Source organism: Gymnogyps californianus, chromosome 2 (assembly GCF_018139145.2).
Source record: "Gymnogyps californianus isolate 813 chromosome 2, ASM1813914v2, whole genome shotgun sequence".
Classification (NCBI taxonomy): Eukaryota; Metazoa; Chordata; class Aves; order Accipitriformes; family Cathartidae; genus Gymnogyps; species Gymnogyps californianus.
The window spans coordinates 77639261-77711349 of record NC_059472.1 but is presented as its reverse complement, the minus strand read 5'-3'; positions in this window follow the sequence as shown (position 1 = coordinate 77711349).

The following is a 72089-nucleotide window of genomic DNA, read 5'->3' as shown; positions in this document are numbered from 1 at the left end:
AGGTGGCAAGTTCCCCCAAATATCCAACAAACTCTAGCCTAAACATCCACGGCCTCATTCCAAGTGAAAAAGACCCTTCAATCTCATTTGAACACTTAGGCGTCTGTGCTGTAGTCGGACGTCATGCATGATTCATCACACTATGACACTCTATTCAGCTGTTCTCTCTTCACATTTTGGAGCTTCCAAAAGATATTGCAAGCATTCCCACTCCCTACTTCTGAAGATGGCATGTACCATGAGCTCCAGCAAACAGCAAATGCAGCCAATGCAGACATTAAGGAATTCCCTTATCCAAAACTGCTGAAAAGCTTCCTATCCCACTAAAGGCCCAGCTGATGACTGCGAAGAGCTGGCCATGTATCTGTGCACTAGCACTCTACAGGCCATTTGTAAATCCAACCAAGATACAGATAGAGAAGAGGCAGCCTGTTTTCTAGGGCAGAGGACCATATTGCCCATCTGGTCAGTCAGCCCAGTTAAGGACGGGCTTTTTGGGAAATAGCTGGCATCCTAGTTACACACTGGAAGAGATTAAAACATTTCTACACAAATATAAACATGAGCAAAGGTAAAATCTATGCCTGATTTAGATAACAGCATTCGATTTAATTCTTCTAGTCCTGTAGTAAAACAGTCATAGCCCCACTCTTGGCCCACCTCATGGACAGATACATATAGATCTCTGTCTCTCACACTTCATCCCCACACTTGGTCACCTCCTGTTCCTCTCAATGTATATTTCTGGAATACAGACATGTATTTATTGCCCTAAATTACTGATATGAGCCCTTTAACAAGATGCTGTTCTCTCTTATAACTCGGGGCAGAGGAGGTTCTTCATGTGGCAGGAGGTCTCCCAGTACTCAGCATCCCAAGCGTGCAAATCAATTCTCCAGCCAGTAAGGAATCTACCGTGTGAGAGTCATCACTCAGTTCTGACCACAACTTCTGGAATTTCTTGCCCTGTACTTACAAATGTTTTTTCCCCATCTCTGGAATATATGGATAAGGGATTATAGTAATGACATGTTTGTGGTCCTCCCTTCTTCAGATTATCTGATGAGGAAGTGCACACAGGGCAGCTGGAGTGGATGAAGGAACTCAGACTGGTGTTGAATACTGATGACCTTCCTGGAGCCACCTGCAGTGAAGAGCTTAGTGGCTGGATTTTTCCTGCTGCTGAGTGTGGTAGTGAATGAATGTCATTTGTAGTAAGCAGAGAACACAATTGTTTTTTTCAACACATTTTTTGACCAGAATGGTCAAAAAAATCAATGCAAGATGACTTTTTTAATTCCCTAAAAAATGTAGCCATTCCATCTAGCCTTCTGAAACAGAAGAAGCTGCCTGCTCCTCAGGGAAGCTACATACTATATCAAGAATTCTCATGTGGGTTTTGGGTAGCAACACTTTTCTCCTTGGTGCTCAGCTATACTATCAGGCTCCTTCCATATTCAGAAACATGTAAAAGACTTGCTAATACAGGCTTCTAAAATACAGTAGGAAAAACACTATCCATTTTCCCTTTTTTCTCCCCCAAGCTCTGCAGTGCTGTTTGTTAGCAGTATAATGAAGGCACTGTAGGCTTAGTACACAATTGCTAATATTTTGTAAGCGCTAAACCATTTTCTGAAGTTCTACCTACTACAGAGGCTCATAGTTTCTCAGAACAAAAAAATTTCTTTTCTGTTTTATTGGTACCTGCCTTACATGGCCAATGCAGTGCAGCTGAGATCAAGAGGGGACAGAATGAGAAGACCGAATGGGCAATGTGGAAGGAGTACAAGAAAGATGAAGCAGGTATACTTCACTACCTGTTGAGTTCATATTTTTACTTTGTATTGACATGCAGTTGAAAAAAATAAAGTATCTCCTTTTCTTCCCTTCTTTGTAAAGAAACAGCTGCCTGTCTCCTTTATCTGTATGAGTCTGAGATAAAAATGTATGTTTGTTTATATATTTAACTGAGTCTCAAGTATAGCAGTTGTGAGCTAAGGAAAGAAAAATAATATTGATAAACACCCTGTTAAAAATCTTGATTCAGAGAAGCTCTTTAGATGATACCAAAGAGTTGTCTCAAACTTTCTGAAACGGGGACTAATGTGTTCATCCATGTGGCACAGAACCAAAATCAGTGACAATAGATTAACTTTAATATGCTAGATGTAATGTCTACATTTTGGAAGGAACATTATCTCATATTGGCTTTAGCCATGCTGCTAGAACAAATAAGGCCAGTACTTATAGAAGTTAAATGCATTTCAATCCATTTAAATGAGGAAGTATTCAGTTGACACTACCAAACAAGCATGTTACTTCAGTAGACAGAACTCTGGGATCTTTCTGATGACTTTGGGTATGATTATCTGTCAGCCACAAATGCAATTCTTACTAATCCAACCAATGCTGAAGGCAGGTAAAATAACTTCAATAGAAGATTCAGTTGTTCAGTGTCTCCTCTGTATACAAAAAACCTGTGCCTACTGAAACCAGTTAGAAAGCATTTCCAGATCCATTTTCATAACATGCAAATCTTTTCTGATCTGCCCCCTATTCCCTAAGGCAAAGATTATTGGATATATTACAGTTCTGAGATGGTGGTGAGATGTGCTGCCTCACAACATGTTAAGGAATATATCCCCATTTCTCTGTGCACTCACTTTTTCCAGACATTTTTACAAATCCTGACACAGTTTTGAGATATTTTATCTTCTGCAGGTGATGTTAATTGTTTTAGAAACAGGTTACCCACTAGAGAAAGAGGTGTGAGATAGCTGAGCATCCAAACCCCTGCTTCATTCATTGTTTAAGAGGTAATTTTAAAATTTAAAGCTGTCTAAAGAGTCTGTCAGAGATAGCTGGGAGATAGAGAGGGCAGTCAGAAAAACCCTCAGGGGATTATTTCTGTTTGGTTGAGCAGCTCAGAGTACTTGTCAAACATTAGTGGAGTAAGATACTTTGACTTCATGAAGTGACAGTCAGAGGGGGGCTGAGATGAATTCACAGATATGTGCCAGCCTTGGAATTCAACCAAACTCTTCATCTCAGTAAAGGATTTTTTTTTTTTGGCAGCAGGTTCCACAGGTTGATTATGAACTCTGTTTTGAACTATTTCCTTTCATCAGTTTACACCTCTCTGAGGGGGAAAAAAAAAAAGTATGAATATCCCAAAATATTTCTCTTCTTTAAATTTTAAGTTGACATAAGTGGCTTCTGTTTCAAAAGGGCCACCAACTATATGCAGGTTAAGAAGACTGTAATTCTGACCAAAAAAAAATTTACATATTATTTTTTAAAGAAATATTAACAATAGTTGCTGTTAGCATCTATCTCTTCTGTATGCCCTTTATTTGTGAAGGACTCCTAGAATTATCTGTGAGTCTCTGGACAGAGAACTTTACAAAAGTGGATGACAGTTTAGATGCGACATAAACAATCTGTTATATGAATGATGATGTAGAGAAAAGTGCTCATTATATGCTGAATATGAAATTATTATATTAAAAGATATCACAGTTAAAACTAAAAAAAGAGTATCTTAAAATACCATGCAGAATTTAAGCTGTGGAATTAATTCACTGTCAGAAAAACATAGAAGCAATTTAGACAAAAGTTAACAGGATTTCAAAGATTACTCATTTATACAACTGATTTCAACTTAATGGCTGGCAGACGTCTGTCTACCTTTCATGTTCATTGGCATGCTTTTCCCCCTCTTTTTTCAGAAGTACCAAATGCAAGATGGATCTTCAAAAAGATCTGAATAAGCAACAGAATTAGACGGCTAGTACAGGAGCTGCAGGACAGGTAAGGTGCTCGCCAAAGGGGAGAATACAGTAGGTACTGCTGGAAGAATAAATATCATGCCAGCAGAAGGTGATTGGTGGAGTTTCTTAAGTACTGCCCCCGAAACTGATCTTTTCCAATATTTTCATTAATGATGTTGGCATAAAAAAAGGTGCATGTCAATAAAGCATACTGAATATGCTAGACTGGGATGTATTACCATAAAAGAGGACTGCAATAACTGCATGACCACAAGGACTGAAATAATGAAAATGAGAATAAAATCGGTATTGCTATATGCAAGGCGATGCACTTGAAAAACACCATAGATCTCAGCGTAAATTGGGAGTTTCTTTTTGGTAATAACTGATAAGCCACAGGACCTGTGATCTCAACTAATTAGCTACAGGTTCACTACAAGCTATCAGGATTAAGCACCAAGGAAGGCAAATGCAATTTTACTATGTATGATGAAAGTATTTCAAAGAAAGAGAGGGAAATATTAGTATCATTATAACAGATAGTGGTGGGACTCCATCAGGAATACAAGATAAACTCCTGACTATCAGTGCTGAAAAATATGAGTGCAAAACAGATCAGGTACAAAGAACTATAAAACTATGTCTATGTTGTGGATATGTGCTATATCCCACAGCATTTTCTCCCTACATCTTGCTAAAAGGGTAATCAGCTGGAGGCTATTGCTGCTCCATTTCACTTGTGTGTCTTGATTTTCTTCCCATGTAAATAGAGTAAAACAGAGTGGTGTACATCCAGATTTCACCCCAACACAGAACAAGAATCCTACTGGATAACACATCTGAACCCGGGAAGTGTCCCTGACTTCCAGAGGACAGGCACATTCTTAATAACCAAGTCAATAAAAAACTGTCTTTCTATTTATACTTTAAAGGAGACTAGAAGAGCTTGTTTTTTCCTAATGTTGCAAAATTGAGTCTTAGCTGGAACAATTGCTATCTATAAATAGAGAGGAGCATTAATACCAGGAAGAGAGAAGATCAAAATTATAAAACTATCATAAAAGCAAATGGATAAAAGCAGCCTATATGTAAGTTTAGCTGGGTGAAAAAGAAGGTCCATAGCAAATATCAGAGCAGTGAAATTCTGGACCATGCTTCCAAAAGGAGATCTGGCTGTTCCCAAGCTTTATTGCTTTTACAAATGGAATTTCAAGTGCCTGGGAGGAGGACTATCAGGTTTTGTGCTTGTGCAAGGAGAGGCCAGGACTCAACAAGCCCTAGCAAACCTATCTCTGCAAGATTTCACTAGAAGCATTGTTGTCAAAAGGCTGTTTCTCATTCACAATTAGTTTTGCAGACCATTATTTAACTACTTTTACTACATATGCTGACTGCATACAGCATTGTTTTAGCAGAGCAACAGGTCAGCCTACATTAAATGTCTTGCAGAAATTTAAGCATATTACACTAACACTTATACCTGTATTGAACAAATTTTTGTTCCAATAAAGAAATACTATGTTTGTTACACAGCATTTGCCATAATACTATATTAGGCAACAATGATTATTTGAGATCATACTAAATACAATGAGGTACACCTCATGTCACTGTTATGAAGTATAGAGATAAAGGTCAACCTCCAAACTTCTCTTTTCTAACTGCATAGAGAAGTCACCATTCGTTTTGAGTTGTGGAAGCTAGATATTGGGCAGTTGACTGCCTTGCTAGGAAAAAACATTTAATGCTTAGACTTTTTAAGAACTCCCTTTATCTGCTCTTGCTGCTTGCAAATTCAAGTCCACTGATAACTAAATTGTCACCAGGAAAGTCCTCTAGGATCTAACAGCACCCAAAACCCTTTGCTATTAAGCAGCTCAACCACTGCATCTCATTTATTCTCTGTCATAACCTATAATTTATTTTTCTTCCATCTTGTTTTCAGACCTACAGAAGGAATTTGAAGAGATAGCCTGTGCCTATACCAGAGCATGGGTAATAGACTGATCCCCTGACATGCTAACTTTGTGGTTCTCCTATTTATGGCCTCTGACTTGGTGTTAGGCAACTGACTTGGAGCTGTAGCACCCACTCCAAGAGCAAAATAACTAAAAGTAACACTCAGCTGTGTGGCATTGAAGTAATCACCTGTCTTCAGGACCACGTGATGATGCCAAGGCCTGCAGCTATTGACCCAAGCACAACCAGCAGTCACAAGGCACATCCTGCCTATGCAGTTTTTCAGCAGAAAAGCAACAGAATGGAAAGCAATTGATATAAACAGTGGTATAATTTTCCAACAGGAGTAGAAGTAGATGCTTCCATTATTTCAGAGCCACACAGCTCAGCAGCTATGGCATCACCACAGGCGCAGTGACTCTTCATTGCTCATATCTGCAGCAATGCTTACACCAGTGATAGATGTAGAGCCCTCCCCGAGTATTAAGCTTTTGCCTGATTAATATGGCTAAATGGGTACCAAAGCACCTCAAACCTCTTTTTTTCCCCCGACAGCTTGAGGCAGAGCCATGAACAACGTAGTCAACTTCTGGAAAATGCAGGGCTGATTGGCAAGGGACTGCTTGCAGCCAGAGGAAGTCAGAGGGCTGATTTTACAAATGTCCAGAACAATTTTCAGATAACTTCTGTTCGCCAAAGAATTACTCTTCTGTTCACCCCTCAGTTACCCTCTATTTTGTCTTGGTTTCTTTAAAAAGCGTTCTCCATGTCCTTGATATTTTGTATTGCGTGTAGGTGTTAAGGTGTTGGTAGTGGGGGGCTGCAGGAGAGGCAGGGAGGGGGAGGAGGAGCTCCAGGGTGGAGCAGGTATCCACACGGCAGCCTGTGGAGGACCCTGCACTAGAGCAGGGGAAAAGAGCAAGGAGGAAGGAGAGGCTAGGCCTCCTGCTATGTACTGACCGTAACCTCCCATTCCCCATGCCCCTGTGCTGCTGGGTGGGGTAAAGGGGTCTAAAGGAGTGAAGTTGAGCTTGGGAAAGGAGGGAGGAAAGGGGTTGTTTTAATGTTTGGGTTTTTTGTTTGTCACTGCCTGAATCTATAAAATAGATTGGCAATACATTAATTTTTGGCAAGTCAAGTCTGTTTTGCCTGTGACAGTAATCGGTAAGCAATGTCCTTGTCTTTATCTTCACCCACAAGTTTTCTCATTCCTGTTTTTTCTTATTTTCTCTCCCTGTCCCACTGGGGGGCAGGGTGTGGAGTGACTGAGTGAGCAGCTGGGTGGGAGTTTGGTTGTTAGCCAAGGCTAAGCCACCACATATTTACACCTGCAAGATGCATATAAAGATGAAAAAACATAGCTGCTCCCAAGGCTGTAGTACAAAATAAAATCCTAGGAGAGAATGAAATGATCTCAACTCAGTTTGCTCACAGCTGTAGCTGATTTCTGATCAACAATCCTTCTTTTCTGTATCAGTAAACCAATCGAGATGACAAGTATTGGGATTTCACACTTTAAAGTGTCATTTTCTCTAGCTATATTTTTTTCTATACCATATCTATGCCTCAGGCTCGTTGGTTTTTTTTAAACAAAGTTGGAGGTTCCTATTTCACATTTGTAACTCTTTCGCTGCAGCACAACTACCCACAAAAGATCTCTTTCCACAATCCAGCAAGTCTAACAAATTCTTTTTAGATTCAAGGAATACTAATTTGAACGCATCTCTTTGTTATAGTCCCCTAAACTTTTTTGAGGAGAGCACCTACAAATGCTTGCTTGTGCAGAACTATATATTCATAATAAATCTGCCAACTTTTTACATTTCTGAACATTTTAAGATAGTGCAAAGCAATCCACTCAGTGGTAGTTCATTATATTGGCATGACACTCAAAGCCTGATGTGTGCCCAGAGGGTGCTGTGTTCTGGAATGAAGCACAGTCAAGGGTCACGTTGGACTGTCATGTGAAGAAGGCCAAAGCTCACTTATAGTCAGCTATTCTGTGATACTTAGACTGCTACAGATTGTGAATTTGTGTATCATCAACCATACTGTTAGACCTCAGAGAAGTCTTCTTCAGAAATCTAAGTGAATTTGAGAGATTATGATAAAGAAAATGTTTTTAGCATGCACTCTGAGATGTGTTGTTGCGTATTCCATACTCAAATAGTTGCTCAGAGGATGCAGTCTTTGAATAGCTCTGACATTAGTGAGGTCCTCAGGTTTTTTTTCCTGTTTCTGAGGAACAGGTGAGGAAAAAAGCTAGGTTTAAAAATGTGTCTTTGTAATGGAACTGTGATCTAATCTGTTTCTTTGTTCTTTCCACTTACCTACACAGCAAAATGTATTATTTATCAAGTAATAGTGCAAACACAATAATTTCACTAACATGTATATTGGAGACAGGAGTTTGGAGAGAGAAAGAACAACAGTTTCATGCTCACTTTGTTCAGTACTGCCTAGGGTTAACTGATGTGGGCAACAAGTGTTTTTATTCACTTAAAAATCATAGGGTGATTCAAAGGTAAGGTGTTTACTCAGTCAGAAAAGGGGATAAATTCTGTCCTGCAGGTAGGGTTAAACATACTTCTCTGAGGACATGGGCAAGGTCACACAAAGATAGCATTCCCACTCATGCATTTGGTTACTCCCTTGCTTGTGGCAAAAGCGACATACTGAAATGTTTCCATGGATAAGGCGGAGTGCAATACAGCCAGGATTTCCCTGCTAGTAGGGCACTACACAGCGCTCCAGAGATACACAGTGGAACACAGTTATGTTAGAGATTGACGTTGTTTCTTACCTCTGTGTGAACTGGCCAGACTTCTGACATGATTCTGCCTGCACCTTTTCCTTAATCTGAACACCTAAAGTACTTGTGGATGCTGGGCTAGTACAACAGCAACTAGAGCAAAAGATCTTTTAAACAGAAAGGTCTGTAAACACGCCTCCCTCTACCTACTGTCTCCTTTCACAGTCCCTTCCAGTCCTGCTCTAACAGGCTTCATCGGATTTCCAGTTGCAGCAAATACTGTGTTAACCTTCTGGGTCCCTGAGAAACTATTTCTGTTCCAAACCCTATTTTTCCCAGCAGTTTCTTAGTGTACACTATGCTGCAGACTCCCAGCTGCCCCCTCCCCCAACAATCCAGAGAAGAAACCACACTTCTCCCTGCTGTCCTCCCACTGCCCTTTTAAGGTAAGATAATGTATAGCATCTCTAAACTCCAGATAAACAGCTACTACCCGATACGTGTTATACAACTACTATTCAACTGGCAACAAGATTGCCTATTAACTATTAGTGCCACTAAGCTAGGATCAAACCTTAGTTGTTCCTATGTTTATGTAAAAGAAAAAAGAAGGTTCTACACACATTTGTAATGAATTATACAAGATCACAATGTTAAGGGGATATTGCTGTCTTTGTGGGGATAATTTTTCCCTCAAACACACAGAGTTCTAGTACCCTCCTATCACTCATCTGAGAATATTTTTATCCTTTTTTTTTTTTTTTTATAGCATCTGCTTTAGAGAAGTAATATGTTTCCTTGCATTAAACAATCGCTGTACATAGGGGCTGGCTGGCTTCAAAGCTTAAACTCCTTTCTTTTGGTTATGTGTTCTTCATGGTTGCTGAAAATAATTTGACAAAAGGCATATTACGTACTTCAGTAATTATAAACTAATAAATGTTTCTGAATGCCACAGCTGCAAAAATTTGCATTAGTCTCTTGCAGTTTCCTAACTACAAGCCTGCATATCATTATAGCTATACTAGAAACACAATAATATTGCGAAAATTAATTTTAAACTGTATTTGAACACACTGAAAAAGAGAGGACGGCACAATCGGTACAATTCCTATGCAGTTGTCAAAGCCTTTTAACAGTTCTCCCCCTCCACATTGCTGTTTTGCATAATGTTGTTAATATTACATATACTCAGTGCCAGTCTTCCAGGTTAAAGTTGTACTGAAAGACTTATAGAAAAAAATCGGTGGAAAAAAAAAAAAAAAAAAAAAAAAAAAAAAAAAAAAAAAAAAAAAAAAAAAAAAAAAAAAAAAAAAAAAAAAAAAAAAAAAAAAAAAAAAAAAAAAAAAAAAAAAAAAAAAAAAAAAAAAAAAAAAAAAAAAAAAAAAAATCGGGTGGAAAAAGACCTCTGGAGGTCCTCTAGACTAAATTTACTCTAAACAGGACTAACAGGACATTAACAACCGGTCATGAACCTGGCTCTGTTCTGCCTCAGTTGTACCTTGTATGCTCAGCAGCGTATAAAAAATTAAAATTGTCCCAAACAGTCAACGACTGACTCCTCTACAAAATCAACACCTCCAGATGCTGTATATGACAAGGCTGATGGCTCTGTATCATCAGCTTTTGACCTCATTTTGCTCAATGAACACTTCAGAGAAGGTGCAGGGGGGATGGGAATAAATTATGACTGACATGGACTGTGCCTCCATGGTCCTGACAGCCAGAACAGTCCCTGTGAACCAGTATTGCCACTGGAAAATAGAAGAGCTCTAAGACTAGTTTAGCACATTTATTGTGTCAGACCAGAACGTGACTCCCCCAGCATGAACGTGTGAAAGGGTGGCTGAACAAAATCAAGCTGCATGCGTCTCATAACTGGCCATTTGTCCTGATTCTGCAGAACCCTTGTCTGAAATTATTATATTATGAAAGGAAGGTTTTCATAGATTATCAGAATAAGAAAAAGCAAATACCAGAGTTTGATATCAAGTATTTGTAACTCTACAAATTTGTTACATACAAACACATACACATGTTTTCAGTTACACACCACCCAACAAAGTTGATTTTAAGCATTTGCCTGAAAGATTCATTTCATTATTCAGAGCTGTCTTATTTGCTTAATTTCACTGTGAATTGGGATTTTTTTCAAGGAAAAAAGAACTCTATCATATTGACATTTCTAGCTTATTCATTTTTTTCTTCCTTGTAAAGGATTAGGATTTTAAAAGCATTCTAATAAGGCATGAATTGGAAATGAAAATTGTCATTAAAATTCTGTGAAATGGAGTACTGCAGAACTTTTTTAGTCAGTTCCTTGTGATTTGTTTCTCATAATCTAATGAAAACTGATGGTAATAGTTAAAATACATATTTGTAAAATATGTCATGGAAAATGTAATCTCAACAGGTCTGATCAATGGTTTTTCACAGTCTTTCTACTAACTTACAGAACATAAAAAGAACATTTTGATTTTTAAGTGGACAGTATTTTAAACAGCATTTAAAAAGAGGAAAGGAAAAATGGGACTAAGTTAATAACAGATAATAGAACTCAAATAATTTTGTACCTTTTCGGCATTTGCTTCAGCACTGAATCAGTATTGCAAAATATGAAAGAACTATCAAATTATTACAAAGCAAAATTATTTGAATTTTCTCCATATGGTGCAAAGTAAACAACAATCTTGACACAAGTCAGAGTGCCTGTTTGACATCAGGATTTCTGCCAAAACGTAGGTGGTTGGGATAGCATTCATGTCTTCTTCTTCTAAAATTATACAACTTGATTGTACTGTCAAAATAAAAAGGAAAACTTCATGTAGTTTTCTAACCTGATGTACTAACAGAATCTGCATGTTCACAATCTAAATGTTGACAAGGTCTGAGAAAGGAAACACATCTCTCACAGGAATGGAGAACGGAGTGATAAATGGACGAGACAGAGATACCATATGAAGATCAATTAAGTGTCTAAACATAAAGGATATGCATCAGTAGCAATTGTTAACTAAAAGGGGTGCAAACATCCATAAACAGAATAATTTGTTCTTAATTCCAAGAAAAGAGAACATAGTGACCTTCACAAACAAATATGTTTTTACACGGCATATAGATAATAGATGACAAAAAGCCACAGTCTTCAATGAATTAGCAATCCTTTTTGGAGTCAGATTAAACACAGTAAAAAATATTAACTTCAACAACATGTATTTTCACATAGCTTTTTCATTAATAGCCTGATTTTGATAGGTATAAAACATTGTCATCTTTATTGACTTAATTTTCCCTGTTACCTAAGATGCCTGCAACTGCCATCTCTGAGGCCCTTTTAACACCTCTCAAAAAACAATATGCACCCCAGGTAGAACATGATATTTAGCACGTGATGGATGTCATAAAAAGTGCCTGGAATTTGCAGCCTAATGACCTGCAAGCTTCCAGTCTTGGGAGCCATCTTGTACCCAATTATGTCTGGTAACATCTAGTATCAATTTACAATTCACTCTCTGTGTCAGGATCATTGAGTACTTTCAAAATGACCTACCTGAAAAAAATCACAGAAGTAGATAACACTGTGTGGTAACTCTGTTTGTAACGAAAATGAGGTTGTTTATCTGTAACTCAACAGCGTATGTCCAGCTGAGGCCTGATTTTTTTCAATATGTGGAAGTAGCCACATGCCGTGCAAACCTTTCCTGCTCAAATCATGGCACATCCAGGGCAGTGCACACCTGATAACTTTCCATCAGTATCTTAGATAGACTCTGAAGGAGTGTTTGTCATTGCAGGCGCCACTCTTTCTGGCAGGAAGGAAAATTTCAGCTCCTTGAAAGCTCCAGATGCAAAGGATTTTCTGACAGGAGAAAAACCTGTCTTGATCCTCCAGCAAATTAAAGCTCTGTTCAATTGTTGCATTTGAACCCCTATAAATACACAGGTGAGAAGCTATCTATCTACTGTGTATGATATCCTCTCTCCTGTGTGTTTGGCATTGACAAATATCATACCTATAAAATAAGTGTAGAAGCAGTAGTGAAAGACATGTTATTGAAAAAAAAAATATTTTTTGTAATATCAAATCTTAACAGAGAACTGGGCAAGCGTTTTATTTTTAGGCTGTGGTGGGAGGAACCGACTGGAGACTTTGCCCCTTGCCTGGAAAAAAATGAAGATGAGGAGGATGTGCAAGGGCAAATGACAGCATACGAGGACCATCAGCAAGAAAAAGAGCTGGCTACTTTGCTAAAAAATCTGGAAAATCCGGGGCTCTTCAAAAAGTGCCCATCTGTCACTGGGACCTGTGCTGCTATGAGGAAAATTCTCTTCCAAGCAGAGCTGGACACTTGTAAAAGTTAATGCACAGGTACTCCTCTTTTTGTTTAAAAGAGAAACAACTGTTTCTTCAGTTTCAATCTGCTAAGTTTTTCAGATATCATAATAGTAGCATGCTTAGTTAAGTAAATAATAAGAATCAGAAAAAGAAAAAAATGGGGGGTGGCATTAGTGTGCAATTATTTATTCCACTTCATGTAAAGAAATATTTCTGTATCTTTGTAAATGTCAGGTTGTCCAGAAAGACTTTGTAGTCACCATCCTTAGAAGGTTTCAAAAGTCACCTGAACAAGACTTTAAGCAACCTCATATAGCTTTGAATTTGGCTCTGCTCAAAGGTGGGGTGGGACTAGAGAACTCCAGAGTCCCTTCCAAACAAAATCTTTCTATGACTCTGTGGCTCTATTTATGAATAACAGGAGAGAAAGAAATGAGAAAAATTGTTCAGTTCTGACCAAAAAAGACATTGTCTGTGTGGAGAGGTTGAGCCTTGTCTGTCAAAAGTTCCCATTTTTCCCTAACTGGTCCTCTGATGCCAAATATTTAATCAACATGTTTCAGTCATTTGCTATCATCATAAAGAAAAAAAAAAAAGGAACCTAGAATATGCAGCTGTCTTGTTGGTGTCTTTAGCATTAGTACAGACAGAAAAAGGATGTTCATGACCTTATAGAGAAATAATTAGTTAAAGGAGAGAAAATATTATTGTGGCATAAAAAATTTAAGCCTTGAGTCCCCTTAGGTAGGAATATAATTATTAGTGGTTACTGCAGATTCTGCAGATGATTTTCTAATGTCCTGTCACTTCACAATTTATTTCATGTTCTTAAAGGAGGAGGTACTGTCATACACAGCTTACCTTCTTCGTTCATTTTGTGCCTAGGTTCATTGCCTCCTAATAATTCTGTGACAGAGACAATAATGCTGGGAATCTTAATAATAATGATAAATATCTCTTTTTGCTGTCAGAAGATACAGCGAAACACATCTTTGGCTGTACTGTACTGGGGAAAATGCTTGCAAAGGTATGCTTTTTCATTACGTTGCTTGAGTTTTGATGAGCTATTGCAGTGATTTGCTTTCTGACAGTTTCTAGGAGCATCCAATTCAAGGATCCCTTGTGCTGAACTCTATAAATGTGGGGTTTTTTTTAAGTTGTCGCGCCCTGAAAGGAAAGCTTAATTGGAACTATCACCAATGGCAATGAGCAATAGCTCACTGTCCTCCAAGCATATAGGTATAACTATGCCACTGTCACCCCTCCACTACTCACATACCTTTTGACATGCCAGCAGGTATGAATGAGCACGTATACAAGCCTCTTCCCATCCATGAGGATGTGCATGCATAAAATCTGCCCTTTCTTTCACAGCCCCATCTTTTCCTGCTGCATACCATTGCTGCCTTCCCTCCATCCTCTCCATTGATACAATAGCTAATAATTTCTGACCTCATTGAGGCTGCCTTCCCTTCCTGCCATTCAGGGGAGCTCAGCTCCTCAGAGGCACAATTGTCTGTCATGATTTTCTGGCAAAGAAAATAAGAGGAGTCTGTTTCATTTTTTAGAACAAATGCATTCAGATTTAATTTTCTATTGTGAATATAGTACTTCTGCACAAATATTCCCTTGATGGTTACAGCTGGTCAGGCACAAAATGCCAGCAGTACATCAAACCTCTCCAGCCCTGGCCTTATTTACATTTACAATATGCTTGGTTTTCACATCCATCGAATCCTTTGGCTTTGTTCAGCTGACAAGTAAATGTTCCTGTTATCGTACTTTTGATAATATGTGGATGCAGTTTCATGAGTATGCGTGCCAGGAGCAGAAAGTAAATTAGCCATGATGGAGTATCAGATTGAGGCAGAAGCATTCCCACAAAGGAGTTACCTAAAAGTCAAATTCCTCTGAACTCTTAAGTCAGATTTCATTAGCGGACAAAAATATTAAACACCACTCTGCTTCATCACTTGGTGCAGAACCCAGTTCCTTCTCTGGCACTCTCTGTGGGGTGAGGCAGCCTTTCCTGTTGTGTTTTGCAGTCCAGCTCCCCCCCAGTAGCTTCCTGGATTGAGCACACCATGCACAACCACCTCTGCATTTCTAGGAATGTCTCTTCTTTGCAGTCTGCTCTAAAGCTTGACCTGGGCCTGCCCTGTGCTGCGAGAAGACACCTTCCCCCTCTTGCCCTCTCCATTTTCTCCAGCCTCCCAACACCTCCCTGGTGTTGTAGGTCTCGTCCTCCCCAGCACGCTGGGAGCCTCCCCATGCTTTGCGTGCTGGTTAGCTCTAAGGGAAGCAGTGTCTCCTCCTCTCTGGAGGCCTCCACTCAATCTGGAGCACGGTAGCCACTAAAAAGCAAAGATATCCTCTTGCCTTGAAGCACAGCCACTCTTTTTATAGTAGGACATACCACGCAGTGCGCATAAATTAAATTATGAGCAAACCAGTAGAACTGTTCTAGCATCTTTCACAGTAATACAGACCATTGAACAGGCATTAGAAAACCTTAGTATGAAACAAGAAAGGATCTGAAACTATGAAATGAGAGTTCCTGGACACTAAACTAGTTTGGCCCTCAAGTGCCAAACTTGATCCCTAGGCTTTAAGTATTTCTTCGGTATTTTGTCAAACTGTTTTAAACATTAGCTTTCCAGATATATCCACATATATTCTTCTGATCCACTATATTATGACACACTATTTCATATTTTTGGCTCTCTGACTGTTTAAATTCAGAATTAAATGTTTTCTCTGTTACAAGTTATGACATCTTGAATCACAGCTGACAGAGTTGAAGCAGATGAATGAAAGGCCATGGGACTGCTTCCCTCAATTCTGTTTATTGATAAATAGAAAATTCACTCTCTTGTTAACCTCTTCACGTTCAAATGAACATTTCAAATTTCTCCTCATAGAAGTGAAATAATGGGAAAAATGCAACATAAGTCAGCAGTGCTCCAGTAGCACACTCCAATTGTGAAAAAATGATGCAGTGGGCAGCAAAGAGATGTGCTGAGTGTTGCTCCTGAACCTAGGTATCAAAATAGATGTGCTGAGAAAAGCAGCATCATAAAAAAGGTTATGTTGTCCCCGTTTCTTATTTCTTTTTGTAATTTATTACCTTTCCCTTACACCTTTCTCTGAGGAGGAAGAAACAGATTAGTTTTCAAAGCCCTTAGAGGCTGTAGGTGTGTTTAGGATTAATTCCTGTAGTTCAGCTTCTGGGCTGTGTGCCACCCACAAGGAGTGGCAGCCTCCGACCAGTAGCCAACGGGATGATTCCTGTAACAAGCATGGCACTTCTGCCTCCGAAGAGTCAGAATCTGCCTCCTCACAAGGCAAGAGGACAGAGGACAGAAATGTTCAAGGGGCTGAAGCTTTGTCCCTCCCTTGCCAACAAAATCACGCTGAAATTGTAAACCAACACATACAGAAGTCTGCATCCAGCTGCAGGAACCCCCCAAGCGTCAAGTACACAGCATTTATTCTCAACCAATATCACACTAGCAGAACACACTATTATGGCGGTGAAGGAAATACACGATGGGTGCTTTATATTCCAGAGTTATGCTGCTATTACTCCTGAGAGATTCTGGATGGCTGCCTTACAGCGTGCGGCTCTGATCACCATGGCAGAAGGTCTGCAGCTCTGGGAATGTCCATATTACACTGAGGAGGCCCAGAAGTCCAAGACTGGTGAAAACGAAAGACCCATGTCTTTATATCCTCAGTTTGAAGGCGATCTCATGCACAAGATGGGAATAACAGGTAATCAGCGCCCAAGACTAGGTCATGTCACTGTTAAGGCTCCTGTGCTCTGGCTCCCCCCATGTAACCCTTCTGTGGAGAAATGGAAGATGTGAGATTTGGACACTGTCAAAGTGCTCCTTTTCACACTAAACACACACAAACCTTCAAATTTTAAAGTGGTCATGTGTACAGTCATTGTGTTGAGCATACTGATTTGTTGGTGTTACTGGCACTGATTTTGTGATGTGAGACTGCATGAGACTACAATTACTGGATTTGTTTTCTTCTTTCCAATCATCACACTTTCTATTTTAAAAATAGAGTGTAGGTGAAGAAGGGAGCGTCATCTAGAGACATGACAGGCATTCCTACTGGAAAGCTCAGTCCGAATCCATGACATTAAGTTAAATAAATCCCAGGAACATGGGGAGTATCTAGAAATCAAAAGTGATTAAAAAAAAATAAATCTTATTGACCTATTGATTTAGGACGATTCAAATACTCTAACCAATATGCTTCCATAACTATTTTCTTTATGTCAAATAGGCAACACTATTTTCATTGTTAAAAGATCTCATTTCAGCAGAGTTCACATTAGGAAAGAAGACACGAAAATACAGAATACAAAGAAACACCTTGTAACCATTTTAATGGCAGTCTAAAAATAAAGATAGAAAAGCATAAATGAAGTAAAATGTTGAAAAAACTCTTTATGTATTTTCAACATCAAATGAAGGAGCTTTAGTCTGCTATGAAAGTCAATCTGGTTTCTTTCAGTGACTACACAGGGAAAGCTACATATATTAATTTCTGTTTGGTCTCTTTCTTCTGGAAATAAGCTTTTGTGCCTCTGCAGCCAGACCTCAACCTTTGTATTATTTTCTCTACTCTGGCAAGTCTTCCCAAGTTCTGTTACCTCTTCCTCATCTGCATATCACCCGTTGTTGATTTTATCTACTTTCTTGGTTTTGATGCCTAAAAAGTCATATACATTTGTCAACTACAAGCATATCTTGTGCTTCAGCCTTTTCCCTGTCATTGCCTCTTTCTCACCCTATTCTGAAGGTTTGCTATCAACTCAATCCGCACACATTTACAAACTTACCATAACGGTTCCTGTCTGTTCTGCTCCTCTATTCTCCATTTTGTCTTCTGCATTCCCTAGGCCTGCACAAGAGGAGCAAAGCACAAAAAGAGACAGACTCAAACAAACCTTTCATTATATAATGTAATTCGCTCACAGTCTTGTGATCTGACAGCACTGATCTGAGAAACTTGCTGGTTTTCTGGGGAGTTTCCTTTGCTGTTTTATCCTCGACAGTCCTGTGCCCACCATTTCATGTTTTAACAGAATTTGATGAAAAAGCTCTTTTCTAATCAAAACCATATGCAATGTGCTTTTTCTGAATTCTGTATTTTAAAATTCTGAGCCAATTGGCTCAAAAGAGATTATTTTTCTCTGGAAAATCATCCTGTTTTCAAACTGAAATGGAACTAACATACCAGCTGAATGAAAAGCATCTGTATTTTCTTGAGTATGTAATGAAACTGAAGAATCCTAAATTTTAGGGGAGTTTGGCTTTCCTTTACGAATGCTTTGATTTCTTGTTAAATGTTGTATTCTTGGGTAGACTGCTGGAGAAGAAGTGAATTGCAGGGATGAGAGAGAAAGGCTCATTTGGCAAAGTGGCAGGTAACACAGCTTAAGAGACTGACAGGATTTGCTGCATACTGAAAGAAAAGCTGGTTAAAAATACTGCAATGTGTCCCGCTTTTGTCCAAGTGCATTAATTCTTATTTGTAGGAATAGATACAGGACAAAAGAAATAAAATCGTATTAAATCTCTGAGTGTTTCAAACTTTGTGTTGGCATTCATTCCTAATTGAAAGAGTTCCAGTCAGTTTTGTACAGATTCTGCCTTGATGACAATAATTATTAGCTCACAAGAAAATGCCTACTTGTATAATACAGGCTATCATACCATCATCTTTTTTCCCAGACAGCTGCTCTTTTTCTTTCCTCTGAATACATCCAGGCAGATTTTTGATAGCTGCAGCCTGGAGCCAGCTTTTGTTTTTCCTGTGAGGAAAGTCAGGAAAGGAGGTGGAATCAATGACAAATGGATGCTGGAGAGTAACGCGAGTCCAGAGGTGGGGGAGGAAGGAAGAATTATCAGCGGTTTTAAAATAGAAAGAAAGGGAGTTGCAGAGCAACTGCAGACAGTAGACACGTGGGCTGAGGATGGGGGCTGAGAGCAAAGGGGCGGAGGGAGGTCTAAGCGGGAGCAGAAGCTGAGGGGTGGGAGGAGATAACGGGACGAATGTGGGAACTGTGGTGAGGAAGAGGGTGTAGTCCCGTGGTCAGAAGGGCATGCACCAGTCCATGCTGGGGGCTGACCAGCTGGAAAGCAGCTTTGCAGAAAAGGACCTGCTGGTCCTGGTGGACACCAAGTTGAACATGAGCCAGCGATGTTTTCCTCGAGGCAAAGGTGGCTAACAGTATCCTGGGCTGCATTAGGAGGAGGAGTGTTGCCAGCAGGTCGAGGAAGCTGATCCTTCCCCTCTCCTCAGTGCTGGTGAGGCCACACCTGGTGTGCTGGGTCCAGTTCTGGGCTCCCCAGTACAAGACAGATACTGAGCTACTGGAGAGAGTCAAGTGAAGGACCACGAAGATGATTAAGTGACAGGAGCATCGGTTATATGAGGAGAGGCTGAGAGAGCTGGGACTGTTCAGGCTGGAGAAGAGAAGGCTCAGGGGGATCACATCGATGTATATTAATATCTTAAAGGAGGGTGCAAAGAAGAGGGTGCCAGGCTCTTTTCGGTGGTGCCCAGGGACAGGACCAGAGGCAATGGGCACAAACTGAAACACAGGAGGTTCCTTCTGAACATCAGGAAACACTTTTTCACTGGGAGGGTGACTGAGCACTGCCACAGGTTGCCCAGGGAGGTTGTGGACTTTCCAGCCTTGGAGATATTCAAAAGCCATCTGGACATGGTCCTGGGCAACCGGCTCTGGGTGGCCCTGCTTGAGCAGGGGGGTTGGACCAAACCACCTCCAGAGGTCCCTTCCAATGTCAACCCTTCTGTGACTGTGAATCTTGGGGGGGAAGAGGTTCTAGGAGCAGAGCTTTAGTACAGTTATGGTATGGGAGTTCAAATTTGGAGAGCTTACAGATGGGAACACTTGAGGGTTTGTGCTGTAAACAGTAACCTGGAGCTCAGGCAGTGGAAACTTAAGAATGAGGGATTCTGGCAGAGAAAGATGAGAGTTAAAGGATGTTATTCTCATTTCTGTTTTGGGGACAGATTAACTCAGATAAATGTCCACTTCCATTGCACAACACTGAAAGGCACAGGAGCTAATTTGCCACCTCTCTTTTACAGTTGAGACTGTGGTAGCTTTGTTACTTAAACTCAGTTTGTTAGAGCAGTCATTTGGGCCTACCAGACTCCTGACAACATGCTTACCTGCTTTCATACACACACACACACACACACACACGAATCCCTGCTCCTGTAATCACATACTGTAGCGTTAAAAACATTGTGCACTGAAAGGAAGCTTGAAATAATGCTTATTGCATTGACTGCAACACAACAGCTTTAACAACAAAACAAAACATAGATTGCTATTGTCACCAGTAGTGGTACATTTTTGAAAGTTTGTCTGAAGTAAATCTGACAGGAAAAACCCAAATCCACAGCTTCTTTTCCATTTTATCAATTTTTACCCTTGTCTACCCTCAAGATCATATGAAGGATCTTCCAATGCTGTTTTGCTGTTCTTACTGGCATTTTTAAAGTTTTGCCTTGGTTTAATTTCCTTTTTTAACCTCCTGTTGCTTTAACTCACTTTAAGTATCATTTGTATGACAGATATATCTTATCTTCTTTGAGAGGCAGGGATTTATTACCACAGTAATTCCTTGTGATGAACAGTTGTGTAAATGGAACAAATGAATTCTTTCTAAGAACAATATGGGAGGGAGATCAGTGAAAAAAGTCAGTCACCATGTTTCTTTTACTGGAAAACTTGTACCCACTTCTTCTGTGTCTTATTTCTCTCCAGTTTTCAATTATTATTAATACTTGATTACTAAATTATTACAGCTTCTGAATTTTTCTAGACATCAGCCTCCAATGGGCTCAATACTGCAGGCAAGTAAAAGGAAAGGCCTAAAAAAGAGTCAAAATCTAAAGAAAGTGTTCCTCCCACCTGTTTACCTCTTTTCTCTCAAATTCTCACAGCCTTACAGAAAACTTTCTCATCTGGTCAGGACATGGCAAGCCACGTGGCATCCCGAAAGCCAGATATCTTAAGCTTCTGCAGTGCTGCTTTTCACTTTCCTGAAATGCCCTCTAGCAGGCTATGTCTAATGCAGGAAGCCAACCAAGACTTGAAGCATAAAATACAGAGACCAAGACAATATCTTAAGGACTCAGAGAAGAACAGGAATGGGTGGAAATGCATGGGATGCAACCATGGCAAAATAAAAGCATTGGCTCATTCCCATACATCAGGACTCAATTCCTGAGCTGAGATGGTGGCAGGAGAATCCTAGTATTTTTAATAGAAACCAGTACAGCTCTTTCCCTTAAAGTGGTGAAGAAAAATCCATGGAAGGTCTGTAGTCATTGAGGGGAACTAACTCTGGGAAGAATGGCCTGCCCTGCCTAAAGGAACCTCCTAGAGAGCTCAGTGATCTGCATGGAAAATAGTAGGGAAAACATACATCGCAAGAGGAAAGAGGCACCAAGAAATGCATCAAAAAATATGTTTTTTTGCTCAGGGGACATAACGGCTGCAGTTGCAGCATGGTTATGACAGGTTTTCTTAAGAAGCCAACCTAGTTCTAGAAGTACGGAGTTCTTTCAACTTATCACCCAATAATTCATGAAACAGGCTTCAGATCTCACTGTTCTTTGTAGTCCTTCCAGACACAACTCAGAAGACTACTTAAGAGTAGCGAATAGCATGATAGATTTACTGAACAACTTGGTGAATTCTTGACTCGCTGAGGTAAGGAAGCGAGGCCCAGTGGGGATGACATACAGGTCCCTCTGGCACTGCTTCTGCAACTCGGAGTGGTACTTTTCAAACAGCTGTGGCACACTGTTGCTGCTGACTGTTGTCTTAGGGGACACTGCTCCTAATATTGAGGGAAGATGATGAAATATTGAGGGAAGATGATGAAAGCCCCTTATATTTGGAGAAGGGAATGTGTTTGCAAGCAGTACCTTTTACTATTTAAAGGGATTGGTCTGCAAAATAAAATGAAGCTGAGAGATGAAGGAAGAGTGAAAACATCATTGTGAAGGGTAAAAATTCTCAACTGTGGCTCTTTCATACCAAATTTCAGATAGCAGCCCAACCAGGAGAGTCTGACTTATTCTTAGCCATTGAAGTAATACAGGCAGTAAATTAATGGAGTCTTACTTCAGGGAAAGCATATAAATTCTCTGGAGCAAAACCACAAAATGTGAGACAATGCTCCATTAGGGTGGCAATCTGCTCCCTCAGTTCTGCATGGCCTTTTTCAGTCAGGGTTTACCATCCTTGACTGCAGATTTGCAACAAAGGGTTCAGATGCAGGACTGCATTTCACCCTTCTTGGTTCAAGCTCATGGGGCAGATGGAGCTGGAATAATTCATGCAAATGTTTGGGAGAAGAATACATGCATAGTGAAATCTACACCTTGATTACAGAACACACAAAATTAATGAGTCCTGTAGAATCCTGAGTATTTCTTGGACAAAGTATACCTGAGGTGGATGCTGAATGTCTAGCTGCAGTGTGCTCACCCTGTTGTGTGTGAGAGAGAAACAGCAAGACGAGGTTTCAGTACCCTGAGTTCACACTGAGATGTATTTCACTAACACCAAGGATGGAGCAGATTCAGCTTTCAAAACTTTAAAGCATGACTAGGCTCAAGTCTGGGGCATGGATCTGGATACAAAGGCTTTGTAATTCATACCAGCAGCCAAGCTACAGACCTGAACTTCATAGCTCTGAAAGGGTTTGGATCTGGGATTTATAGTCAAATACTGCATAAAAGCATCTGAAATAAAGGCAGGGGTGGGAGAAACACCAGTGATTAAGCGGGTCTCAGACTCTAATGGGACAGGATTATTATCATTGTGTTTGTACTGCTCCTTTGGGGCATTCCTGCAAGCTTCACAGATGATAGTGATTCAGGAGTGGCTCCAGTAAAGGCCAGCTGGCACAAACTTGTCCAAAAGCACTAGCTTTATGGTGGAGTTTTTTCAGCTGATCGAGTTACTTGTCTTTTCCTGGCCCTGTGTTAGCCTTTGTCTCTTCTTTACAGAGGACTCTGTCCTCCTTTTTGGAACTACAGCATTCTGATAGTTGCTTGTTGCTGAACTTACTTTGATTTATCCACTGGATATCTTTTGGGACCCTTTCCCTGTGTAGCTAATACAACTATAGCTGATGCAGCTAATTTCTTCATAGGTGTCCTGGATCTTGACTATCACTGGCCTTGACCTTAAGCATCTATCCTGAATCCTGCCCCATTCCTTGTCGATCTCTAACCAGTGGCCCAGTTAGACCTCCAGCCTGGCCCATGTGCTGTTTGAAACCCCTAGGCAAGTAGTCATTTTAAATTGCATACTGTATAATCTGATATCTTTGTTTGTCCCCTTTTCCAGCTATCTACCTTTTTCACCATCTTAATTTTTCCCTGAATGCTTCTTTCTTCTTGGTCTAAGTATTAACTAAGAACTTCACATACCTCAAAGAAGTAAAGATACATTTGACCATATCCAAGCTCATTTGTACTACTTAGAACAGGTACTGATGTTGTCCAGATTAACCAGAATACCTGTTAAATGATGGTGAGTCCTAAAGTTATGGTTACCTAACAGAAGCCATGTTATGTATCACCAGAAGTAGTCTGTAGATCTGTCTTATCTTAACTTTTCTGCAGTAATCATCACTGCACCTATACTGCCTGCAGCAACTCCACCAAACTGCACGTGTCCCTACCTTGGTTCTCCACTGTGTTGTCTAACACGTATTGTCTTGTTCCCAGGAGATGTTTTAGTGAGTGATCTCACTGAAGGAGATCATGGGCACTACTGGACTGTCATGAAGAGCAGGTTAGAAGGGTAGACTAGATAATACTGTATATAAACTCTAGCAAGTATTTTCAAGAAAATTCTCTGCTACAAGATGAACACCAGCTCTCCTTTCCTACATTGAAGTGGCTTGTAGTTGTGCTTTCCACTATGATATGCATCAAGCATAGAGCAACCAGTGGACCAACGGTACAGGATGTACTTCTGAAGGTATTCACAGAAACCAGTTGGGTGTCTTGGTGAGCTCCACAGTCTTCCTCTGAAAAGGAGAGACCAAGGATCGGATTTTTCTGAATACATTCACTTGATGTGTGTCACTGGAGAAAGGAGCTTATTGTTTCTTTTTTGCCATGTTCCTGCTGAGAGAAGTACTGATGAAAAAAAAAGACAGCTTACTATATGGAGATAATGATTCTTCTCTCTTCCTGAATGTATTGGGTTTGCATGGCAAGGTTTTGGTAGCAGGGGGGCTACAGGGATTGCTTCTGTGAGAAGCTGCTAGAAGCTTCCCCTATGTCCGATAAAGTCAATGCCAGCCGGCTCCAAGATGGACCCGCTGCTGGCCAAGGCTGAGCCCATCAGCAACGGTGGTAGCACCTCTGTGATAATACATTTAAGAAAGGGAAAAAAAGTTACGGGGCAGTAGCAATTGCAGCCAGAAACAGGACTGAGAATATGTGAAAAAACAACTCTGCAGACACCAAGGTCAGGGAAGAAGGAGGGGGAGGAGGTGCTCCAGGTGCTGGAGCAGAGATTCCTCTGCAGCCCATGGTGAAGACCATGGTGAGGCAGGCTGTCCCCCTGCAGCCCATGGAGGTTAACGGTGGAGCAGATATCCACCCTGCAGCCCATGGAGGACCCCACGCCAGAGCAGGTGGATGTGCCCTGAAGGACGCTGTGACCCCATGGGAAGCCCGTGCTGGAGCAGGCTCCTGGCAGGACCTGTGGTCCTGTGGTGAGAGGAGCCCAGACTGGAGCAGGTTTGCTGGCAGGACTTGTGACCCTGCAGGGGACCCGCACTGGAGCAGTCTGTTCCTGAAGGACTGCACCCCGTGGAAGGGACCCATGCTGGAGCAGTTCATGAAGAACTGTAGCCCATGGGAAGGACTCACATTGGAGAAGTTGGTGGAAGACTGTGTCCTGTGGGAGGGACCCCACGCTGGAGCAGGGGAAGAGTGTGAGGAGTCCTCGCCCTGAGGAGGAAGGAGTGGCAGAAACAACGTGAGATGAACTGACCGCAACCCCCATTCCCCATCCCCCTGTGCTGCTGGGCGGGGGAGGGGGTAGAAAATTTGGGAGTAAAGTTAAGCCCGGGAAGAAGGGAGGTGTTTTTAAGATTTGTTTTTCTTTCTCATTTTAGTCTGATTTGACTAGTAATAAATTAAATTAATTTTTCTCCCAAGTCGAGTCTGTTTTGCCCCTCACGGTAGCTGCTGAGTGATCCCCCTGTCCTTATCTAGACCCATGAGCCTTTCCTTATATTTTCTCTCCCCTGTCCAGTTGAGGAGGGGAGTGATAGAGCAGCTTTGGTGGGTACCTGGTGTCCAGCCAGGGTCAACCCACCACACTTTAAAAAAAAAAAAAAAAAAAAAAGTCTCAGAAATATAAAACAAGAACAGAATTAAAAATAGATTAAATGTTTTGGTCAGGCCTGCTAGTTAAGATCTCAGAGAGCAAAAGCCCGTGTTTCTTAATGCCACAAAGAATAAAATATAACTATGAAAAACAATACTTTTCTGGTTTGAGACCATGAAAAATCAGTACTGACATCAATTTCTATAGCTGAGTTAAAGGTTCACATGTTTAAAACCAATAGTACAGTGGAGGAAATGAGTGACTTGCAGCAACAAAGAAATGACATACAAAAGCTTACCTATTCCTTGCATCTGCAGTTATCAGGAGAAGCAGAGAAATAAATCTGCCCTGGGAGGTTGAAAAGTATGGAACAACCAGAGGGCTAGCGATTCCAGCTTCGGTCATGCATGCTGAGGCGTCTGGAGATGGCATTCAAGGAGGATGAAATGTATTGTATTGTGGTGAGAAAGCACAGCACATAGTGAAGTGGGAACAATAGCCAAAGTCTGCACTCAAACAACATGATGATTTGGCAACCCAGAAATTGCAAAGAAGGTCAGGATGCAGAAACTTCAAAGTCAAATTAGCAGATCAGCCATGGTTAAGAAGATGTAATAATTAACAATAGGTGATGTTAACTACTATTAATAATTATTAATTGAAAGCTTAATTAAGGAGAGTTGATGAGTCTATTTTTGGTCATCTGAGTTCCACTGTCTTTGCACAGAAAATTGATTTAGAGTTATTCATATTACGTCCAGCTATGCAGTCTATCAATCAGAGGTTTGTTTTCACTGTTATAACTATTTCATTTAAGACATGAAGAAAGCATACTTAACATTCTGCATGTGAGTCACTTTGTGGCCCTGGTAGCATGTCATACATGGTTAAAGAACATGTCTTTGCGTGTTAAAAAATGCATTTTCTAGAAAAGTATACTAAGATTCACTGGATAATTAACTCACATTTCTTCTTGCTGCCATTAGGATAAGACACTGTTGAAGATTACTTCATCTTAAGAAAGTGAATTTTGGAAGCTGTAATTTGGTAGCAGGGTTGGTCAGAAAACAATTACTTGATTTTACACAAAAAATACTTTTTGACATCTGTTTCACAAAAAAACTACAACACTAGGTTTTCATGAAGAAGCTGTGGGTGGAGAAAGAAATCAAAGTAATGATGTTCTTTAAGGATGTACACTGACTGATTTTTGGATTTTTCTTGCTGGCTCTTATTCTTTGTATTTGATTAAAACATTTACTGGACCAGAGAGAGACTGAACCACTAATTAAGTGTCTTTGTCTGGGATCTAGGAAGCCACTGGAGCAGATAATGACAGAAAATACATCATTAAAAATATACTCATTTTTCCAATTAATAGCTTAGCACCAACTCCAGTCAAATAGAAACCTGAAATTACCAACTGTGATAATTGAAAAATGACTGAAGTATCAATAATAGAAAGTCTGACCACAAAACTTTAAGCTGAGATTGAAAATCATTGTTAGCAACAATGTCATGAAGAACAACCCCAAAATATTTATTGTGCTTAATATTGTACCATTCCTAATGCTATATACACACACATGGACATCTGGTTATCTATTTAAGTAAACTTCTGATTATTTAATTTGCATATAGCCTATTATATTCATGGAGTCTAACATTCAAGGAGTCTAACAATTCAGGCATGCAAATGCAATCAAAATCTCCATTTGGTTTTTAAGGGAGACAGAGGGAGTTCTGTTAAGTATTTTAAACTGGCAAAACCTGTCTATCACATTATAATTGGCTCTAATTAATACTGCCAGAAGCTACAGCTATAAAAATCTTTACCAAACACTGAGTCACACTTAAACAGGAGCAAAATCCTTTTCTTGCCCAAGCAAACATTAGAGAAAATCACTTCCAATGTATTCCTTAAAACTGAGAGACGATTGATGACTATAAGTGAAGACAAACATATGAGCATAGAAGAAGCCATTTTGTTAAAATGTAGGATGTGATGTATTTTCCTAAATGGTCAAGACAGATGTGAAAATCACTAAATTACATTGCATACATAATGCATGTATGTATGTTTAGCCAGAATAGAAGAGTTAAGCACCATCCTTTTAAAGATGGAAAAGTGGGACGTGAAGAAGTGTTCCTATGTAATAAGCCTAGGTTATAGGATGTAAGATAATTCAGCCAGCCCTGAGGCACATGAAAACAATGGTGGAAAACAAACATATAAAGAACCTTAGCCATCACGCACAGAAACTTTATCCAATCAGAGAGTCACACAGTGCCCCTGCCCAAACAGTTCAGAAAGAAACTGGCAGCTGCTGGAGGCTGGAGACACACCCTTTGTGGGGGGGACTGTGTACATAAAACAGGGGTACCTACACCTCTTGGGACTGTGGCCCATGGACACAGGGCGGGCATTGGGGGACGAAGTGTCCGACTCTAGTGGGAGAAAGCTTTGGTTTGAATAGATGAGATGATTGGTACTCCCCGCCTACTGCCACTGGCCCTGATGTCCCTGCCGTCATTGGGATTTACTCTCTTGACCACTGTAGAGGGACTTACAGGGCAGGAAGGCTTTGGGTCTTTCGAGCAGGCGGTGTAGTTCCTGCCTACATGTGCTCAGGTAGACACAGTTGCCATTGCTGAGAGACCAAGTAATTTCTCAAAAGCAGTATCAAACCAATTGAGGGGCTGGCAGTGAAATTTAAAAATTAGTTGATTCTCTCAGAAAACATCGGGTTGTGTCCAAAATGTGTGTACCTTACAACAGTCCTGTTTGTCCTGTTCAGCAGAGCATTGCAGAGTGGGGGTTGACAACTGACTTTTTGAATTAGGTCACACCCGTTAGGTGCTGTAGTTTTGGACATAGTACAACCATTGTTGGAGATAGAGACTAAAGAATATACATGGTATGCTACAAATGGTGTTGCAAATGTCTTTTTTTCTTAACTGTCTGGCCAGAGAAGCAAGATTCCCATTTGCCTTCTCCCCGAACAGTGTGCAATACACTGGGAACCAGCTGTCCCCGTGAAGGAAAGAGTCCTACCATCTGCTGTGGCTTTATCCATGAAACCTTAGCAAGACACCTCTGGAGAACTTTTCACTATGCTGATGAGGTACTTACTTGTCCTGGTTTTGGCTGGGATAGAGTTAATTTTCTTCCTAGTAGCTGGTATAGTGTTATGTTTTGGATTTAGTATGAGAATAATGTTGATAACACACTGATGTTTTTAGTTGTTGCTAAGTAGTGTTTATACTAAGTCAAGGATTTTTCAGCTTCTCATGCCCAGCCAGCAAGAAGGCTGGAGGGGGACGAGAAGTTGGGAGGGGACACAGCCAGGACAGCTGACCCAAACTGGCCAAAGGAATGTTCCATACCATATGATGTCATGCCCAGTATATAAACTGGGGGGAGCTGGCCAGGAGGGGTGGATCGCTGCTCGGGAACTAACTGGGCATCGGTCGGCGAGTGGTGAGCAATTGCATTGTGCATCACTTGTTTTGTAAAGTCTAATTCTTTTAGCATTATTATTGTCATTTTATTATTATTATTATCATCATCGTCATCATTATTATCATTGTTGTAATCATTATCATTATTTTCTTCCTTTCTGTCCTATTAAACTGCCTTTATCTCAACCCATGAGTTTTACTTTTTTTCCGATTCTCTCCCCCATCCCACTGGGTGGGGGGAGTGAGCAAGCAGCTGCATGATGCTTAGTTGCTGGCTGGGGTTAAACCACAACATTACTGAAGGAACAAACCCAGAAGAAAAACTAAGCAAAGGACAACAGGTGATCATTGTCTTCTTCAGATAAAATTCCCTGACTTTGGGCTGTTTTGCTTGTGATAGTCCAAAATCACATTTTAGGTGATTCAAGATTAAAAATGGCCAATATTCCACTATACCTGGAATATTTGATAGCATTATTACTCTTGCCAACTATTTCTGTCTTTCTCACTTTATTCAGTCTGTGATATTCATCTTTCCTGACAGACTGAAAAGAAACTTGGATACAAAGCAAAAAATGGATTTCCTGTTAACCTGTTTCACGTATTGATTCTCTATCACCAGTTGTGTGGCAGTGGTTTTTCATCCTTTTCAAAGACACAGGTAATAATGACAAAGTTCTTTCTACCACAGCTGTTTCCAATCACAAAAAAATGAAACAGTGGCATCCCTTATCTTGCGAGTAACAAGAGAGTGACCAAAAATCTCGTCTAGCTGTGCAGGCAACAGGTAGGCCCTACACACCCACATATCATATACAGAAAATGATGGGCAAGTATCAAATTCATTTTGAGGGGCATGGCATAGGTTCTGTGGAGCAAGCCAGACATTTCTGCATTGTTAACACTTTGGTAAAATTGTCAACTTTTCCTCAAAGTCACAAGGGAAAGAAAAGCATACTTTTACAACCTGAAAGCAAGTTTGCTGCTTGCAGTCACATGATTCTGGGGTCTAGAGAGTAAGTAATAAGTCCATAATATTTCAGTTTTAATTAGTGCTTGTTCTAGCCCAGGCAGGTCTTCTGCCTTTATTAAGATTTTTCTTTGGTTCCTTCCCTAGGAATCGATGTGTGACTGGGAATATTCAGTATCATTAGATTATTTTCCAGTTAAGCATAAGGTTTAGATACTAACTCTTCTTTGCTTACAGCCTGTTTGAACTATGACATGGGTGGTTCTCAGTGAAGTCTTTTCTCAGGTGAGCTTGGCAATTTCTCATAGTTCAGGGCAGCTGCTTTTATCTCTAGAATATCTGTACATGTGAGCTGCTCTGATAGTCATGGTGTGCTGGATGGCTACACTCAAAATGTTGTTCAGAGCAGAGAGGAACACAAACTAGGGGTAGAGCTAGGAATTTATTGTTAGACCAATTAATGTTTAATTGGCTATTTTTATGTCTCCTTATCACAGCCCACTTCCTTGTCACTTCTTCCAGACTAAGCATTGAAAATTGTATGCAGCCCTCCCCCAGCCCCGTTACCCTGGAGGGGCTGTTTGTCCCACAGTGACTACGTAGGGGTGCCAGACCCCGCCCTGGACGCTTCCAGAGCGAAGCCAACAAAGAGGAGGCAACAGTCATGTGGCCACCAGGCAACTGGTGCCGTGGCTAATACCAGCTAAAACCAAGAAAGGCCTAAACAGACAAGTCCAGAGACTGCTCTGTGAGGTCAGTACAAAGCCTGTGGCCTTTTACAAATAAGGGGAAAACAGTATTTACAGGGCTATGTATGTATAGTGCTGGCATGGTCATGGAGGGTAGGTGAGGTAGAGAAGTAGGGATGATGGTCTACATCCCTACAGAGTTTGTCTTTCTGTAAGTTGCATCTATTCCTACATAGCAGCAAGCTGCTCAGAACTGTGAATAACTCAAATGTTATTTCTCCAACAATGCAATGCTGGGCATTTGTTTTTTAATGTCTAGTTGAGATTGTGGCACTTACTTAGCAACAATGAGATCTGTGATCTTTGCTAGTAAAACCAAAAGCAAGAGCAGGAGATAAAAAAGGCAATGAAATAAAAAGCAAAATCTTTGTGTTGAAAAACAATTATTTGTTGCAAATTGTGAAAAGGGAGTCCTTTTGTAGTGCTTTTAAAGTCCTTTTTTTCCTATAAGTATTTTAGCGCATGAGTCAAAATAGATTAATTTGAAGTGGGCAAGCCTAGCCCACATGCCTTTCTTAAATACTAGATATATCTGAACCTCTTAGATAAATGCTGGACTAAACTAATCCTGCTTCAGCACAGATCCACTGAAAGGAAAGGAGGAGATGGGATTTGTACTGTGGTGACTGCTTTTCTTTCCACTTTCAGAAAATAGGCCAAAGTGCTCTTATGAGAATGCTCAAACAATAACGGAAACATATGTATCATGACGACATAAGTTTGAACAAAGATAAAAGGAAGTCTAAGAATGAACGGAAGTCAAAACTGCAATTCAAAGAAATTCTAACCTCAGCATACACAAAACTTATAAAAAAATTGTGATAAAATTTTTATTTCAGTGATTAGACATTCAGTCTTGAAGTAGTGCCCTAAAGTCTTGAAAAGTAGTGGTAAGTTAAAAATGCCCTTGAGTAAAAATAACATGATACTGGCCTATGAACTCTGGGAGGAGAAAAGACTTTAAAAAATCTTCATCTCCAAATCTGTGGTTGAAATGAACTTTAGAAGGTTTGTGGACACGCAGCTATCTCCAGGCTTCTGTATACCAAGGGCAAAAAACACTGACTAAACAAGACAAGCTTTTAAAGTACTACGTATCGATAGCTCCATATACAGTGTCAGAAAGTTAGTCAGCATCATTGGAGCATGCAATTAAAATGACAAGATCAAACTTGCTTGCAGTAGGATGCTTAGTGCAATGACAAGCAATGCCATTTTTGTAGTGGATTTAATATTCCAAATATGTTTAGCTAAACTTCCCTGGGAGGGGGGAGAGAGGCGCTGGGAGGAACAAATGAAAATTCAAACATGTAGGCAGTTTTAAATAAGGTTTGGTTAGAGACTGAATAGTCTGGTTTAATTTCTTGGGTATTTAAAAGTTAAGCATATTATTATGGGTGAAGTAATTTAAAAAATAACTATGAGACTTGATGCTGGAAAAAATAATTTGATAAGGAGTGATGTGCATTTGTGTATGTAAATACAACATATTTATGTGTGTGTATGTGTGCACACATACTTATAGGCCATCAACCTTGGAGATTAATTAAAGTTAATGGAGAATCAGGGGTATGAAAATAATTAGTATAGCATGAATTAATTCACGAGCTCTGTAGCTCCCCTGAAGCTTAAAAACTAGAGCAGCCTGATGTCAAATATCCCACTTGCAAGGTAAAAGTTATATATAAATTAGAGAGATGCAATAAGAAGCCCATGCAAGTTCTAACGGTTCATCATTATTCAACAGAAGACATGACGCTCAATGAAAGAGACCTAACTAGTGGCCCAAATGGCTAATGAGAAAAGTTGGCATCACCGAAAACTTCTCCAGCCTAACTTGCCAGTAGACCTGCACACACTCCAAGACAGAGTCCTTTGTTCCCTGACCTTCCTGTAGGACAGCTGGTTTCTCAATGATGTGCCACCTATTCATTAAGCACAGGAATGAGGTCATAGGTCCTAGACAAGTGCTCAAAACTGGAAGCTTTTATGAAGAGGGCATGTGGCATCTTCTCAAGGTGTTAGTTTTGTTTACTGCTGATGCAGTTCCAGCTGTGAGACTTGAGTTTGTGCTGAGAGATCCCTAAACATCTTCCTCAACTGGGAACTTAGGATAAGCAGCACTCTATCTATTTATCTTCTGGATACCTGTAGGCCTTCAGCAGGAACAAGATGCACAAAGGCTGTGCAGTACGAACAGTGTCCAGACTCCTGAGATTGCCCTACCTCCTTCTGCATTTCCAACTTACAACTGCACGCTCCCAGTGGGACTGTCCAGGCATGATTCTTCTCCCTCTTCCCTCAGGAGGCTGGGAAGAAGCCAGGATGATTCTCAGAGATTTTATTTGCCCTGTGGGACAGCAGTGCCCCAATATACAATAACATAATTCATCAACTCCAGTATTCTTGGGTCAGCAGAATACTTGGAGTGTTTGCCGTTGGAAATACGATCATGCATAAACATATGTAGTTTGTCAGTAACAAGAAGGAAAATAAAGTAAAATAGGCAATATATTTTGCTGAGTTTTAAAGAATATACATTGTTCCATCCTAAGCCACAGTGTAAATGTTATGTTGAAACCTGTTATTGAAATGTCTAACACACAGATTTTTGCTAAAGAACATCAGGTTTTCTAAGAGTTTGTTTAACAGTTATTCATAGTATTCAGATTCCATTGTTATGCTTTATACAATTTATAATGCATTCCCATCTCTCAATACTATTTACAATATTTAACTAAGAAAATCTATGGCAAGCCCACTCTGAACTTGACTGAGAGCATTAACACCTGTTTATAATAGTATTTTACATACAATTTCCTTGAGGTTTAACTTTCAGTGTAATGCTAAATAAAATCAGATACCCAGCCCTGCTTCAAAGAATTAATCTGAGAGTAAGTAAAAAAAAGAATTTAATAAAACACTGCTTTAGTATTCCCTAATTCTCTCTCATACATAGAGACTTTTTAAATTAAACTAATTAGGCAAAGCTGCTAATATAAACACATTTCAGCACCTGGAGTTTCATGAATCGTATTTTATTCCTTTTTTCACTCATTAGCTCTGGGAAATAGGAGCTAAATCATCAGTAAACAAAGTCCATGTGTGTTAGATTTTGCAAGCCTGCATTTTCACACTGTAGCCAGCTGGAAGTCTTGCAAATGTTGGTGTGCAATACTAGTAGATACCCTATCTATATTGAAATTTGACCCTGTAAGAAAGGGAAAGAGCAAGTAGCATAGAACGGGATACATGACCTCACTTATATCAAGAAGCATAAGTAAAAGTTCTTGGATACAGTTATTAGCACCTGTCATGTCATGGGTCTGTAAAAGTGGATCTGTTTTCTTTTAGAACTATTAATCATGGTAAACTGCTTTAGGTACAGTCACTAAAATAGAAATGCTAAGGTCCAGCCATTAAACTGATACGGAGACTTGGCAGCTTCATACTCAACAAATATTCTTGCAAGATCACAGACTTCATAGCAGTGAGTTACGGATCTCGGTTGTATCATAACTCTCTTAAACAGAGAGAGTAGGAATTGTCTGCTTGGGTCTTGGGGTTCTGAGTTATGGCCTCAGTCTCTTGTGTCCCTGCACAAGCAACTTGGTCTCATATTATTACGAGAGGTCACGAAACAACGTCCTGCAAAGACAACCAAACTAGGTCTGATTAACTGGTCTGCATGGAGCGCTCTGTCAAGCGCTACACTGCATTATCATTTTTTGCCTATCTCTGCAATGAGGATATTGTGTTGCTTCCTTTCCCTACCTATTTAGTAACTTGGTCACATAGTCACATTAAGAAATCTCTCATTTCACAAGTGATTTCCCTGGCAAAGAAATGAATTTTTATAGTATATGTCACTAATCACCTAAATTAAATTTAGCAAGATGAAATTCCAGCGTGGCTTAAAGTCATCAAAACCCATGTTGCTATAGCACTGTCCTGCCCCCGCCTCTACTGGCAGGCACACATTTCTGTGTGCTCCCTGGCAGCAGCCTCGGTGCTCATATAAGTGAGTGGGGCGTGGTCAGGAAACTCATTTATTTGAACATTAATTCTCTCTGGTTTTGTTTTGGTTTTTTAAACCATGACACTTCTATGATATATTTTTGTGATCAGATAGTCTGGCTGACAGATGGCCAAGTCAGCTAAGTCAATCTCTCCAACTATCAAAAAGACCTGCAAGTACAGGATGCCATTTCACATGGAGATTATTTAATGGAAAATTAACCACCTGCTGCCAGTAAGCTTCTCATTGATTAACCTCCATGGAGAAAGTCATGGCTGCAGCACTGATTGCTGACATTGGTTGTGTTTGAGCTCACCAATAATACTTTTTTAAAGCCATGACAGCCTGGATATTAGCAATAACTAAGGGTTGTTAGTGATGTTGACAGCTGTTTCAGAGCAGAAATCTGTTTTACATGATAGAGGGGCATAGGTGGTGCTGCTTGTCAGGTATATATAAACACAGTTTAGAAGAAAACTGATTGTCTGGTAGATATGTGAGGGATCTGTAACAGGTCAGTGCTGGAAAACAGGTTGCTAGCCTTGAAACAGAATATTGTATTCTTCAAAAGGTTAAAAGATGGCAAATGTTTTAGGCTGTGAATAACTTTACTTAAAGGTTATTCAAAACTAACAGAAAATTTAATCTCTGTTCTTCTCATTTTATTTTAACAAGAAAATCCAAGATGACTTCTATTTTCCCTGAATGAAGAAATTACACGTAACTTCTTCCTGCTATCAGTTTCTTGCCCAGAATTGGGCTGAGAGAGGTAACACATATCCTTTAGGACTGTGATATTTGTAGAGTCAATTTGTTCTGAAAGGACCCTGTCAAACAATTACTACAGCACCAGAATATGTTCATATCTACTGTTCTGCCACCAGGAAGCTGCACTTGACCTCTCAGTGTTCCTGCTTCAGCATTACTGTCTGGAAAAATAAACACATATTGAGTCTTGAATGTTTTGGATCAAAGACCTCTGACAGACATTAAGAAAGAGGGTCAAGTCAGCAGAGAGGAGATGTTACGCAGTCCTGTATTAATTGTACGTTGTTAGGTTCGTGGATTTCAGTCTTAATGATACTATGGCTGCCTGATCACTTACACACTGTGCTGTTTGGCAACAGCACACAAAACAGCTTACAGGGTAGAGGAATGTATTTATGTGAGTATTTACACTCCTGCTGTCTCAGATTGGAAAACAGACAGGGTTAGTCCATCAACAGCTTTGCAGAAATGAAATAAGCTTGCAGTTTGGCTGGTATGGAGCACCTGGCAAATAGCCCTGACGACAGTCAGAGAGCACTTGCAACACAGTCTTATTGCTAGAATATATACAAAACATAGCATAATAAGAGCTGCAAAGATAACTCATACACACACAAAAAAAACCTCCCCAGAAGTTAAATGGTCCCTGTTAAGAGAGAGTTTCATTTAATCTGTCGTAAGAGTGCCGTTATTTCCTAGGGATCAAAAAAGTTTAGTTCAACTGTTTACTTTACTTTAACTAACAAGAAAGATGATCATAGCTCTCTCAGAATCTCCTGAAATGGACTCAGATCAACGTCTTATTACAACAAATGAGAACTGAACCAGAAATCCAGATCTCAGCCTGAAGGAAAAGGGTGGCCATGAACCTGAGAAGGCATCAAATCTTGTCTGGCATGAACATAAGGAACAAAAACAGGAGGAGAAGAAACATCCCAAGTGAGCCAGGAGTCACAGGCAGCATACTGTAGCACAATGCTGCACCAGAAACCGCCAGCATAGATGCATAGAGCTCAGGACTTCTTTGGCACTAGAGAGTGTGATAAAGCTTCTATGTAAAAGCAAATGAGAGTAACCAGAGTATGGGCACCCTGTTTTGGAAGACAGAAAGTTTACTAGCATAGGGCAGCTTGTGTCTTAAAGGCTTCCAGGCCCAAACACATGCTCCGGCTTGTTTAGTTTACAAATCTAGACACTGCCAAAGTTTTGTGTCTCAACTGGTAACTGCTTTATTTTTTCCTCTCTAATTGTACCCTCCATGCCCCCTCTTCCAAGGTATTTACACTGCCTAAACCCCTGTTCCTAAACTTCAATGATTTTAACCAGAACTGGACATCTATGTACCTTGAAGAGGAAAGAATGAGAAGAATTTGGTGCTTATGGAAGCTGTGCAAGAGGTCAGCTGGACTATACGCTAGGAAAAACTGAACAGAAGGCTTAGGGTAAGACTTGCCACAGTTTGAGGTTCAGAAGTCCAGTGAGGGGGTCTAAAGGGGTCTCAGCCAAGGCAGTACCTTCTTACACTAAACGAAGCACTTGTGCTGCCATACATTTTAGCCAAGAATAAAATCCCTTCTCTGACTCATATGAACATTTATCCAATATACAGACTGTGCAGCAAACATTAGGTTTTTTCCATCTTTCCTCTTCTGACTTACACAAGTGGAAAAATTTCAGGGGTAGAGACAGAGGGGCCTCCAAGACCTCTCTCTCAGCATGCTCATAGACCAACTGCTAAAGAATTACCCTAGGAAGTGGTGGATAAAGAACCAAATCCTGGCTTTCAAACAGACACACATAGTTTATGAGTTTGGGTCTCACATACCAGGCAATTGCTCTAACAAACACACTGTTAGGAAATGCAGCAAAGATGGGGGGTGTAAATTCTTCCATCTACAAGAGCTGAATATGAAGACAAGTGCTGGGGGCAAAGGACCTGATCCCTCCTGGATCAGGTCATCCAGAGAAGGATGCCAGGGGGCTCCTGGTGACTTCAGATGCTAAACAGTGCAAAACTGCTGCCTGGATTTACTGATACTGAATCTATCCATTGGCAGAAAAATATGCATCTATTCATTTTCACTAGTAGACTGCCAGTATCTCCAGAGCAAGAGGTATGGGTTTGAGAAAGTTTTCTTGAAGTTAAGAACCTAAAATGACAGGTAGACCATTTTACCATTTGTTTTATGTAACTGTACTCCTCTGCATGCCTCCTTCCCGAAGGAGGGGATTTTACACATGCCTGTATAAAACACAGGCATGAAAATTAGTTCCTCCATAAAGAGTTGCAGAAAGCCCAAAAATTATTATTTTCCAAATGATTCTTTTTTTTTTAGAATTTATGGCACACACAGGAAAGCTATTGGCTCATGTTGTGCCAAATGTGAGAAAAAATGTCCACATTTTAAAAGCGAGGGTCATTAATAACTGAATAACCATTAAAGAATGCTGGGTTATTCATTTCTCAAAGTCTTCCAAAACTTCCAGGAAGACGTGACTGAAACCACTTGACTAAATCCTTAAATACAGCAGTCCCTAACCATACTGCTGCATAGCCTGTGAAGACTACAAAGAAAAAGGTCAGGTTTTATGGTCTCTTGTGACCTTAAGATTTATGAAAACCTGCATTTTCAAAAAGGAGCAATGTTGACCCTACGTGAAATAGGAGAATTTCTTTAAAGCTATAATTTAAAACTCCTTGAGAACTTTTAAAGAAAAGTAAGTGCTTTCAGATGCCAATTATTTTGTATCAGTTGGAGAAAAATTATGCGAATATGATTTACTTATATATAAAATCAGTTCCCACTGTGGAATGTCATAGAATCATAGAATGGTTTGGGTTGGAAGGGACTTTCAAAAGTCATCTAGTCCAACCCCCTTTGCAATAAGCAGGGACATCTTCAACTAGATCAGGTTGCCCAGAGTCCCGTCCAACCTGACCTTGAATGTTTCCAGGGATGGGGCATCTACCACCTCTCTGGGCAACCTGTGCCAGTGTTTCACCACCCTCATCGTAAAAAAATTTCTTCCTTATATCTAGTCTGAATCTACCCTCTTTTAGTTTAAAACCATTACCCCTTGTCCTGTCTCTTCAGACTCTATTAAAAAGTCTGTCCCCATCTTTCTCATAAGCCCCTTTTAAGTATTGAAAAGCCGCAATAAGGTCTCCTTAGAATATAAGCATTCCTTTTATGTATGTACTTATCCATTAAAGCATGAAGAGTTATAGAAATCTTCAGTGTCACATTGATTGAATTTTGCAGGTTCATGTACCTGGGGCTCAACAGTTGGCAAAATCCATTAAATCAATACAACCTGTTCTGCAAGGGTGCTGCTCTGAAAACTCTAATTGATCTAATAAAGTTTTGGTTGTCTAAAGCAACAACTGAGAACTTTTTCGCACGGGTGCATGAAGGACCCCTCTTAACAGACTGGTAATGATCATGCCCTAACCCTCCTACTCATGTTGCCAGGAATCACCACAGTTATGGGAACACAGTTCCAGCAGTCCCCATCCTGCCTGCCCACGTGACAGGTAACTGCATATTAATCATGTGAAGGCTTATGTCGAGTCATAGGATGGGACTGCCATTGTCATGTGATGAAACATGCAAGCAATCCCTGCGTTATGATGGAATGTTCTGCATGAATTTGAATGTATTATATTTTTTGTCATGCTTTGCATTTTTTATGGTATCATCTTTGAATCTTTTGGAGAAAAAAAAAATTTTATTTTCTTCTTCTCTATTCAGTGTGTTGCTGCTTTCTAATTGGCCTGAAATTATTTCCTCTGATCCACTTCCTCACACATGCAGCTGAGTCTTGTTTGCTTGCTTGTTTCTGCAGCTGCAAAAATCAAATAGAAGTCTCTTCCACTGTAAAAGCACAGCTATAGAAGATGGGGAAGACACGTTACTTCTAGTGACTCCTGCATAAAGGGTAGCAGTGCAATACAAGTTCTCAGCATTAAGGAAACTGGATACACTTCTTATATTTTTGCCAAAATCCATCAGCTGCCTAATTCTCAGGACTACAAAGTACCAGTGAATATGGATTAGGCTTTTGAGGCAGGAATAATTAATTGCATAAATATAGCATGGGAAACGGCCTCTGAAGTAAACTGCAACAAGGAACATTCAGGATGGAAAAACATCTTGTGATGATCATGATAGTGAAGCAACTGGGATAGATAACACAGAGACATCTCCATCATTTGAAGGTGGAGGACAGGTCTCCCTTGAGAACAGGTTAGGGACACGCTCTTTGGGAGTGACCTAGCTTTAGCTGTCTAACTGCTGTGAGGAAAAGGATGGACTAGAAGACCTCTTGAGATTCCTTCCAGCCCTGTGATCCTATCCCTCATTTCCTAGAATTTAGTCATTAATAAAATCATTGCTGTTTCTTACTTGACCTTAGAGGTCTCGCATTTGCTTATTCAAGCACTGTCTGGTCACATCATTAGCAATTGTAAGAGTAATTGTACCAGTAAGAGCCTGAAGGCAAGATTGATTGTAGCTTGCGTTAGTGGGTATCAGCAGTCTGGGTGAGACTCCTGCCCTCCTAAGCTTTTTATTTTGATGTACTGTAATGTTTTTTATAAAAACCCATTACTTTCATGCTCTAAACCAGAAGTTTCACCTCAGTCACCACCTCAGTGTGTTACAATACAATTCGAAAGAAAGGATTAAGCAGGTAGTTTGAATGTGTGCTTGATCTGCTAACTGAAGGGCAGGTGGTCTCTCAAAACCAGACCTAAATCAGCCTTGCAGTAAATTTAACCCAGGCCTGAATTTAGCCTGCTGGCTACGAAAGCTGTAGCAGGTTGCCTGTATTACCCTCAGCTGTAAGCATCGAGGCTGTACTGTGCTAGTGCTGTCTGCATCCTTGCACACTGTATTTTTTTCTGATCAGCTTTTCATTGTAAAGGTAAACAGCAAATTCCAGCTAACATCACAATTCAAAATTTGCTTTTTGTGTGACTGGAGTGAATCACGCTATAATCTGTCACAGGCTACCTGTAACCTCAAATCTCCGCTTGGACCTGTCAGTTGCCCCTTGTCAGAAGCTGGTGACAGGTACCTGGTGGTTGTGTTTGGCCAGCACGTGCTTTGCTAAGGGCTTTGGAGGGTTAAGTGACCATAACTTTCATTATTTTCTCATAACTGTTTTCAAAATTTATGAATCTTGAAAAAGATCTTCAATAGTTAAGGCAAACGGAGAGGTGCCCGAAGGAATATTCACTTTGAAGGTAAAATGTCTGTACTGGTTTGTTAACTTCCATGCATGAGGCAGGGAGGTCCTTTGTAATTTTTGACTGTGATTGCTCTGAACTTTTAAAGTGTGGCACAAATTCAAATGATACAATCACACAAATGATGAGATCGTCAATTCTGTATTTATTTATATATATTTTATGTATGTATTTGTAGAGTCCATTCCTGGACTCTATCTGACAATACCTGATCAGTTAAAAAAAAAAAGGAAGAAATCCCTCTTATAACGTTTTTAAAACTTAAAGCCTAGTTTGTACCTTCTCCTCTGTATCTTATGTAACCTATCTCCTGTAGTTTGACTGCCCTTCACTTTTATTTTGGCCAACATGTTTGATTGATTTCTTATGCTTTTAAACAGATTGTTTGTGTCATGAGTACAAAGATGCAAACTGATTATCGGAAAAGAAACTATGATTTTGCCATGGAAACAAATAGGGTCTTTTTGTTTCATGGAAAACTTATGTAGAATATTTCACCTTTCAGAATAGACTAAGAAACGTGCTAAGCATATTGAAAGATTCATCTAAACCTCAGAAGCTGTCGTCCAAAGTCTTCACAGTAGATATCTTATGTTAAATTCTTTTTAAAAATCTATTACAGAAAGATTTATGAGAAGAATCAGCAACTGAAGGACCAAATCTTACAAAGATAAAGCATCAGATTTAAACTCAAGCAAACAGGTTGGTTAAATGCAAGGCATATTTGAAATAAGACATAAGTAGCATCTATCTATGGCCAAAATTGCAACCCTAAAATTTTCATTTGTTTTCTGCAATTGAAAATACATAAATTCTGTAGCTGCTTATGTTTGTTTTTCCTTTAGTATTTCCCAATTTAGTTAGAAATTTAATTCTCTAAGTTTCTGCCTCTTAGCGTCTCTGGAAATGCCTCAGCAATAACAGATCTGAGCAGTTCAGAATGTAGCTAACACAAAAGACCAATTAATGTTCCTCTAAACATCTGAGGACTTGCTGAAGTAGATGCAGTCTGAGATCTGTTAATGTACACGTGCAAGAAAGGGTTTCTCACAGTGGATTTTTTTTTTTATCACAGGCACAGGAGCAGATAAAACTCTCCCTTCCTCCTTTTTATAATTTTTTTTTTTTAGTTTTCAGAGCAGTTATTCGGGTATGGGAGACGTAGTTCCATTTCCTTCCTGTACGTAGCATGATGTTGAAGGGATTCTACTGCTCACTGCATGCCCCCTGAATGATGCCTGAAGCATTAGCCAGAGCAGACTGGAAAACAACCATTGCTGAAACTGTCCCATTTTGCAGAAACTTTCAAAATTTCTTGGCTAAAAAATGAATCCTCTAAGGTAGTTGTTCAGTACTCATGGGAGAAGAGGACCTGGTCTCTAGTCTGTGTTCCCATGGCAGTATTTTATTCTGTGAAAGGTTTGCGTAAGTTATCTTTATTGAAAGGACTGCAACTGAGTCTTTTTCCAGAATGTTTCCTAAATACTTAACACAAGAGGTTCCTATCCTCTCTGGGTCACTAAGAGTTCAGTGTGGACTAGTTCATGGTAGACTAGTGCCAACAGAAGGGGAGTAGAACCCTCCTGACCAACCCTGCCCCCTCCTTCACACAACACACATACAATAAACTCTAGACAGAAATGAGTGTGAGACAGTAGGGAGGAAGGAAACCAGCTTGGCTTTCCCATATATGAACTACTGAACTTGCTTATAGAGGAGAGAGGGTAGGGAACAGGGATCAGGACTGTAATAGCTTCTCATCCTCCAACAAACTCTGTTTAAAACAAAAGAGTGATCCCTGCTTATTTCAAGTTTGTATGAACTATTTTAAGGAGAAGGGGACATGGTATAGTGGTCAAGACCTTTATGTGACCCTGAGTTAGGCATCAAGGACACAGAATGGAATTCAAGACATAGCTTTATTTTTTAGTATTTTCCAGCTGACTACTACTGGGGTGCAATCTCTGAGACTGGAGCCCTCCCTGGGATGGCCAGTTCTCCCATGCACTGCTTAGGGCACACACGGTTGTGAGTACTGCTGCACTGCCAGCTGAAAAGTAGATGTTGCAATGATGTCTGTAATAGCAGCTATTGCCCCTATTTTGAATCTAGTCTTTAAATCCAAATCAGGAAAGCAGTCCTATTCACTGATATTCATATCCTGCTGGAGAAGAACATGACATCAGTGAATGGGGGAAAAAAGCAAACTCGAAATGTTTTGCCTTTCCTTCGTTACCATTCCTAGACTTAGAGATTTAAAAACAAATCCACACATGCAGCTTACAAGCAGATCAGTAATTTCACATAGCAATTGTTTCAGAACTCTGACAGATAACCTAAACCTCTGGGTTACAGGCAGTATAAGCACGTTGCGGTTCTCTGGAGGTGCACAAAGTTTTGTGCTGTTGAGGGAAATCCTGGATTACAATGGTGTTAATCTAAATATGAAGGAAGATTCTCAAGTGACAACAACTTATACAATTGTGTCTCTGTGAGCGCATGTGTCTGCCATCTGGGATCTACCTCCTAACTGATTTATGATCACTGGTAGACAAAATTCTGAATTGGCACAAAGATCAAAATTGTGTGGCAAAGTTGTTCTACCGCATATTTTTAAAAAGGCATGTGAGTATAATGTGCTATATTTCCACAGAAGTTCGGTACTAATAGCTATCTGGACCAAAAGGCTGTTAAGCAGGGACTCTTAGGCTAACAGCCCTGTAGTTACCAGCACTTTGCAGTGCACTGTTCAATATAATCAAGTCATCTTGGGGCTGAACATCACAAATGTGCCACTTGGAGTTAGGTTTAACAGAGGCAGATGCAATTTACAACAAGCAGCCTATTCCTAATGACTCTGTTAAATGATTACTAAGATGCCAAAGGCAGAAATCCTTCATCCAGCTCCCAGCATCTTAATGTGGGATGCTGGGAATGTGAACGCTAACCAAGGGGGGAGCCTGGAAACATGCCAAGATGTGATATTCTGGCTCCAGTGGAGCTGTTTAAGGAGTAACAGTAATCAGCTCTTTTTCCTTAGCTTAAATACTTTAATTATACTTGTTTTCAATGGGTCAAAAATCCCTAGGATCATTTCAGTAAACCCAGGTTAGAGAGGGATATTCCATGTGAATTTATGTTGACAGACCCAAGGAGGTGACAACTTTTAGGAGGGGCAGTGTTAATCTGCTAATACAAAACTTTTCACTCATTATGCTGAGGCCAGAAGACTACATCTAATCATAAGTGACACAGTGGCTAAGGAGGTCCAAGGGCTGGGAGAGTGCTAATGTCGTGCCACCATGGAATGAAGAAAATCAAGCAGGGCAATTGATGCAACAATCGGCTAGTTAAATTATAATAATCCCGGGGGGGGGCGGGGACCAAACAAACCAACCCTCCAAAACCATGGAATACAACAGCAGAGGAATTAAAGAACAGAAATAGAATTAATGCTGATAAACAGGCTATGAAGGAAGGCAGATCTTATCAGACACATCTGATTTATTCTTTGACACAACAAGTGCAACTGATGATCTATAAAAAGTCTGATTTTCGAACACATCGGGCCATCCAGTTTGGGGTGGTTATCCAAAGAAACAGATCCCCAAGAAAGTAACGGCTCCACCATTTCTTAAAATTCAGCTACTCTGATCTCTAGTCTCTAAGAACTCGCATTAAGATAACCTCTCTAATTGTTTTAAAGGCACTTTCTCAGCAACAATTTTTCTTCATTTTATTATCCTGTATTCGACCTAAGTTTTTTGTTTTCTTTCAGAAACTTAAATGTCACACTGGCTTGTTAGTCTTTCAGCTACCGTAGTATGTCAAGTGTATGGCTATAAGGTTGGATAAAAATTGACATTTTGCTAACCTATTTGTTGGGCGGTGACCAAACATTTATATTCTATTTTTAACGATTCTCTGCCTATCTCTTCCCACTGTTTTTACTTTTCCTTATTCTGGTTTTCTTTTATTACTGTCTGCATTTCTCTTGTTTCTTCGTGCTCAGTTTTGTATCTTTTTTTCTTTTTTCTTTTTTTTTTCCTACTTTTGTCTTGCTCTCATTCACCTTTCTTTCTGCTCTGTTGTGCCCCATTTTTCAGTCAGGGAGCTCCCATTACTATAATACAGTGTAAAAAATTGCAACTGGTTTGGAGCTTTATGAATATTTCAGTGTTACACTCAAAGCTTAAACTGTATTACTGGAGAAGAATAAGACAGACTAAAACCAAATTACTTTTAAAAAGCACTGCTGCAGAAACTGAAATTGTAGATCAGCATGAACTTATAATTACCAGTTACAAATAGATAAAATAAGACAGATAGGAAGAGTTCAAACAGCAACTTTTTGAATGTCTTATATAACTACTGAATTTTCCAGTGGCTGCACAAGAATTACACCTCACAGTGACTAGAAAAAACAAACCCAATGGTACCGTTGGGACATAAGGTCAAATATACAAATTGTGACTAGTGCAAACGGCTGATTTTCATACAATTCAAATTACATAACACTAAAATGCTTTTGTTTTGCTTAAAGATCATGCTAGTGTCATTGTTGTCTGCATGACTTTTAAAAGCTTGTCTCTCTGAAAGGGGTGAGTCTTAGAGAGCACACTGAAGTTGCAACTCCCTGTTTCATTTTTATGGGTCCAGTAACAAGGAGTAGTTTTCCTTGACTCTTCATGCTAAGTGCAAATCAGTCTTAATAATTCTGGTACCTAAAGCTTCTTTACTGTTAGTTCACGCAGGGCTCTGAACTCCCTGTTGCTAATTTTTGCATACAGAAAAGACCTGGGGAAGTGAGCTATTACCTTAGGGCAACTCAGCTGCTGCCTATTTGTCAGGGTGCAGCAAGGAAGTATAAGACTCCGTATTTGGGAGCTAAGGGGCAACATTCATGTAGTGCCTGAATTTTCATTGAAGTACAGACTAGATCAGCTGTGAACCAAAATTGAAAATGTAGGGCTAACAATGCTGAAATTTTCAATAGAAACGTAGGCTTTGCAAGCCTGTAAACTGTCTCCTTATGAATGTGAGTTGTTAAGCGCTTTAGGAGTAATTCCATTCAGCAGTCACTTATAAGAGAACATTTGTATTGATTCCCACAGGAGATATTTCAGGAGCAGATCACCAGGATGTGCAACCCGCACAGTTTAAAAACATAATTTATGTTAATGGTGCAGTTGTCATATGTAACTGTACACTACAGAAAGACTTTGGTGGAGTTTATCAGCGTGGGAAACTGATGAAAACTATACCCTCAGTCAGAAAACACTCTGACTTTGGGCTTGTGACTCCCATGAATTATCATTTCAGTCTAATAGTTGGAGAAAACATTATTCATACTGTCAAGATTTAGTCCTTTCATCTGAATTCTCTGATTAGCCCAATTAGCTATAGAATGTGGGTAGTTTCAAAAATTGCGTAAATTGCCAGAGACTGAGAGTAAGTACCCAGAAATGCACTGTGGAAGAAAAACATCCAGAGTCTCTCAGGAAAAAACAACCACCAGAAAAATGAAAATGCAAGAGGTTGGGAGATTGTGGCATATGATGGTGGACATTACTGTTTCCCAAGGAAATTCCTGGCTGAATTAGGTAGGATCTATTCCTTCATAACTAATTTCATCATCATTGTGAAATTTTTTCATTTTTCCTGCTGCCTCTGGAAAGTGTAGCATGCAGAGGAGAACAGTGAGCCCTAGCAATGAAAAAAGTGTTGAGAACTTCCAGGAAAACAGAGAACAAACACATTATGGGCTGATTTGAAGCCTGCAGTTGACTTAAAATGTAGAGGGGGAGGAGATAAAGAGAATTGGAGAGGAGCCAAGGAGCAAGAGGAAACTGCTTTCTTTCCCGTCCCTCATGAATCTTAGTCCTTGCAAGTGCCCCTAGACTAAGCCACATGCATAAGCAGTGTTCCACAAACAAGAAATCAGTATCTTGTCCTTGACACAAAGATGTTCAAAAGCACAGTCAGACATTGTCAGCAGAGCAATAACACCTAATCATTGAGATGTCTGCCTAAATTTGCAAGGTGGGAAGTGAAAGTAATTATGGCATATGAACAAGACTGATTTTGTGTGCAAAGGAATGCTCATTTTGCTAATTTGGCATAACTGAGGAACCACATTAAGAGCTAGTGAGATAAAACAAGCAGCTAGAGAATCTCCTGAAGTAGATAGTTTACTTCTGTAGAAGGTTACTGTTTGGTTAGTGCTGATTCAGCAAATCACAGAAAGACTTAGGCTGGAAGCAACCTCCAGAAGTCATCCAGTCCAACCCCCTGCACCAAGCAGGCCTACCTCCTGAGCTAAATCAGGTTGTTTAGGGCCTTGCCCTGCTGGGTCTTGAAAACCTCCGAGGGCAGAGATTCCACCAGCTCTCTGGTCAATCTGTTCCAGTGCTTAACCACTCTCATTATGACTTTTTTCCCCCTTCTTTTTCATTTCTATACTTACATACATCTTTTACCTACACCTACATCCACATTCCCCTCTTCCCTGTCCTGACAGAGGTTTCTGCCAGCCATTATGCTAAATGCAGATATGACAACGTGTATACCCAAGTGCCGAGGAAATGAAATCTGTAGGAGAGGGCAGCTAGGGGATATCTTGTTATCAGTTATTGCTTTTGCAAGTCCTAGAATAGAGGTCTTTCTTCTCCATGCACAAGAATTGTGTAGGCCACGTCAAGCTGATTGCTTAAAGAGAAGTATCATTGAAAGGATTAAGAACAGCTGAGCTCAATTGCAAAAAAAAAAAAGCATTAGACCAGGTCTGTGGCAGCCATATTTTCAACAATGCCTGCATTTTAATATTTAAAGAATGACAAAATTATGATTTCTCTACCATTTCAATATGACAAAAGTTCTTTCTTCACAAGAAGAAAAAAGTTATTCAAGATGAAAGCCTTGTGATGAGAAAGAGAAATGAGTCACTTAATATTTTAAGTGACATAGCCAAAATCTTTCAGAAAGGCAGGACAAGACACATTCTGTTTCCTCACTTTATCTAAAAAATGAAATATTTACAATCTGAAACAATTGCCTGTTTGTCACACATCTCTAGCTTATGAGGGGACAACTGCATGAATTTAGCCCAAGCATGCCAAATATAAACAAGTGGGTGAACGTTTAAACATATTTAATTTATCCACAGTAGGCAGCACCTTCTTTTCTGCTACAGTATGTTTTTCTCCTTCCCTGTCCCCCAAAATCTGCTGTCCCCTTTCCCTATCCCAACAAACAAAAAAGTTGGTTAAAGTAGTACTGTAATACACGCGTGCACTGACAGGCTCGCTTGCCTGCAAAACCAGAGCAGACCCACACAGAGCCAAGATCCTGCACATGCACTTCCTTGGGCAGCAGGACGAGGAAAACACATGAGTGTCTTGGCGTGCTGACAAACCAGCATACCTCCAGTCTGGAAGGTGTGGGCAGGCACCTTTTTGGCTGGCCACTCAGAGACGTGCTTACTCTGACTGGTCAGCCAGCTAAGAATCACACTTCCCTTCTCAGCTGATGACAAGCCAAATGGCAGAAATTATCTGTTACGCAAAGATATTGCTTACTGAGCTATGTTCTGCACATGGGCCGTACATCGTGCAGAAATGATTCCGTCAGCTGTCTGGTATCGCTCAAATCACAGCACTCTCCTGACTTTGTTCTTGTTTGAAATGGAACATTTCTTTTTAAAAGACATTATTGATTTTATTTATTTTATTTCAGACAAATATAAAACAGAAGTTTCTCCACAGTTAGAGGTAGACTGATGCAATAAAAATTGTACTGAGGGATTAGCATAAGCATATCTGTATGTTAATCACTGCAGTGATTGTCAGTGTTGCAGACATATACAGACTGTGTTTTCACAGGAACATTTCTCTAAGGACCTACTATTGTCACTGGAATAATAATACATTTACAGCTTCTTATAAGCAGCATATGGCCAAGGTATAAGGTACATTACTTTTAATGAGCACCTTGTCTTCCTTTATTTAGCAGATTTTTCAATCTGGTATCAGCGTATCCTAGAGGAGGGAATACTTTCAGAAACAAAACTATTTCCAGACTAGCTTAGCATGCACAGATGAGCTGTTTTGCCGTTACTCCCAGCACATTGCAACTACATTACTTCTGATTTGGAAGTGTCTTGCACCTGACCAGACCAAAACGAACTCAGGGTAAGATCCTGCAAGGTCATGAGTATTTGCAACTGCCTGGGCCAGGTCTCTTAAAACCCTCTTGGCTACCACAATTGACTGTGGTTTGGAATCCCTTATTACAGCATACTTTGGATTTACATCACATGTAAAACACAAGAAGCAGGTGGTGACTTCAGCCAACTTCAGCTCTAGAATATATGCAGATTAAAGCTTCCTTTTAGATCAGATGGATGGAGCTGAAAATCCAGGAAGAAATTTGCATAAGAGAACAAAAAAAGCAATGATAAAATAGAGCAGAATCTTTTAGCCTAATAATAACATTTTGAGTGGGTCATTTGAAGAGTTTCAGAAGGCTTTTTAGGCAATTCATGAATGCAGGGCCATGAGTGCACTAATAGGCCTAAATTGCCTTGACCAGCCTCACTTGGGACCTCCACCCACACAAGCTCTGCAGATTGGTCCAGGAACTCCATTTAAGCTCAGACTTGGTCCTTCAGTCCTAGACTGAGCTATGTTGCTTTTGTAGGTGAAAAGCATAACTTAAATTGCTAATGCTTCCAGGCTGCAGATAATTAGTTGTGGATGACTGTCTGAAATTGAACTTTTGAATTCTCAGACAGGAACCTGCTAGCTGCAACTGATACAGGCTGGTTGTAAATTTTGGTAACAACTGAACTAAACTAAAGCAGCGCATTCTGAATCCTCTCATTAATGAAGGGACTTGAGACAAAGCCACCTGCGCATAGAGTGTATAGGTTCTAGTGAATGCAGCTCTGCAGGTGAAGCAAGCATGTAGTCATCAAATAGAGTAAGAGATCTATTCTCTTTTTTTCTTAAATAAACCCCAGATCCACTATGCACTGTTGTTTACTCTACTTTGTCTGTGACACCTGTAGTTGTACGTATCCTCTTCTCTGTTTCTGGCACTGTCTCCTGGACAGACTTCAGACCTATTAATTTGTCTTCAGCCTTGCCTCCTTTTCTTCATCTCTGGCTGCATCTTCTCCTCCTCTTCCTCCTGACTGGGATCCCTGAGGGGACAGTGGACCTGATGAGTCACCCTGTTTTGGTGGAGCCTGGCTATGACCTACCCTGCTCAGATGTGGGGGGACTGCACCCTTGTTGGGGAGAGCAGTACCCCTACTTGCGTTGCAGCCACCCTCTGCTATTGCTGGTCCTCCCTTGTGGAGCAGTCCTGCTCTGGCTGTTTCTTGATGGTACCTCAGAACAACAAACCTGCCTATGCCACTGGAGACAACGAGTATTGACTAAACTTGCTGTGCTCCTAGAAATCAATTTCCTGCCATTTCTAGGCACAGTACAGCCCACAGAAAGTCTGATGTATTTTTGAGTACTTGCTTTGTTTTAACCTTGATCTGGGGAGGGCATGGGGTACTGAATTTGGGAAGAAACTAAAGGAGAAAAGAAAAAGTAGAGTTGAAAATCAAGTGGAATGAAAATAAGGGACCTCAATTTTCACAGCGGAGTGGAGCATTCAGAGCTGCCTACTCGGTGCTCAAGGGAATCAACCGTGAGTCACTCGACTCTGCCGTGATGTGCCAGGGTAGCAGGGGCTAGGAGAAGGACTCAAGAGTCACCAGGAACATTTTGTCAAAGCAGAGAAGAAACAGAACAAAACACACTGGAAGGGTTTGACAATGGAGCAATAGAAAAGCGACAGTATGTGAAAGTACAGCAGTTTCCCATCATTTATTGGCAAACTAAGAATCTCAGCTTAAACCAGCTGCAAAACAAGGGGTGAAAGAAATATCTGTGGTTAGTTAGACTGTGAACCACCAGTTTGAAGAAGTTATAGAAGAGGCAAATATAATGCTAAGATGCATCAGGCAAACTATTTCCTGTTTTCCACTTCGAATGCTATCATGTAAGACCTCATCTAGAATATTGCCTGTAATTCTGGCCACCCACTTCAAATTCATCTGTTTTGAGTCAGATATAGTTAGCAACATAACAGGATCTCTGTTCTATTCTATTTTTTGAGAAAATACAGTGATTTAGCTCATTCAAAACTAACAAGATACAGGCTGACAGAAAATTAAAATATAAGTACAGCAAACAAGAGAAGGGAGAAGTTATGTGTGCCAGAACTTGATTTTGTTGGTGCAAGATCACTTGAACATCAAGTGGCAATCAGTAAGTTTAGTCCAATAGTTAGAAGACCCTTTTATAATATAAAACAAATGGATGAGCACAAGAAGACTAAAGGACATTCAAAGGACATTTTGAGGAAACATCACATCTCTCAATGTATCATATATTTTTCTCTTATTTTCACAGTTCCTTTTCCATATGCATCAATTATTTTAATTCAATGATCTGGCCTTTTTAGCTCAATATACCTTTACTTTTTCCAATCTAAAGCAGCAAAATATTTTTTTCCTTGCTGTATCAGAGAGAAATGGATATAATAAAGACAACATGTTTTAAAACTGAATTAATATCGAATATGGACTATCAGTCCACTCGCTAATATAGGATCTGAAACATTCTTTTACATTCTACTGAATTTCTCAGATGATATTCCTCAGAAAGACAAGCCATATCCAAACCTTTGGTCAACAGAAGGGCCTCTCCATCACCTCCATCTTCATTACCAAAAAAATGCAATTGAGTAACAGACTAAAATAGAAAAAACTTCTAATAAGAGGAAACATTTTAATATACCTTCCACTGCAGACTGTGGAGAGAACCACCTGAGAGGAAACAACTTTAAATTTCTATGTATTTGCGAATGATAAAAGAAAACACCTTCTGAAACTTTGAAAATCATCAGGGGAGGAGGACAAGTGACTGAACATCTTCGATCCTCTGTTTAACGTCTCAATAAACAGTCTGTATGATAGGACAGAGTGCATGCTCAACAAGCTTGCAGATGACACCAAACTGGAAGACCTTGGGAAGAGCAAGCAATATTGCTTCTCCAAGAGACAGGGCTGCCATTCAGAGGGACCATGACAACTGGAAAAGTGAGCCAACAGGAAACTTCTGAAGTTCAAATTGTTTGGGGAAGAGTATGGACAGGGAAGAATCCTAAATTTGTACATACAGTTGTGGATTCTGAGCTGAGTATGACCCTTATGAAAGAGTTCTTGGGGTTATAGTAACACTTTGTGAAAAGTGCTTACTGTTGGTCAAAAAAGAAAATCCAGTTTTAAGATCGGTTAGGAAAGAGAAAGAGAAAGAAAAGCCAGTAAGCATAACACCATTGTACAAATCCGTATGAGATCTGTATCTTGAACTCTACATGTGTTTTTGCTCCTGACTTTGAAGGAGGTTGTAGGAGGAGGGAAAAAAAGTGGTAGAAAGATCAGGCGTATCAGAATATTGCACTGATTTTGTCCATGAATAGCTAATAAAATGTGATTATTTAGCCTGTGAAGAGAGGTGACTGGGGAGAAAATATGCTAGAGACCTATAAAATCAAGCATGGCCTGCAGAGGGTAGGAAGCTGTTCTCTGTCTCTTTCAGTAACAACAGGGAACAGCAAAGAAAATTAGGTGCAATGCTTTCAGAACAAAAAAACCCAAACCACTTCACAAAAGGTAGATTTAAGATACGTATCTCCTTGCCACAAGAATTGATGAGTTTTTGGAGTTCCTGTAGGTTTAAAAAGAGATTGGAAGATTTCTGGTATGGGGAAAAAAGACACCAATGGCTATGAAACACAAAAGATGTTAACTGCGTTAAAAGAACAAAGGCAGCTAGGTGACTATTTGGAGTATGCTTGTCTGCTCTTATACTCCGCCATAAGCACCTTCCACTGATCACTGTTGGTGAGATACTGCCTTGGTGAGATACTGTGTTAGGTGGACCTCTGATCAAACACAGCTACACTTGTCTAGTTCAGCTCTCAATCCTTGACAGATCCCCTGTTGTGATCCTCTTCCATTTTAAGTGAAACCCTGAAGATTACAACCTACTATTCCCTTCCCTGCACACTCATTTTCACTCAAAGGAGGTCTAGGCATGTGTCCTGCACGTGCTGTAAGAGGTGCCTAACATGGACGACCAAAGCAGCAGGAGGCAGGGGGAAAGTGCAGCATGCAAGCAAAGATTAATTCAGATGTAGTTGGTGTGCTCTAACCCTCACTCCAGAATCAAACCCTAATTCAGGAGAACATTGCAAATTTGCTTAAATGTATTGTGACTCATTGATGTGAAATGGGAAAAATAATAGCATCTACTTTTCCCTTGATCTTTCCATTTTGATTGTGTCTGTGTAATATGTAACACAAAGGGAACACATCATTTGAAGCTTCTAGTGCTAGTACTAGTGTTATTACTATTATTATTAGATTGTAACTTTTAGCAATGAGGACTTATAACATAGAGTGTTGAATGCAAACAGCAGAGGAGGAGGCTGTAATTCAGTTCAGACAATTATTTCACAAATTAGTTCCTTTCTAGCACGCCAGGTTTAACAAATCTATTTTTCAATGTCTCTTTTCTTTTAATTCCTAGTATCTAAGCCTGATTCCCCTTAGGAAACTGAAAAAAAAAAAAAAAAAAAAAGGGAGGTTTAATGCCTATAAGACTGTTTCTTACAAAGACAGAAACAGTCATGTTAAATACCATTTTGGTATCCTTTTATAGTGTATTTATCCTTTTCTTGTATTAATAATGAGTTCATTGGTCAAAGTAAGTCTTTGCTATCCTCCCTCAAGCCAATAATACAGTTCAGAAAATCAAGCTGTTGCATTTCCCTTATGGCACATACACCATGTTTAACACTAAGAAGTAATGAGGTTTTTTTCTGGAAAGTTTGACAGTTTTTGGCTTCATCACATAATTAAAAGTAAAGACTAATTTTTTAACATAAACCCACAAGGTTTTTAGCAAAGGAAAATATGTTATTAAATGTGGTAAGAAGAAATTTCATTATAAAACTAAATGCTTAGCTTGAAAATGCATAGGGAGGTAGTAAACAGCTTTTTTTCTTTTTCTTTTTTTTTTTGAATGAAAACAGGCTTTTAAAAAAAATTGTGCATCCCTTCAGTTTTTCTAGGATAGGTATATCTAGGTTTTCATTAGTTTTTAATCACAGTATCAATGGTTGCAGATAACAGTGTTCTGGTTCGTGGAGTAATAATGTGCTAACGCAACAAGTATTTCAGATCAGGAAGGAACATTCTGTAGCTATGTCATGTCATGTCTTAAAAAGATAGCAATATGCTCACAATTCAGTGTGAAAATCCAAAAGGCCTGCTTGTCCCCTGTGGAAGCAGAAACCTCCCAGCAAGAATTCGCATGGACTCTTGAAAGAGATAAATACCAAGTCAGAGAAAGAGGTTCCTTTACAGAACTTACATGAAGTTCTGTTTCCTTTTGTTTCTTGTCACAAGGTAAGCACTACCAGATGCAGATATGAGGTCTACAGAGGAAGACCACTCTGAAGCCCATTAGAGTTCTGGTCTGTGTCCTGTGGAAGATCAGGCATTTTGTGTCTACTTGCCAACATTGACTACATAATAAAAGTTCTTACAGTGCTGAACAGGAGTTGTCTCGATTCGTTGAATGGAAACATGAGTTTATTGCTACTCCTGTGAGTATGTCCACGTCTATTTCTGTATCTGGAACCCTAACCCTGGATTTATACAGAAAGAAGAGATGGAACAGAGTTAGGAGAAGTGAATTTCATTGTGACTGAGAGATATAATAACTTGTAATTTACAGTTCTTCATATCATTTCTAATTCATTGTTGTTATGCCCCATTTTTTTCCTCCAGTGATTATACTTGTCCCTAATGAAATGTGTTATCAATGTGGGAGCTAAACCTATCCCTACACACAAGTTCTTTGATCACTTAGATACAGTTTTTCCTTGTTCATATTATTTACCACATACATTCTTGGAAATAAAACTCTTTCTTTGATATTAAGATTCCCCAAACTACAAGGAAACTCTGATCCTGGAAAAGGCATTTAGCACTTTCCAAGTAGTGAAAATCCTACTCATTTCTGCTAAACTTTAAGACTCTGGATTCCATTTTTTTCCTTTTCAAATTAAAAATACACATTTGTAAAGATGGGAACATAAAATGACTGAAGATAACAATCCTCAAATCTACATCATAAAAGTATGCCTTGCTTTTGAGAACTAACTGCAAATCAAGAAAAATGTTCTCCCTTCAAGAACATACAGCACCATCATCAGCTTTTAGCAACACAAGAGGCTTTCATCTTTTAATGCATTTAAATGTTATACCTAGTCCTGCAGTGTTTAATCACTCCTTTCTCATAAAAAAGGTTGGTATTTTTTAGAGACATCTCAGCCATCTGCAGTCTTGCCTCCCAAGAAAAGACAGAAGAACTAGGTGTGCAAACCCTTCCTTTTTTGTCCATTTGAAAACATCTTCAGGACTCTAAGTATGAGATTTTTATCTGAGCAAGGACAAAAAAGTTCTAAGGGCAAAGTTACTTCAGAATTACTATAATGGCAAAAGGACTATTATGAAAATTGGAGCTAAATGCTCTGTATTTTTTAAGAAAATGACTCTCAAAAAACACTTCAGGATCCATTTTTATATACTCCTCAAGTCCCTTTGATGTGCTAACCAAATCTAGGACATCAGAGCTACCCAGATCTGCATCTTATTACCAGGAGAGCAACATAACAGTTAAAAACAATTTAAAAGACCCCCCAAAATATGAAATATTATCTACCTATCCAGAATATGTTCTGATTCCCCTTCAGGAAAGCAGTAATTTCCTTCTAATCTGTGCAAAACACTGGTCAGCTTCATAAAATGACTGCACAGCACAACTGAACAGGGATTTGGATCCTGGAGTGAATTTGAGAAGCCTCAAGAGAAGCCAAGGGAGCTACTCAAGATTTAAGAATTGAGTTGAATTTTCCCCTGAATTGAAAAAATTTTTCCCCAAATTGCTTATGATTTTTCAACTGATGATCCTCAGAAGCAGTCAAACTTTTCAAAATCCCACTCTTGGATTGGGATCTTCCTGATGAACGCAACACTTAATTTCTTCTATATTTTATTTTCCCACATAAAGCAGTCATTTTTTTTTTTAAACTGGTTGTCAAAAGTATTTTTTCATTTTTATATCCAGTCTCTTTATTCTATTTGCATAGAAGTCAAAGGGCATCCCCTGCTGTCTCCATGACAGCTCATAAACGTACACAGGCAAGAGGTATGCCATACATGCCCATTTTTTAAAGCATTCTGTTAATGTCCAACTGCATGGCAAGTGGCACAGAGGAGCCACCTCAGCCCCTGCCTTCCCCAAGCCTGGATCAGGATCCCATAGTCTCTAAGAATTCAGGAGCAATCTGATCTAACACGTAAATTAACCCTGCTTTTAGTGGGAGGTTGGACAAAGTGACCTCCCAAGTTCCCTTCCAGCCTATATTATTCTATGATAATATTCTTCCTGCCCTTCCCACCAGACCGCTTCCCCAACTAAAAGTTTAGCCCCACACTGCCACATCTACTCTCCTACCATCTATTCCCTACTGCTGAAAACCAACACCTTATCTCTGTTCTTCTCCCCAACCCAGCCAAGACTTCCAGTCTTTCCCATGTCTAGCACATACACCATCTCACCAGCTTCATTTTCCCACTCTTACGCTGTTTCTGTCCCATTCCTAAACATTGAACTACTGAGAAGGGAGCTCCTGGCAGCTGGCTAGGCTCATGCAGGGACTGTGAAACACAGCAAAATAAATTCAATGGCTGAAAACCAAGAACGCCAAGTACTTGACAATCACCTGGTTAAGGTAGTCTGCATGAGTCATCTACCTGCACAGAAACACTCGTTCCTGGGATCAGAGACCCTACAGACATAACCAGCCAGGATCTATTGCTATTAGACACTGATAGTAGCCCCAGACTGGGAAATTTTTAAGAGAAGGTGAGAAACACAAAATATTTTAGGATAGTAAAATCTCACCCTGGAAATCACTCTATTTTTCTTGACCTATCTTTCTTTTTTATATACTCCAATATATTTTATTTTGGTTTAGTATTTTAAATCTTCCTAGGGCTTTACTTTTACGATATTATCATGGTTCCCCCAACTTCCCTAAAATCCTTAGTGAAGCATGACTGATGTTTTTCCTCATTGATGGTTACCAGGCATGTACAAGTGGGAAAAACTTCTGCGTGATGCTCACAAAGTCATGCATATCATTCATGTGATCCACAGCAATGTCAGGTCTTATCAAACTTCAGCCACACAGTCCCCTGTGGGAAGTTCCCTTAGAAATTGTACAGAAATTGGGACAATAATCTCCTCTGAACAGATTTTCCATCATTTATATATCTGTGATACAAGGTCAGATATGGCTTTTAATCTTCAAGCAGTTTCCCTTAACTCATGGGATTCCACAACTATGAACCCTTTCTCTCTACTGCATCACTTCAATATTTGAAGCGCAAAATCCTTTTGAAGTTAGGATGCTTTTAGTTCTGCCTTTGCTTATCAAGGGACCTCATTAGTGTCAGTCTTCTAAGTTATCAACAGGCGAAGAGAAGCTCCACATGACGGTACTCTATTTTTTGGCACACTGCATTGTACGTTTGTTATATAACTAAGATGCTTCCTAGCTTGAACCAATTTGATTACAGAATCTTTGCTTTGGCACAGTCACATTCAAAATGGAACTTAAAGCCTTGCATGCTGTCCTAAAATTCTTAGCACAAATAAGATGGGGCAGTATGTTCTTTCCTCTGTGCTTTCACATGAGTTGTTAGAGTCTAACACAGAAAACAAGCAGCAGAAGTAGAGAGTGGCCAAGTCTCTGGAGGGGAAGGTCCAAATCTGCATTCTTTTTACCACCCCATCCTGCCTTGTGGACCCGCAGAAGTACAAGAAGAAGAGACTGATCAATTGTGTACCTTGAAATGGAATCTAATTTTGTACAACTGCCCTCAGCCACCAGGTAGGTTCAGGTATGGCAATCACTGCCCTCTAGCAGTTCCTCACAAGAAGCGTAGAAACTCCCATGTTTTTAATCAGACATCCGTGTTTCTTAGGGTACTGCTTGCACGTAACTACCAAAAACACTGCACAGGCAGAACTTCATCTAGTTCCTGACCCCCATCAAAGCAAAGTCTTCTCAGAGTCAACAGCTTATTGAAATCATGAGTGATACAATCACAAATTCACATATGATAGAAAATCTTAAAAAGACTTGGATCAGAGCTGTTTTAATGCAGGAGCTCAAATATATTTTATTACAAAAAGGATGAGTCTCTTGCACCTTGCTTTGCAACATCAGGTAAATGTGAAGAAATACTGCCACTAGTAACTGAAAAAATAATGTTCTCTATCCGCTCCAAAATTCCTTTTCACCAAAAGTAGACCAGACCCATCAAGGGCACCTGGGGCCTTTCATTGCCTTAAGCCCACTGGTGGTGGCCTGCACTCTCATAGCCAGCCTGAACCTCCCCATCCAACCCCGAGTTTCTCATGCCATGCTATGCCACATTGCCACGTCCCTTTCTCAGTTCCCTGTCCCGGCTCTGTGTGCCCTGCAACAGCCCGCTGACACTCCACAGCGATTAAATCACTCTATATCAAGGTCCCAATGAGCCCAGACCTCTGTGAGGTTGCACCTTGCTGGGAGGAGAGGCTGCTGCCAGGGCCCTGATGGGTCTTAATGGCCCTGACCAGCCTCACCTGAGGCCTCCACCCACACACCCTTTCCACAGGGCCCAGGAGACTTATTTAAGCTTAGTCCTGGGCTACCTGTGTCTGCCTGATCTCTGTTGTAGGGGTATTGATCTCCAGCTTAGTCACAGCTGTGCTTGGCCATGAACCCCAGAACTCTAGCCCATGACCCGCAGGCTGACTTCCCCGTATGGACTCAGTCCTGCCTTGTCACTGTGGTCCTGTCTGATGATCATTGGACTATGTCTGGCCTTGGTTACTATCACTAGACCTGACCTGCAGATTGGCTTTTTTGGCTTGACCTTGGCCCTGCCTCATTACCATGCATTTACCTGAGGATCTGGACTCTTGGCTAAACTTGGCAGCCATCTGTTTTCCTTGATCACTTTGTTGGGTACTGTGGGACTGGGCATTGCCTGGAGTGGCCCCTGCTTTGCTGACCATGTTTTCATGTCCCTGAGGGGGCAGCTGGCCTTTGCTGCTCCCTGCCAGGTGGAATGGTTGGTTTGTGGAAGGTGGAAGTCTCACTTGCATCGCCCTGTTACAATGTACTTTGAATGTACAGTTCTTGTTTTTCACCTGATTTCAGGCCACTTCCTTGCCCCATCACTGCCATCTTCAATTATGATCCTTTCCTCCAAACTACTTGAAACTAACTTCTAGTGTGGTATCTCTGCATATATTACATTTATTCAGTCAAGCCATTTATGAATATGTTGACTAGGTTCCTACCTGAGGAAAAGCTTCTGTAACACCTTTCACGATACATCTCTTCCAATTTGATGTTAAACCACGAATATAGCTTTCCAATAAGCTGTGTCTATCCTTCAATTCTCCACCTTTATGTTGTATTTTTTCCTTAACTTCAGCTTGACGACATCATGGAAGATTTTTAATAAAGTTGTAATGTACTATCATATAGAAGAAGAGCTAGCTTATTCTGAAATAATTCAATATTGAAAATGCCATGTTGTTATTTTTCACTGTGTTACTTTCTAGTTGCTTACAAAACTGTTTATCAGTTCCAGCAGCTTTTTGGGAACCAAACTCAGATTGTCTGGTGACAGCTCACCTGTGTACACCACCCCAAAAAAACCCAACAAACAAACAAACAAAAAATTGCTATATCTAGTCTTCCAGAACCTCATTCATCCATTCAACAACTCTCAGAGATGACTGGACTGATACTCTTGGCCCAAATCCTCAAAGTATCAAAAGCTGAATTTCATTTGTTTAGTTGAAATCATTAGCCTAGTTGAAATAATTTAAGTACTTTCCAACCTGTTCTTTTTCTATTCTAGTCTGAGCCTTTGTTAGTTATATTAACCCAAGTTAAACTTTTTGTTGGAGACTAATACAGAAGAGATCTTAAACACAGTGGCCTTCTTAACATTATTTCTTATTGGTTTTTCACTTTCATTTACCTTCTTCTCTAGCTCTGCCTTAACTTTTCTGACTGCTCATAACCTCTTGTGCTTATTCTTTCTTCTCATCTTTAGTAATTTGATTCATTTTATGCTTTCAGTAGGATTCCTGCTTCCCTATATTCTTTTAGGTCTTGCTATAAAACCTCCTTTTCTGGGGCTATAAGCTTCACATCTGACAGCGATGGCTGATGGTCAACAGCAAGCCAAGGGTGCAAGGAATTGAACTGAAATGGCACTAGTCTGGTGAAATACCTTTTGTAACAACTCTATTTCTCAGGCATTCAAGCATCCCACAGAAGACCAGTCGACAGCTTCAGTGTAAGCCCAGGGCTTTCCTAAAAGCAACCTTTTTAAAAATTTGGAAATAAATATTAGAAATAATCAGACCTGAGTTTAAAAGAAAATCATGAGTTTTCATTTTTAAAAAAACTCTGTATTTTAGAAAAGCATCATAGAATGCAGAAAAGTAGGATATTTTCTTCCTTGTCTTTGTAAAACTCCCTCTTACCTATTTATGTATAAACTGAAAGTTCAGACTACTTGGGTACCTTTCAGTTTAGAAGAATTGCTTATCTTCTGTTCAGAATTAATTTATTCCATGACTTCCCCAGTTCTGAATCATCAAAATCCTTTCCTAGATTTTTTTTTACAGAAAACCAAAATGTAGTCAGGGAATAATTATTACTCATAGGGTGTTACATGCTTCAGTGTTATGAATTGTGATTTTTTTCTTTTTTCTTTGTTAGTTTAGAGCTGAGCCTAACAGTACAACCTAGCCATCTACAAGTAACTCTCAGAATATCTGGTAGTACTAAAGGTACTACAAGTTCTTTAACACAATCTACTGCCTTATCCTTTTCTCTGGCCCTAAGTCACATTCTTTGGGTTAGACACTGCTCTGCATGAGAGACGTTTATACTTTCTTCTGGCTAGGTAAACTTTCTATAACAAAAGCTCAACATTAAGCTCTAGCTAATACTTGCTAAAATACTTGTCACAGATTAAGGTGTGACTACACACAATACTGATTAAACAGCTCTTCAAAATGTACCCAAAGTTTTCCAGGAGCCTAAATACCATACATACCACACAATTCTGACTAGTACTTCCAACTCTAACAAGGGAGATATACCACTTGCACAAAGAATGTGAGGGTTTGGGTTTTTTCAGGATTGGCTTTTTTTCCATTGTTATAAAGAATATATAATAGCTATGTATACAGATATTTTAACATTTTTGGCGAATGATAATACCTCTAGCAATGCTATCTTTTCCTGTGTTCTGCCCATTTCTCCGTAGTAGCCTGGGTGTCAAGTACAACACATTGTCATTACTGAAATTCAGGATCCAAGTGCCAAGGTAGAGTTAAAAGATGATTCTTCCTCCCAAACAGGCATACAGTGCCTAAAACAGGTCCTAAACCTGAAATCTATAATGATTGATCTGCAGCAGGAACATTCTGCTTTTGTCTTCAGTTTTTATGGCTGAAGCTATTGAAACAAGTTATTTAGCAAAACTGACACTGGAAACAAATCAGAGGCTTAGACCAGATAAAGGAAGAGAAACAACAAAAGGTCTTTTTTTGAAACTGGGACTCATTGTGTAAGGAGTTGTGAAATTGAATACAGGATAACTAATAGCTGAATGATAATTATGACCTCAGTTACACAGTCATAGTATGGGAGAGCAGGTTTACACCTCTTTCAAATAATCATTTTTAGTATATTAATTATGCAAAAGGTTGTATGCAAATGGAATTTCAATTCCTAAAATGTCAAATAGCAAGAAATCATTTGGGGAACTAAATAATGACTTCTTTGCAAATGTCAAATTACTGAAAACAACACAACATTTTTCAGAAACCTTCTACTAACCAAGTCACTTAACCAAATAAAGATACCGGTTCAGGAAAAAAAGTCTCTCAACTGCTAGTTACAAATAGATAATTGCTAGCAAAATATGCCACTTTTCCTACACCAAATGTTTTTGACTGTTCATGCTGAAGGCAGTGTATGTTCATTCAGAGAAAGACCATTTGGAAGAAGTAGTGATGTGAGAAGAAAATATCGTACTTTTGACTTCACAGTCTACTGTAACACTGTTCTGATGGGAAAACAAGAAAAGTTGTCACCAAAGTAATATTTTGGCATTAAATAGAATGAGCTCACTAGATTGTATCAAAGAGCCAGTTCGGGGTTTATTTATTCCAGATCACTTTAAAACAGATATTGCACATATTTACAGAATTTAATTCAATAAACTAAGTAGTCTCATGGAAGTTTTCATCTTCACTGCCTATGTGTTGTTGTGTTTACAGAGTTCTTGAATTTCTCTTCAACTTTAATCTTCCATGTCACACAATATGTCTGTATTGGCAATGAAGACTATCCAGATTATGGTATAAGTGTGAAGGGGCACAAAGGAGAGCAAAATAAAATCATCCAACATTTATTCCATTGCTTTTTGTTCTTAAGCAGCAAAAGGCAGAAGAATCTCTGTTGAAAAGTTTCTGTGTAGAAGTTTTCATGGACTTTTGCACATTCATGTCAGACCAATAGGAAGAGGGATATTTTGCCATTTTTATGTATGTGATTTGATTTTAATGGGTAAGGTTAAGAATTTCAGAATCTGAACTACACGTATACAGAAAGGCATTATTTGTCTCATCTGTTACATCAGCTCATTCATTTATTTTAAAGAAACATAGAAAGGAAACCTGCTAAACAGAAACTGAGGAAAGATACCACTCTAGCTATCAACAGCAATGTATTTGTTTAATATTTCTCCTTTTCCTCTGTTAGTCTATCTACTAAATTTCAGATTAAAAATGTCATTTGTTTTGCGATGTGATTATATTTGGATTAATTGTAATATGACTCAGGTATCAGAAGTTACTGACTCAAATATCACAGTTATAGATACAGAGGGACTCTCAAAATGTCACATAATCTGCTCCTTAGTTTTTAGCAAGTGTATCTAAGTAATTTGTACAGATAGTTGTCTAACCTTTTCTTATCATCTTACAGTGAAAGAGATTCCAACACTTTTCTACAGTCCTGGTACAAGCTAGTTGTACTATCTTAATAATGAGAGGGTTTTACCTCTATCTAATCTTAGTTTTTCCTCTGGTAACTTGATTTCCTCTAATCATTTCCCGAGGGGATAGTTATACCCTTATGAAAACCAGTTTCCATAACCATAGAGGAAGATTCTTGTGATCTCTCTCCTTGTCATGCCCTCCCCCAACAAAGGAACAAATCCAGATTCTTTTGTCTTCTTGGTCTTGCATCTGAGGTACATGTGTGTGAAAAAGAGTTTTAAACCTAGGCATGGTACTTCAACTCAGCTTCTCCCAACACTGAACAGACCAGAAAATAGGCGGGTTCTGAGGTTACCACAGCTTTCAGCCTTGGAGGAATTGCTCTGAAAGGCAGAGAAGCCCCCCGGTCAGACCAGTGACATATATTGTGCCTCTGGAGCTCTAAGCCCAACGCTAAAATGGTGATGAGTGAGATTTCTAGCAGAATTTTGGCACCAGCATGCCTTCATGGCACTTACCTGGCTGGAATCAGGAGCGCTGATACAGAGGGTTGTTGATGTCAACTGTGAGAGGGAGAGGACCCCAAAAATCTCTGAAGGTGTTGATTTTCCCTAGTGGAGGTCTTTTGGGATGTCCAGCAATGAGAACCTCTGAGCAGTGCTGGAGACTACAGTCTCTTCTGGACTCTTCTAGGTAGTGATTCTGAGAATAAGGGTGTCCACACAAGTGCCAAGCTCAGAGACATAGTGTTTCTGAGGTTTAACACTCCCCTTTTAAATCAGAGACTTAAGATATAACTGGTGTAAACTGATTAAGGTGTTTATTGATTAATGAATACAATATGAGGAAATTAGCAAAGAACAGCAAAACTATCAATAATCAAATTAGCTAAATAGCATACCGCTAATATTAATTTATGATTATGATTGTGCAGGCTATTATGTACTGCTATGAAGCTGTTAACTATTGTTCTTAAATCTAGTGAATCAGATAAAGAGCTCCTATTGAATTAAAATTCTGTCAGTATGAAGGTGCAAGTCTATTTCTCCCCACACCAAGTCATGTAACCACAGAGCTGATAGATAACCCAGTCGGTTGTCCCAGTGAACTTGGTATTTGCCTGGTGAACTTGGTGTTTGCCAGTCAGATTCGCTATTGTTTGTAGGCATCCACACTGCTACTGTCAGAGAGTTGCCCTATGTTTATCTTCTGATGATTTCGTCCCTATACTCCATTTTTTCTGAATTAGATGGACCTTCTCACAGCCCTTGCATCTCTTTTTCTCCATCCGAACTCCTGAATTAACAACCTGTCCCTAATTACTTTTTTTTTCATATTGGTTCCAGTTTTGCTACATTCATACTCAAATTTGGCATTTCTGGGGTAGATGTCACCATTGCAGCAGATAACAATAGAAAATGGGGGAAGATACTACTACTACTACTACAAATGGAAGGTGATAAAAGAAAGATTCGGTAGAGCATGGCAAAAGAAGGTAGGTTAGGTAAAGATGAGAAAGGATTTTGAAACAGAAGATGGGTGGATAGGTGAGAAAGTAGCAATGAATTTTCAAAGAATTAAAGGCTGGAACTCCTCAGTAAATACGAAGGCACACGTGATATTTGGCCCTTTATATCGCCTGAAAATCATTTCAGCGTGTTGCATGGGCTCTTGATGGTTAAATGGTTGGTATGCTCTGGGGTACATCAGCTCAGTGTGATCAACAGATTGGTTTGGATCTTTATCCCTCTTTAGGAGATGGAGACTGCTTGGTAAGCACTTGGAGAGGATCTTTCAATTTTAGATTGCTCTGAAAGGCATCTAGTTTGGATCTATGAAAACTGCACTGTGAACGGAACCAATGCAAGGTAAGTGAGGACTAGTGGGTGATTTGCCTCGAGAACACTCTCCTGTTCTGAGCCAAAATGCTAATGTAGATCCAGGCTTCATCAGTTCAAACCACTGGCAGCCTGGTCAGAGCAACTAACCAGGGACCTCTTCTGAAGGCAAAAGTCTGATCAATATGCAAGAGTTCCTAAGATCAGCAGTGCTTAGCAAGAAGATAGGATGACAATAATGCCTTTTCCACTCCAGATGGCTGCCTGTGGGCTTATGAGCTGCACATATATCTCCTTATTATTGCAAGCAAGGAGATAAAGGAGAATGTATTATCATGTGATAGACTGTAGTGTTAGGAAGAGGGGTAAAAAAAAGATTAGGAAACTAGCATTTTGTATGGATAATGAGAGCTTTGCCCTGAGGAAGTGGATAATCAAACATTAAAACCTAAGATTTCCTTTCATGCTATCATAGACGCTATGTGCATGTTTATTTTCCACTTAAAGATATCTTCTTTGTTTCCTGTTTTTCCTGTGTTTCCTTCTTGATCGGAGAACACATACATGGAGATTTCCTTACTTCTTTATCTCTTTATTTAACATTTATATTGTACAGTTTTATTAGCACAATCCTATCTTCAGAGTGCCTCTTTCAACTTCAGCTTCCAGAAAACCTCATCCACCATATTAGGAGAAATGCCAAGTGCCTAGTCTTAATAATACCTATGAAACTCTTTTTGTTCTATGAGCACTGTACAAGGATTTCCTGTCTGCTCATAAGTGGAAGTGGGAGTGAGTGAAAGTAACTGGAGCAAGAGTCACTGGATGGTTTTATGGGGTAACTTCTAGGTGAGCTTAGCACACTCTTCCTGTCCCAAGGAATATACAACCTCAATAGTCAAGACACAAAGAATGATCAGATTGAAACTAAGACATGAGATAACAAGCAGAGATACCAAGTGTACATATTGTTGTCATATTATTATCATCATATTATATAGCTTATTATGACCCTCTGCACGCAAGACATGCCCATTCAACATACATAGTCAGGAGAAAGCTCTAAGAGCCCAGAATAACAAATAGAAAAATGATTCTCTCGTTATTTCGGGTGAGCTGTAAAGACAAACTGAATCTTAAACACCTTAGAATGTCTCAAGCTGAAAGATGGGCAAAATGGAGGCCAGGATAGCTGCATGCTTTGTATTATACTGGATTGAACCAGGAGTGCTTCACAACCAAGAAAATCTCCCTGCCAATGAACAGGAAAGTAGCAGGGAAGATTCTCATAGATGTTTTTTGAACATAACTCTGAGCAGGCCAGCTAAAACAAAAGAAATATGCTCACACGGACTGTGTAGAACATACAAATGCTCAACATGAAGTACCTAGCTTTGTAGATAAGCCTGCGACTGAGGAGGTGCAAAGGCCTGTGCAACAGATACCAAGCTAGGACTTATTCCAAGTGTTCTGTGGCACGGAGGTGCTCAGTTCACACCAACTGGGAGCAACCATTGACAGGATAGACATGAGCTGTTTGGAGCAATTGCTAGAAGAGGAATTGCTCCCTCAAGGAGATCATAAGGACATAATAGAAGTAGTCTTTGTCTGCTTATACTTCAGGCTTCACATTACTCATCCTGTTCCTGCTTCTCTCTCCACTGTCTCTTACTTATTTTGGTTGTTTGTTTGGTTTTTTTCCACTCAGAGCAACCTCCTTGTTGCATCAGTCCCTTGTTGCCCAGTCTCTTCCATCCTGGCCTCCACTTGTCTTTGCACCCTGGCCACCTCTTCTCCCTAGGTTATTTTTGCAGAATTTTTTTTTTTTCCCCGTGTTACTTTTCTCATTCTCTTTCTCCAGCCCACATCCATTTCTTTCTCATTCTCTCTACATTTTCTGCCTTCCCTCTTGCTTATATAAGAATTCCTGCTCCCCTTAATTAAGCACTAGAAATTCTAGGGTGAGGAGTGATCACTGGTAGGGAGGGTGGAGTCCCCCTCCCACCCCCTCTTCTGGAATTAAGGAATTCCTCTCCCAGGAATTAAGTGCAATTGCAGAGAAAGGGTGCGCAATACTAGCTTACATTTTGCTAGAATTTTGTTAATACTGTTGGTTATATGCTTTTTACTCACTGTATAGCTTGGAAACTTGAATCATACTCCTAAAGTATAGACGAATCAAAGCTATGGATTCTGACAAGAAGAAATATGCTTTTTCAATATCTAAACATAACAATAAAGAATAAGGTGCAAATATTGATTTGGTATATTGCTATCATTCTTTACTTAAGAGAGTTCACTGAGACAGTGATGTCAGTGGTCAATGGCATTACAGTGGTACAACGGTTATTGCTGTAGCATGGACTGTAGCTGACCTGGGACTGAGACAGCCATTAATATGCTTTGAAATAAAATCATTCTATATATATCCAGATCTAAATTTAGACAATGATGTTTATGAGCAAGCTTGAGGAATAAGTCTGGTAGAAGGACAGTTTAGTAGACTTTTTCTTATGATCCAATAAACTGCTACTGCTTTTTACTACAAAATGATATCTTGGAGAACAGCTACCTAGGGAAAAAAAAACATACCATATGTCAGGATCCAACCCAGCAGTAGAGCTTTACCTCTTCTGGTCTAGGTTTTACTTCTATTTTTTTCTCTTTTTTTCACACTGAAATGAGAAACATGCTTGCACTAGGTAATTAAGAATCCAATACTTGGATTTTTAATCCTCCAGCAGGAGGGAAGAATGTGGTTGTTGTTCAGAAATATAACAGAGATAAGAGCTAGGTTTTTATGCCAGGGACACGGATGCCCAAGTTAGGTTTATACTCTGTAATTTGCTTTGCCACATGGCACATTGTACACAGTTATTCTTGAGATGCCCTCATTTTTCCAGTGATAAAATCTGCATTCATTGGACATACATAAAGCAGCTGTACAAATGAGCATAAAATTTTGTTCTACAGCCCAAATGGCTTCTCCCCAGCACATCGTAGGTAAATATTGTAACACTCAAACAACACAGTTTCCCCATATTCACTTTAAAATTTCAGATCATGGCCTGAGGAACGAAAGGTGAATGTGCAAATAGATTTAAAACAATAGATATGAAAAGTTGCCATACCCAGCAAACTCTGCTGGGAGAACAACATAAATAGCCAACACAAGTTGTAACGTTATAGCGCTGCTTATAACTAACTGTTTCCAGGTGTTTTTACATCACCGCAGTTAATTAACCACTTCTGCATAGTATTTCATGTTTAACAAAGAGCTCTTTGAGATGCTTGGTAATAGCTCTCAGTATGTAAAATAGGAATAGCAGTTCCTTCTTCTTAAATCTCTGCTTTTCTAGAGAAGTGCACAAAAAAAAGTTGTCAGAAAGCGCTAGAAAGTGTCAGAAAGCTTTCATCAGTCTAATGAAGCCCATAAAGGATAGCAGAACACAAGATAATGGTGTACTTGCAAGCCTTCATCTTTAATGATGCTGAAATTTGAGACCATTTTATTTGTACGCTTGTGGTGTAAGAGTCCTCAGAGTCAGTACTGTCAATACTGCTCTTTCTCTTTAAGCTAATGGGGTTTGTTCTTTCGAAGTTATTACACAGTGTTGTTAGGCTGAAAGCAAGGCATATTCAATGCAACTCATACAGGAACAAAATAGATAACTGTGCAATGCAGAGGACTCTCGCTGCAGAAGTGTGAAGAACACAGGGCTGAGTTTCAGTGAAGAGACTGTGACCAGTTGGGCAGTCTGGGGCTGGGTTTGTAAAGTGATGTGGGGGCAGAGAACATGTGTGGAAGGCAGTCGGTAACAGAAGTCTGACCCTGAAAGTGACTTACAGAGTGAGGGACAGGGAATCAGGGAGAGACTGTGGCTGAGCACTGAATTGGGAAGATCTGGAGGGGAAGAAAAGAATTAGGAGCTCCCGAGAAAGAAAAAGAGGATGAGGATTTTTAAGGATATGAGCTAGGTCTCATATATCCTCATATAAGGATATGTTGCTGAGCAACAAAGTTGGAAATAAAAGTGGAGGGAGGATTAGAAAGCAAGGACAAAAGGCAAGGTACACAGGAATGTCACAGTGCTCTCAGGTGCTGCTTCTGGTGTCCCCCACTGGGGTGTCTCTGCAAGTCCCTTTATGATATCTTTGGTCTTTCTTGGTTGCTCCATCCAAAAGGGATTAATTCATTCAATAGGCAGGTTTTTCTTCTAGGCAGATACTGCTCTAGATAGGTGATCTGTCCCCATTTTAGTCAAAGTCAGGCAATTTTGCAACACTCGATCACACGGTGTTGTTAAGCAGACTATCTTGGTAGAGGACACGTGGTCTCCTCCACAAGACGGGATGGGAAGCAACCATTATGGTACCAGAAATGGCATGGGCTGAAACAAAGATAAGGCTCCTTTTCCTGTAGAAAGCCTTATATTGACAGTGTTGGCAGAGGCAGTTATGTGTGACTGTGACCCATGTGTGAGACAGATGAAACAGTAGGGTGATGCTTTCCAGATTGGGCTGCTGATGGCATGCTTTCCAAAAAAAGGAAAGTTTTGTAGGATAGATTTTGCTCGTGTACTCTGTACACAATGATAGCCTACACAAATGCCAGGGCTTTATGCTTGGGCTTGTTGCTGTTTGGGATTTTGGGCAGAAACAGTTGACCAAATGAGAAAAATGGAGAAATAAAGGGAGTCAAAATGCCCCATATTTGTAAATGAGCACTTCATGTGAAACTGAAACAATAATTACCTGACTAGTTTTACATACTCTGCAATGAAGCCAATGGAAGAACAGAGAGTATAAGGCAGAATATAGCTGTAGGTCCCAAGTCCTTTTTTTCAACCTCCAAATAATATTTTGCTGAAGACAAATACCTCCCTGAAGAAGTTGATTTTAACACCTGGAGCAAAAATACTTTAAGTATTGGCACATGAAAAAATAAAAATTCTTTTTCCTTCTTTCATGTGAGATTTGAAGACAATTTTTTGTTTTTTGTGGACTCTATTTTTTATTCTTGCTCATGTATATTTCCATTATGGTATAATTCAGTCAGATTAAAAAAAACAAACAACGCCTTGCCAGATTCTTGTGCTACTCTTTTCTCTGAAAATCTTATTTATTTTTGGTGACTTTTAGTCTACTGTGAAAAAATATGGAAGAAAATAAATGCACTGACTGAAGGCAGACTAAAAAGGACCAGATGAAGGTAGAGTATGGCCACTCATCTGCGGGTAGTATTTTCCTGAAAGAAATATACTTATTGTAGATACAGAAAGCCATAAGCAAGAAGTCGTTAAAATGCTCCTAAATATTGATGTGAGCAAACAAAGCAGCAAGGGGATTAGGAGACTGGCTTTAAAGCGTACGCTTGCAGCAAGAAGACAACTATGACTCACACATCTGTGCTGTCCTCAATAAATTTAGCACTGTAATCAACAGTATATACATTTGTCTCTTTTCCATCAGGTAAACTAGAAAAGGTTTAGTCACATTTTCCATTCATCTGCTTTTCAAATTCTGTAAGATCAGTATGTCCCGCAGTTATTTTAGATTCAGCAGTACTTCCTCTCAGTTCATATTAAAGTAAGTTCCCAGTGACTGCGTTCCGGGAACATATTTTCTGCCATGTCTGGGCTTCTGTGTGTAACTTCTGATTAAAATGTACAGAGTAGCTGGCTAAAATCCTACACTGCCTCTATATCGCTGCGTTATTAATAGATAAATACAAATTATAACATTGCGTGCTTTAATCCTAATTTCCTAAGGAAGTTTATTTGAGTGAGTTTTCTGTCTCTCATTCAGCCCTAAAAGCTTTTGATCCCTTTTTAAACTTGACTCGACTGGACAGGACGGTCGATACGCAGCTGCTGCAAGCGTCGTGAACATTGAGGAGGGGTGAGAAGAGAGGAACTGGCAGCAGAGCCGGAGCCTGCCCCTCTGTGGCAGAGGCCCCAGCAGGCACAGGGCAGCTGCATGTACAGTTGGGCCTGATGGACACAGGGAAGGACCAACAGCCAAATAGGTCACTTCCTGCTTTTCTGCTGGCCAAGGGCAATGGAGAGGACTGAGAGCGCTGTCAGGGCAATGGGCAGCGGCACTGCGGCGGGAGGAAGCAGAGATTACGGCAGGCGTGGTGGTGAGGGTGCTCTCTGGCAGGACAGGAGAGCTAACTGTGGGGTATCGCAGGGGATGGGATGTGTTTCTGCAGGAAAATAGGCTTTGGTTGATGTGTCGCTTAAGGGACAAACATGTTTAAAAACTTTTGTTTGGAAGGAAGTAAGAAGTTGCTACATTTTGTTTTAACGAAATCACTGGAAAGCTACGTAACCCTCTGTGGTTTTCCTTGTTTTTTATTGATTAGGCTTCTTTCTTTAATCAAAATAGTAACCTAAATAGGAGCTTGAATTTCCACAAGTTAACTAATTTGTCATTTTGCTTGAAAAATTATTCCTAACCCTCTGAATTTTCTTCCTTTTTTTTTTTTTTTAACCAGATCTGTTAAGATCTGGTTTGTTTCTTGTCATTTCATTGATGATATACTGGTGAAAAATTACTGCAGGATGCCTGCCATGTCAGTTCTGACCAGGTAGCAGGGGGTTGATTTCCACTTCCAGATTTGCTTGAAAGTGTGTATGTTAATGCAATGTTTACAGCTGCTGATTGGTCCACCATTCAGTATTGAGCTTCATGCAGAGGTTCCTTGCCAACAGCATAAATATTTGAATATTGTTAAGTGTTACATCTGATTCTTACTCATTGCCTGTACTGGGATATAATCAGCAGGATTGTTTGGATCCAGGTCAGAGCTTGTTAAAGTGTATTAGCTTTCACACTCTAAATCACATTACCAGTATAAATAAAACATTTGTATGCTACAAGGCATAAAGTAGGAAGCAAACAGTACTTTGAATGCTTTGGTACCTCAGTTACTACTTTACTGTTTTGTAGTAATAGGGCAAGTAAATCCTCTTGAGAAGATGAACGCTTAAACTTAAGGCTCTAGAATAGTATTTAGAAGACTTGTTTCTGCTCTTCAATTTGCCACAGCTTCTGCATTTGACCTTTGGGCAAGATAATTAGGGCTTTGCTCTCTGTGTTTAATTCACTGTATGTGAAGTGGTGATAATGTTATATATGGCTAGTAGGAGGTAAAAGCATTCATGTTTGTAATGACTTGAAATACCTTGGTAATAAAAGGGAGTGGAGGGTAAGCAAACGTGTAGAGCTGCTTTGCTCCCAAAGCGTCTTGCCTTTTCCCCCGGTTCTGCTTGAAACACAGCTATTTTCCTTCCCTACCAGACGTAGTATTTAGGGGATCAGTATGAATGTGCTTCTGGCCAAAATCCCGCAGTAAATACATAGAGTCATCTGTAGTCTAGCTCTCGCTCCAGGCAGGACTGACTTCAAAGCTAGATCAAGCTGCTCAGGAGTTTATCCAAGCATGTTTTGAAAATCTCCAAGGATGGAGATTCCCCATCCTCTCTGGGC